Source organism: Myotis lucifugus, unplaced genomic scaffold, assembly GCF_000147115.1.
Source record: "Myotis lucifugus unplaced genomic scaffold, Myoluc2.0 scaffold_3, whole genome shotgun sequence".
Lineage (NCBI taxonomy): Eukaryota > Metazoa > Chordata > Mammalia > Chiroptera > Vespertilionidae > Myotis > Myotis lucifugus.
Window position 1 is genome coordinate 30,831,912 of NW_005871051.1, and position 70,075 is coordinate 30,901,986.

General features: G+C 48.9%; 2 protein-coding genes across 9 annotated transcripts in view; both read left to right on the forward strand.

The window, feature by feature from the left end:
- The first annotated feature begins 14,714 nt into the window (after nucleotides 1–14,714).
- On the forward strand, nucleotides 14,715–49,185 carry UBE2F (ubiquitin conjugating enzyme E2 F (putative)). Of its 7 annotated transcripts, none has more exons than XM_023763010.1 (10): nucleotides 14,715–14,853; nucleotides 19,672–19,805; nucleotides 26,822–26,851; nucleotides 29,699–29,764; nucleotides 36,649–36,716; nucleotides 38,961–39,031; nucleotides 40,383–40,440; nucleotides 43,032–43,064; nucleotides 45,400–45,507; nucleotides 47,944–49,185. In XM_023763010.1, the coding sequence occupies exons 2-10, from the start codon at nucleotides 19,688–19,690 to the stop codon at nucleotides 47,992–47,994; spliced, it is 603 nt and encodes a 200-aa protein (XP_023618778.1). In that variant the 5' UTR covers nucleotides 14,715–14,853; nucleotides 19,672–19,687; the 3' UTR covers nucleotides 47,995–49,185. The 7 variants fall into 7 exon arrangements, with proteins under 7 accessions (XP_023618778.1, XP_023618757.1, XP_023618752.1 ...); XM_023762984.1 differs by lacking the exon at nucleotides 14,715–14,853 and adding an exon at nucleotides 15,211–15,386; XM_014464289.2 differs by lacking the exon at nucleotides 14,715–14,853 and adding an exon at nucleotides 15,230–15,386 and having other exon boundaries at nucleotides 45,400–45,462.
- Nucleotides 49,186–51,110: 1,925 nt separating this feature from the next.
- SCLY (selenocysteine lyase) overlaps nucleotides 51,111–70,075 on the forward strand; it is a 22,128-nt gene continuing 3,163 nt past the window's right edge. The window contains exons 1-9 of one of the 2 annotated variants that reach the window (XM_006082716.3): nucleotides 51,111–51,358; nucleotides 55,917–56,029; nucleotides 59,010–59,110; nucleotides 60,266–60,446; nucleotides 64,282–64,409; nucleotides 64,616–64,780; nucleotides 65,714–65,820; nucleotides 68,211–68,247; nucleotides 69,689–69,772. In XM_006082716.3, the coding sequence (XP_006082778.1) occupies nucleotides 51,270–51,358; nucleotides 55,917–56,029; nucleotides 59,010–59,110; nucleotides 60,266–60,446; nucleotides 64,282–64,409; nucleotides 64,616–64,780; nucleotides 65,714–65,820; nucleotides 68,211–68,247; nucleotides 69,689–69,772 (1,005 nt within the window). In that variant the 5' untranslated portion in view covers nucleotides 51,111–51,269. Of the gene's footprint in view, nucleotides 51,359–55,916; nucleotides 56,030–58,313; nucleotides 58,364–59,009; nucleotides 59,111–60,265; nucleotides 60,447–64,281; nucleotides 64,410–64,615; nucleotides 64,781–65,713; nucleotides 65,821–68,210; nucleotides 68,248–69,688; nucleotides 69,773–70,075 lie in introns of those variants that run through there. The other variant, XM_023763032.1, reaches the window with a different exon arrangement.

A 70,075-nucleotide genomic window follows, 5' to 3' on the forward strand; every position in this document is an offset into this window, starting at 1 on the left:
TCAATGGAATAGAAGAGAGAGCCCAGAAATCGGCCCGAACCAATATGCTCAATTAATATTTGACAAAGGAGGCAAGAACATACAATGGAGCCAAGATAGTCTCTTCAATAAATGGTGTTGGGAAAATTGGACAGATATATGCAAGAAAATGAAACTAGACCACCAACTTACACCGTACACAAAAATAAACTCAAAATGGATAATAAAAAAAAAAAGATCGAGGTGTTCTTCTGAGGCCTCTCTTCTTGGCGTGGAGACGCCCGTCTCGTCTTCCCATGGTTGTCCCCCTGTGTGTGTCTGTGTGGCCCATCCCAGTCACCTTATTGACCTCTTCACAGACCCTGTCTCTGAATACAATCACATTCTGAGTACCTGGGGGTTGGGACCTCAACATATGAATGAAGGGAGGGGGTGGACACAGCTCAGCCCCAACCATCGAACTCCACCTGGTGGCAGTTGGCTCTGCCAGCAGCCAATTGAAGCTGTGCTGGAGCTAAAGGATTGCAACTCGCCATGAATATTCGTGGAAAACAGCACTGTAGCCAGGCAATTGCCACAGAAATGTCATAGGTTGAATAAAAACCTGCTTCGAGAGGCATCGCACGTTCCTGTTGGGGGGAGCGAGCCTAGAGGAGTCAGGGGAAGATCTTGGTGTTGGTTTGGCAACACAGACTTTTCATCTGGTTTTGTGTTTTGAAAAATGGACGGTTCTCTTCCCCCCCGATGTCGGTGTTCCTCACATGTTGACTTTCTTTCTTTTTTCTGTCTTCTTTTTTTGGTCCAGAAAGGTAACAAAGAAATGAAGGGCTAGGGAAAGAGGAAGAGAAACATATTTTTCTTGAGTTAACTGGGTCAACCATTGGGAGGGTGGGGAAAGGGGGAGAATGTTAGGGAGTGTTGGAGAGATGCCTGCCCAATCAGCCTGCCCTGCGCTGCTGGAAAGTAGGCGAGGGAGGCGGGCCTGGGCCTGTATCCAGGGCATGCGATGGGCCAGCCACCCAGAGGGCACCAGGCCCAGGAGAAAACAAGGAAGGAAGTGTTTTACTCATTCCTGCTCTCCTAGCCTTCATCATTCAGGGAATTATGTCCATTTTGCAGATAAGGAGACTGAGGCACAGAGAGGCAGCAACACATGCCAAGATGTCCGAGAAATGGGTGCTGCTGCAGGGTTTGAAGCCAGGGCCCTCCTATCCCCAGACCCCAGTATGTCACTCACCTGTGCTGGCTCCCCTGGTCCAGGAGAGTGGAGAACAGGAACTTGGGTTCGAGGAGGGAGCTATGGTCGCCTCCTGCTGTGTGTGCAGCAGCAGGTCACAACTGGGGTTTGCAGGTTCAAGTGGGCTTCCCTCTACAGGACTCCTCCCCTTACACCCAAGCCCTCCTGGGCCACCTCTGTCCCTAGGGGGTGCCCCTAACACAGCAGCTTCATGACCAATCCCTTTGGGAAGCCATGGATGGAGCTCATCTCGGGGAGCTCCTCCCTCCCCAACCCCCGCTTCCAGGCTGCTGTAGCCCATGAAGTGCTCCTGTTCTTTCAGCCAACCAGGTTCAAGGACAGCTCTGTTCTAGCTTGGGAGAAGAAATGGGGAGGTCTTTGCATTCTTCCACTCCACCTCCCCCAAGAAAGCTGAGAGCTGGCCTCCTCCAAACTGTTTAGGGCACCAAACACAAGCTGAGTCTGAAAAACTGTTCCAGCCAAGAAGAGCCTTAGGAGACATGACAAGTAAATGTCACATGGTCCCGGGGTGGGACCCTGCATATGAGAAGGACATTATGGGAAACCTAAGGACATCTGAATAAAGTGCAAACTTGAGTTACTAAAAATGTGTATCCATATTGGCTCCTTGATTGTAACGAATGTGCCATCTATATTATAAAAGGCCTGTGGCCCTAACGCCGTAATGACCAAAGACTGGCACGGGTGGGCGGGGCTGCGAAATTTCATTCGCTGAGCTTCTAGTATATTATAATGTCAGAAGTTAATAATAGGATGAACTGTGTGGTAGGAATATGTGGGAATCTCCATACTCTCTATGCAGCTTTCTGTAAATCTGAAACTGTTTTAAAATTTAACACATTTATTTTTCTTTTTTTACTGTTGACAGTATTACATATGTCTCCCATTTTTTCTCCCTTTACCCGCCCCCCCCTTCCACCCAGCTCCTATCTACCCCCCAGGTCTTCACCTCCCTATTGGGCTATGCATATAAGTATGTAAGTTCTTTGGTTTATCTCTCCCACCCCTTCATGGAGGTATGTCGGTCTGTTCCATGCCGTCATGCTTCGGGTCTTATTTTGTTGGTCAATTTGTTCATTAGATTCCGCAAATAAGTGAGATCATGTGATATTTGTCTTTCTCATATTGGCTTATTTCATTTAGCATAACAGTCTCCAGGTCCATCCATGCTGTCCCAAAGGGTAAGAGATCCCTCTTTTTCTTTTTTTTTTTTTTACAGCTGCATAGTATTCCATTGTGTAAATGTCCCACAGTGTTTTTATCCATTCATCCACTGAGGAGAATTTGGGCTGTTTCCAAGTCTTAGCTATTGCAAACAGCGCTGCTATGAACATAGGTGTGCTGATTGGTGTCTCAGGGTTTTTAGGATATATTCCCAGACGTGGGATCGCTGGATCAAAGGGCCATTCCATTTTTAATTTTTTGAGGAAACTCCATACTGTTTTCCATAGTGGCTACACCAATCTGCATTCCCGCCATCAGTGAACTAGTGTGTTCCCTTTTCTCCACATTCTCGCCAGCACTTGTTTGTTGATTTATTGATGATGGCCATTCTGACAGGTGTGAGGTGATATCTCATCGTGGGTTTGTGTGTGTGTGTGTGTGTTTTGTTAATCCTCACCCGAGGATATTTTTCCATTGATTTTTGGGTGGGAGAGTGGAAAAGAAAGGAAAAACAGAGAGAAACATCAATGTGAAAGAAACACATCGATTGGTTGCCCTCCTGCACAAGCCCTGACCAGGGCCTGGGCTGGAGAGGAGCCTGCAACCGAGGTATGTGCCCTTGACCTGAATCGAGGTATGTGCCCTTGACCTGAATCGAAGCCGGGACCCTTTGGTATGAAAACATCAGGCACTGTAATTTGTCAAATGAAAACATCAGGCACTGTAATTTAAATGCAATGATGAAGAAGGTGATCTAAATATCAATTCAAAAGAAGGTGATCTAAATATCAAAGGTTTTGGAGAGACACTGTCAAAAACTGATCAAGTTGTTTTGCAAAAATGATCCTCTTTCTAGGGAACTTCACCAGGCCTGCCAGGACATCTAGCCAGCAGCCCATCCTTATGGCTGCTGAGCCCCAATCAATGCTTTTTTTTTTCTTATTCTTCTTTTCTCTTTTGTTTCCAATCAGTACTTGATAGATTCTTTGTTCCAAACATCAGCAGGTGGCACAGCCCCAGGAAAATGGTGGGTCCTGTCCCTGGCACTGTGCCTGTTGCTCAGCCTGTGACAGCCTGGCGGTCTGGGTCACGTGAAGCCACCCTGGGCTCTCTATAGGAGGGATGGGGGTGGAGGGGACCAGGGACCCAAACCCCAAAGCTAAGGGACAGCTCCTGGCTCTAAATATACATCTGAGGCTTAAAGAACAAAGACTGGAGAGTGCTGGCTGTCCTGGGGGTGGGGTTCCATGGTTACAGGTGCACCCCACACCTGGGGCAGGGAAGAGGGCTGGAGGCCCAGCTGCGGAAGAACAGCTTCCCAGCTCAGTCTGGTTGTTGGCAGAGTTCCTCTTGTAGCTGAGTGACTATGGGCTGAGTTTCTTTGACCTACGTGATGTTAATTGCAAACAGGCTCAGTAAGAAAGTGAACCCAACATGGCCCTCAATTTCCCAAGCAAGATTTCCATTTTAACTTGGCTCAGAGGGAGTCCTGTTTGCACTTAGCTTTTGTGTGGTCACCTTGGCCCCGAGGGCAGAGATGGTGCTGGCCCACAGGACCCCCATCACCGGGCCCCTCCCCCACAGACACCTCCGCTGGCTTTGCCCGCTGTGCTCTGCTCGGTCCACAGGCCACCCAACCCCTGGCCTCTGTCCATGGATTCCTCTCCTACTTTTGAGGAGGAAAGGGAAAGCCCTGTACAGGACTCTGAAAGGCCAAGGAGAACCTGGATGCTCTCTGAGGATTTGGCAGAGGCCGGGGCTGTGCGGAAGCCTGGCCCTGGTGGCTGAGGTTCATTTTCAGGAAAAGGAGGGGCTGGAAGACCACTTCCTGGAGCCCTGGCCTTAGAGAAAAATGGATTCTGTCTTACCATATTGAAACGGAATTTTTGGACTGGAACCCGGATTCTTTGTCCACCGGAATCGAAGAATGAATCCACGGACAGAAAGTGGTATAGCAAAGGTGGAGGTTTATTGAAGAACAAGTACAGACTCCCACATGGGGAGAGGGAAAGAGTCCCACAGAATGGACTCCCAAGTAGGGAGGGGGGAAGGGTCCCACTGAGTTCCTTTTCCCCATGGCTTATAAAGGCTGCAGATCCTGGTGCCTTGGTACCCCCTCTGACTGGTCACTATTCCCTTAGACTGGTCACTATAGTAACTCCTGGGCTCAAAGGTTGAACCTCACATGGGACATGTGAGGTTCTCCCCCCCAAACCCCCATCCTTCTTTATTGCTTTCCTATTCCCTTTGGGCTTTCTTCTTCTCCTTCTGGATGAAGGGCTTCCTTCTCTTTATTTTGTAAATATAGACCTTTTGCTGTTCCCAGCTCCCTCATTCTATGGAAATGTTCCTGTTGCAGCTTTTCAGCTTTCCTATTCTATGGAAATATACCTTCTGCTGCTCTGCAGCCCTGTGCTTCCTCCATGGTCCCCTTAATTTCCTAAATTTCTAAAATGTCCTAAACCTGCCCTATTTTACCCCTACAATTCCTCTTTCAATATGCCCAGCCCAAAGGAGCACTGCTTGTGCTGCCCCAGCCTGTGGTCCTGGACCAGCCCTCTCTCAGGGTGCTCCTGAATTCTTCAGTGCCCATGCTCCCCACACCACCTGCACAGGAGAGATGCTGTCACACCTCTCCCCCTCAATGTCCTCCTCACTCTCAGCTCCTGGCCTCGCTTCCCATGTCACTGACACACAGAAGGGAAATGCCACATGCCCCCGACACGTCCACCTGCACGAGCCACGTACCCCGCCCGGCTGGCTGTGCTCTACTGAAAGCCCTGCCTGCCCTCCTGGCAAGGACACCCCTTAAGGCTTAAGCAATGATCCTCTTCCTCTCTCTGGCATCATCAACGCTCCCCTGTCTAGTGGGATGATTCCTGACAGCCGCCCCTTAGAAGAACCCTCCTGTGACCCCTCCCCCATTGTTAGGTCGGAGAGAGCCCAGGATCGGATACATGCAGGCATGTGATGAGACAATGGACTCCCCCTGGAATTTCTCACAGATCTGGGATTTCTCACAGGTCAACGTGCCAGACACAGATACCTGCTTCTCCCTGAATTCACAGCGATCCCCACACAGATACTGACCCATTCCTGAATGTGCCGCCCACCCCCTGCGGCTGAGACTCCCTCGGTTGAATGTGTGATGATCCCTGCTGCGGACACTTCCTCAGGCCCCCGCCCTCACCCAACCGCAGTATAAAAAAAGCGCCCCCCTCCATGTTGGCGTGAATCCACGTGCCCTGTCTTTGGGGGTACGTGGGTCTCCCGGGGATGCAGAATAAACTTTCCTTTCCTTTCTTTTCTGATTCACTGGACTCTCTATTTCTTGCACCGCCTCCTGAGCCACCTAACCTAACACCCATGTCTTCCTCTGGTGACCCCATGTCTCCATCATCCTTTAGAATAAAATTACTGGAAAATGTGTCCTAAACTGGCTGTCTCCCATCCTTTCCTTCGGGTTCCCTTGAAGCCACAGGAGGCAGGCTTTCAGCCCCACCACTTGCTCAGCTGAAGTACTTCCTGCAAGGACACCGTGATGTCCAGGTTGCCAAGAGAGTGGCCAATTCTCATGTCATCTAACTTGACCAATTGGAGACTTTAATGCAGTTTTCTCACCTCCTTGAAGCACTTTCCTCTTTAGGTTTCCATGGCAGCAAAGCAGCTTGTTTCTTGTTTCACTGACGCCTCCCTCTCAGTCTCCTTTAAGGGACCCTCCTCATCTCAACATCTTCTAAACTTGAAGTGACCCAGGGCTTGGTCCTTGGTCCTCTTCTCCATCCACACTCACTCCATGGTGACCTCAGCCACCTCGCGGATCTAGATACAATCTATTTGTTGAAGACTCCCAAATGTATTCTTCCTTCCTGGGCTTCTTCCTGAGACTCCAAATATGCACACCTAACTATCTTCTCAGTATTTCCATTTGGATGTTTGCTGGGCATCCCAGGAGACTCCTGACTCTGGCGAGGCTGTAGTAACAGGGATCAGATTTATTTACACTGTCACCTGGACAACAGCAACTAAACCAGACAAAATATAGGAAAGGATGGCTTTCATACCAGACCTCACAGGGCAGTGATCTCTGAGGGGGGGGATAACGAGCGAGGTGAGCCCCACCATGGCCCAGCTCTGCCTGGAGAGAGTGTCTAGGGAGGGGCCTGATGCAGAGCCTGGCAGAGTCCGTGAGTTGAGGAGATGGAGCCAGGTGTCCAGGGAGACCAAAGCAGCTGGATTTCTCAGGACAGAGTGCTGGAGAGGAGAGAGCTTCCCAGAGAGCGCTCAGCAACGCACCGGCCAGCACCCGTGTGAGGACACTACCTGGGCTGCAGCTCACCTCTGCCTGGGAACTGGGCCTGTTCCCACCAGCCAAGCCGGAACGGGACTCTAGATAGAGTGCACAGAGGGCGTTGGTCAGCAGTGGAAGTAACTGGCCCTAATGTGAGCACTGTTCTGCTCTTTTTTTAAAAAATATACTTTATTGATTTTTTACAGAGAGGAAGGGAGAGGGATAGAGAGTTAGAAACATTGATCAGCTGCCTCCTGCACGACTACTGGGGATGTGCCCACAACCAAGGTGCATGCCGTTTACCGGAATCGAACCTGGGACCTTTCAGTCCGCAGGCTGACGCTCTACCTGTAAGGTCTGGGGCTGGGAAAATAGGGTCTTTCCTGATCCCACCAGCTGAGTTGGACAAAACAACCCAGAACTGCCGAGCCACATCCTGCTGGACAATAGCTGCCATCCTGGGACCCACCAGAGCATCCTGTTGTGCTGATGGCCAATAAATAACCACCGGAGACTTCTCAAGATGGCCAGGGTGCAGCTGCACCAACTTCCCACTCATCAATCACCCGCCACAAGCTACCTCAGATAAGCCTGATTGGTCCAACAGCAGCATAAAAAATCTCTGCCAGGCATAGGCGGGTGTGACTCCCCCGGCCTGCACCTCCAGACCATGGGACCTCACCCGAGAGCTTCCAATAAACGCGATATTTTGCTCTTACCCTGCTTGTCTTGGTCAATTTATTGGCTTTGGTCAGATTAAATCTTAAATCTCAGATTAAACCTTACATTAAACCTAACACTACCCACTGAGCCAAACCAGTTTAGGGCTGTTCCGCTCTTAAAAGCAAGAGCCAGAAGAATCAAACTGTGTCAAAGTGACTTAGCTGTGCCCCAGAACAAAGCCCAAGGATATTTCTAGGAGTCCAGAATATCCACCACTTGACAAGGGAAAATTCAATGTTGGGCATCCAAGCAAAAATTGCCAGGTATGTAAAGAAACAGGAAAACTTGACTCAGAATGAGGACAAAAACCAATCTATTGCAACTGATGGACAGTTGACACAGATGTTAGAATTATAGAAAGTTGTTATTACTGGTGCCAGTAATGAATTTATCACTTCTCAGCTCCAGATTCACCCTTTAACATGAGCTCTGTGTTGTGTTGTTTTTTCAAAATATATTTTTATTGATTTCAGAGAGGAAGGGAGAGTGGGGACAGAGATAGCAACATCAATGATGAGAGAGAATCATTGATCGGCTGCCTCCTGCAAACCCCACACAGGGGATGGAGCCTGCAACCCGGGCATGTGCCCTGACTGGGAATTGAACCGTGACCTCCTCGTTCATAGGTCAATGCTCAACTACTGAGCAATACCAACCAGGCAGAGTGTATATATTTCTAAGATCGTGTCCATTTCTCCTAGGTTGTTGAATTTGGTGGCATATAGTATTTCATAGTATCCTTGTATGATCCTTTGTATTTCTGTGGTGTCCGTTGTAACTACTCTTTCATTTCTGATTTTGTTTGAGTCTTTTCTCTTTTTTTATTGGTGAGCCTAGCCAGAGGTTTGTCAATTTTATTAATCTTTTCAAAGAACCAGCTTTTTGTTGTATTATAATTTGTATAGTCTTTTTGTTCTCTATTTCATTTAATTCTGCTCTAATTTTCATTTTCTCCTTCTGACTTTGGGCTGCATTTGTTTTATATATAAGTTATAGCTATAGTTTTATACGTAAAACTATAAGAATAAGGTGATTTTGGTGGCAGGCTAAACAGCTCAATAGAAAATGGGCAAAAGATATAAAGAGGCCATTCCCAGAAGGAAAAGTCTGAATGGCCAAGAGACATAAGAAGGGATGCACAAAGTCAGGGAAATGCAAATTAATGCATTCAGGGAAATGCAAATTAGAACCACAATGGGAGACCATTTCATACCCAATACCAGGAGGTTACTAGACATTCAAACTGCTACATACTGCTTATTGGCATGGTAAATACTATAACCACCTAGAAGACCAATCTGGTAATTCTAGCAAAGTTGGAAATGTGTCTGCTCCATCGACCAGCACTTTCTCCTCTGGGGGCAGGCCCTGGAGAAACCTCTTACCTGTACACAGGATTGCTTTTGTCAGTGTTTACTGCAGCTCTGTTTGTAACAGCAAATGATTGGAAGCAAGCTAAATGCCCAGCAATAGGAAACTGGATAAATAATGTGAAATATTCTTATATATGAATAATCTATGCACCTATTAAAGTCAACACTATGGATCTCTACATAGCGATATGCATAGATTTCAAAACATGGTATGAAGCCCAGCTGGTGTGGTTCAGTGGTTGAGAGTTGACCTATGAACCAGGAGGTCACGGTTTGATTCCCGGTCAGGGCACATGCCCGGGTTGCGGGCTCCATCCCCGGTGTGGGGTTTGCAGGAGGCAGCCGATCAATGATTCTCTCTCATCATTGATGTTTCTATCTCTCTCTCCCTCTCCCTTATTCTCTGAAATCAATTAAATATATATATTTTTAAAAGCATGGTATGAAGCTAAAAATACACAAGTTGTGCCCTGGCAGGTGTGGCTCAGTTGGTTGATCACCATCCCATGCACCAAAGGTCACTGGTTAAATTCTCAGTTAGGGCAGGTGCCTGGGTTGAAGGCTTGATCCCCAGAGGGGGGGCGTGCAGGAGGCAGCTGACTGATGTTACTCTCTTACATCGATGTTTCTCTCTCTCACTCTCTTGTTTTCTCTTCCTTTCTCTAAAATCAATAAAAACATATTTTTAAAAAACGTAAGTTGTGGAATGATAAGTACTTCTGTGTGTGTGCCTATATGTATATTTACACCCAGAGTTGGACCGCATTTGTTCAATTTTAGGAGACAGCACCAACTCCCAAAAGCCAACGCACCAGTGCTCACTGCTCTCAGTGGTCTGAGAGTTGCCAGTGCCCCATATCCTGGGTATTTCCCATTCTTGTCATTTAAGCTATTCTGATGTGCGTGAAGGGATGGCATGTTGTGGTTCCTCTGGCCTTTCCCTGATGACTAGCGAGGAGGTGCATGTTTCATGTGTTTCTTGCCCTTCGAATCACCTCTTTTGTGCATGGCCTGTCCGTCTGGTGCTGGATTCCCTTTTGGGAATTTCTGCCTTTTCTTGTTGATGGATAAGGTCTTTACAGGTTCAGGATATGAATTCTTCGTGGGATATATGTATTGCAAATATCTTCTTCCATTCTATGGCTTGTCTTTTTAATGGTGTCACTTGAAGAGAAATTCTACATTTTAATGTAATCCAATGTATCCCTTTTGTCCTTTATGGTTAGTGCTTTTGGTGTTCTGTATAAGGAATTTTTGCCTTCACTGGGGAAAGTACTTTGTGAGTTCTTCTACAAGGTACTGCATCTTTCATATTTAGCTCTAGAGTCCTTATGGAGCCAGCTCTGCTCACACTGTGATCTAGGGCTTTCAGCCTCCAGAGCTATGAGACAATACATTTCGTTTGTTTAAGCCACTCCAGTTACCGTACTTTCTTCAGTCAGCCCTGGCCAACTAATACAATATACTGGTAAATATTTTCTGATAGATTGGAAACTTATCTCTATCTAAACAGACTATTTTATAAAAATGCCATTGTCATTTTTATACTCATGTCACCTTGCCACTCATTTTTCCATTTTATGATATACAATGGGCACTGTGAAAATTAATAAAAAGAAACCACACCAAAATGGAGTCAGGAGGCCAGAAGGGGGAGCTCTCACACAACCTGTCATGTCAGTTACAGAAAGAATTGTCAAAGACCCCAATAGAATTGTTCACAGGAAAGAGGCATTAGTTATAGACCCTACAGGAAAAGATGGATGTCGTGTCTCCTACAAGATATCAGATGCCCCAGAAACTCAGTCAGTGAAAAACTGTCATCTCCCTGAACTATCCGTTGTCTCCAATGGACTTTGATTCAACCTCTCCCACTTTCTCCTTTTCCCCCATAAAATAACGTTCCTCTCTTTTGTTTATTGGACTTTGCTTACAGCTTTTGCTATAGCTTGCTTGTTCTGAATTGCAATTCTAGCTGTTCTCAAGTAAACCCATTATGCTGGTAAAACAACTGACCTTTAGTTTTAAGGTCAACAGCACTTCTTCATGCCTGGAGATCTGACAAAACTCTGAGAGCCCCATCCTTTATTCCCCCAGGGCCCTGTGGTGAAGACTTAAGTGGCTTCCAAGCTGTCACTGCTGAAAATGCAGTAGTGATAGGGTGACATTTTCACCTGTTCCCCACCTGACATCCCATGTGGCCTCTGAGCATTCCTCCAGACTAGCTGGGGCCTTCCCAGGCCTCAGATCCTACTCTCCCCTGTCAGCTGGGTCTTGGCTGGTTCCTTCACAGGATGTGAGCTCTAATGTATATCTGCCATGGACATTTTGAGAGACATAAAGTTTGTAAAATGTTTTATCCTGTTTAAAAAAATAATCAACTGAATAAATTGAAGATCTAATTGGTTTTATTAAATTATTTATAAACCAGGCAGCATCTCGTCTAGCAAGCAAAGAGATACTCTGAGGAGTTATACAAAATGGAAGGCTTTTATAGAAAGGAGCATGAGGCAAGGACCTCATAAGCAAAGAAAATTGAAAATTCATTGAAGGAAAGAGTTCAGGGTGATGAAAGTTTCTCATTGGCTGAGCTATGGTGTTTTCCATTGGCTGGGCTTGTTGCTGGGCAAGAAGAAAATCTTCCTTCCTCCTGCAGAGGAGGTAAAGTAGATAGCACACCTTCCTGTTGGAGATGCAAGGCCCACTTTTTTTCATGTTCGGGGTGATAAGGAGTGGTAGGGTGACAACCCACTCTACAAGCCCTCCAGAGTCCAATTTTAGTTGAGGTTTCCTTTATTAATTTTCACAATCCAGATCATGCCTATTTGTCATGAAGTTTAAATATTTTACTTGTCTTTCCTTCCGCCATTGTGAAATGAGTTTTTTGATAAACTTCTAATTGGCTATTGTTGGTATGGAAAATATACCTTTTTCTTTTTCTTTTTAGTTGGTCACTCTGTTTATCTCTTATCCACTTTTACATTTTTCAGATGCCTCTTGGATATTCTAGAGAATTGTTTACATTGTCTCATTATGCTATGGTCATGTCTCATCCTTTCTAATAATCATCTTCCATTTCTGGTGAATGCCTTATTGAGTTAGCCAGAACTTCCAGAATAATATTAGGTAATAACAGTGAGGATGGATATCTTTGAATCTTCCTTCAGCCTACCGTACATGCCCTCTCCATCCTTTCTTCATCATAACCTGTGTCCTCATTCCCAAGGGCCGTTCTCCTGCCTCTCAGATGTGGGTTGTGTGTGCTTTCCCCTGCAGTACGTGTTGGGGACTGACACAAGCAGACCATGTTTTCCTGTAAAAAATGTATGTTCAGAATTTCATTGAATGGACCTGAATGTGCTGTACATTTAGCACGTGGAGGGCCAACTCTATTGCCACGTGGAAGTGACCTAAAACTAATATAACATCTCTAATAGTCACCATTTATTTCAAAGTGACTTTTTCTTCTTGGACTTTAGGAAGGCTTTCTAAGCATGATTTGCATTGCCCGTTTTTAAATGACCTGTCCAGGGAAGCCTTAAGCTTCTCCATATTTATTTTGCTAGTGAGTAGCAGCATTAAAATCATTTATTTTGCACAAGACCGGTCTTCCAAATTAAGGATCAATTGTGTTTAAAAGAGACCTTTGTATTGTGTTACTATGAAAATAACATATAAACAAAATAAGTGACAGATTTTAAAAAGAGAGGAAAAGTTACTCATAATCCTACCACCTGGACACAAAAATTATTCATTTTTGTTTATTTACTTGTAGTTTCTGCCCATATATTTGTCTTTTCCAGAGTTGCAGTCATGGTATTTAAACAATTTGAATGTTACTTATTTCACTTATTTAGTATGTTTGTGGTTTTATATAATCTGTGTAATGATCAAGCTTAATGGCTGTGTAATGTTTCTGTAAGTAAATGAGCAGTAATTTAGTTAACCTAATGCTGAGCCTGAGGTTGCGTCCAAGTTCTATAACACAATGGAAATTTTTGTGCCAGAGCTTTTTCTGTTCTTGGCTTACTTCCTCAGGCCAATCCCTAGAGTGAAATTACTGGGTCAAAAGATTCGAAGGCTTTTAGGACTTTTACTGCCCAGCTAAGGGATTGTGCCAAGTCACCCGATGCCAGCAGAGCAAGCAGCGGTCCAGGTGCACTCTGAATGATGACTCCTTTCCACAGATGTCATAGCATCGCTGTCACCGAAGTGCTGGTGCGGGATTTTAGTCATGAGTTGGGAAAGGAGTCACCAGAATGTTGGGTTTTTCCCCCCAGTGTACAGGGAGAGAGAGCTGTGGCTGCAAGGGGGGGGTTCTATCTGGAGGTGGCACTGCCTTGACATGCCAGGTGACTGCTTTGGGTGACGCCAGTGTGGTTTCAAGGGTTGCAGCCCAAGATGCAGATCACAGACACCACCCTGGACGTTACAAATGCTCAGAACATGGTACGGTTGCTCCAGATCGTTCCTGCCTTGTTCACTCCGGTGTTCGCATAGCTAATGGATATACATTTCAACTGTGTGGGGGTTTTTTTGTTTTGTTTTGGGGTTTTTTTTTAGGGAAAACAGTGTATTGTGGCATTTTGCCCACAGCACTCACTGAAGTGGACATCTGATACCTAGTGTAACAGAAAGTATAGGTACTACACAAAATATGAAACATGGGCAGCCGTGCATTGCTGCCACAGTGGGTTCAGCATCCAGAGTGTGCCACGAGGAGCCCTGGGTAGAAGGCACCTGTCTGGACCCTCAGCAAGACCTCCTGAATGCCCAGACCCTAGGCCACCCCTGTGCTGCCAGCAACCTCCTGGGAATGCTTCCTGGAGATGACAGGTGCATTAGCTTGCTAGGGCTGCTTCTGTCCTGTGCGATGTTCTCCCAGGGCTTTGCTGGCTCCGGGGCCCCAGCCTGGAAGGGGAAAGAATCACAGACGTGCAGCTGCAGGAAAAGGCAGTGGGATCTGAGGAACGGATTGTACGACCTCTGCAAACTTAGAGAAACTGAGAAGTTAGCTGGGTGAAGAAGGGGGAAACTGTTCCAGAGCTCTTCGCTGGTCTTCCTGGCTCTGGTCTCCTCTCTGCCTGGCTCCCCGCCCACCAGCTCACTCAGAGCCAGAGACTTTTTTAGAAAGAAAACCACACGGTCACTCCACTGTTTCAAACCTTTCAACGGGGCTTCTGGAAACACAATTCCAACTCCTGGGCTCTTTCCTCCCGGTCTAGGTGGTGAACCTCATCTTTCAGACGGCGCATTCCTCCAGGAGCCTTGCAGGAGCGCTGCTCCCACACCCCCGCCCCTTATCACCAATCACACAAATGGACGTGAGAAGAGTCTGTACAATTTGAAAGACTTTTAAAGCACTTTACAAAAGTGTAAAAGATGAAAGAAGGAATATAACCCATTAAGACAAGAACAGGAAAGGGCCCAGCCACTCCTCTGCAGCCTCCGCCACGGCACACCGAGGGTGGGTGGCTGTGTGCAGTCTGACCGCCCCGCCCTCTCACCCCCTCCACTGCAGGCGGTGGGGAGGGCCCGGTCCTCTGCATCCTGGGCACTGCGCTGGGCACACAGCGGGGACGCGAACCGAGGCGGTCAGTTCCGGCGCAGCGCGGGCCTCTGAAACGCAGCGCAGGCCCCGCACGGGGCGGAATGAATGGACGCAGTAACCTGGCGCAGCGACCCGGGCGCTCGGAAGCGCAGGCTCCGCAGCGGACTGGGAGAACCCGCCCCCAGCCGCCACCCGCCAATCAGCGAGGACTGAGAGTTCCGCCCCGCCCCCGGCCGCACCCTCTGCCAATGAGCGAGACCCCGCCGCCTTCAGCTCACGCAGTTGTTCGCCTTTCGTGCGCCAAATAAAGTTCTTCAGGACTTTGAATTTTTTTTTTAAAGCGCCCGCCGCAGTCCCAGCAGCCGCGGAGGAGAGGGGCCGAGTCTCCGCCCCGCCACTTCCGGTCCCGCCGCCCGAAGCCGGTGCGGCTGTGAGGGGCCGCGTCTCGCCGCCGCCGGCCGGCCGGGCATGGTGTTGGGCGCCGGGCCCGCCTCGCCTGTCTCGAGGTGCCCAGGTGAGGAGCGCGCGGCCCCGCGGCGGGCCGAGGGGGTGGTCGCGGGCCTGCGGTCGGTTCGGCTCCCCGCGCGCTGCTGCACCCGGCGACCGAGACGGCGCGCCGGGGCCGTCCCAAGGCCGACGCGCTGCTCCCGGGCGGGCGGCGTGAATTGGACCCGGCCGGGGCCGGGGCGCTGCCCGGGCTGGAGGGGCCGCCCCGCAGGAGCACCAAGCCGTGCCGGGGCGCACACACGGCCGCCCCTCGCTCGGGCCCGCCGTCGCGGGGGGTGCTGCTGGCCGCATTTGTCCCGAGGAAACGGAGCGCCGGGCGCCGGTCCAAGGTCACTGGCCCGACGTGGCGGCGGGAGCGGGACTCGGACGCGGCAGTCCGACTGCGACCGCCATGGAGTCGGCCCGGGACCTGACGCAGTTGGGGGCGGCCGCGGCGAGCTGGGAAGCTGTTCCCGGGGGCGGAGGAGAGGACGAGGGAGGACGGAGGACATCTTGGAACGATCGGTGCAGCCGGTCCCGGGTCCAGACCCGGTGCCGCCGGTGTGTAAGCTTGGGCGTGGCCCTGCCCTCGGCGCGGCTCGGTTTCCTCCACTGGTCCCTGCGGGGTTGGGCCCGCCCCTGTCCGCATTCCTCCGGCGCGGGAGTGGGTCTGGGTGGATGGCCGCGGCCGGGGAAGGCTTCGCGGAGAAGCTGGAATCCGGGCGGGAACGTGTTCTTCCTGTGCAAGGAGTGGGATTGGGTGGTGAAGGGAAGGAGGGCATTCCGGACCTGGGCATCCCAGTGAGCAGAAGCTTCCAGAAATGACACGCTGGGTGGTGTTGGGGAGCAGGGAGGAGGCAGGCCTGCCTTGTGCAGAGGACTTGTGGTTGGGATGAGGCAGGGGCCGGGTGCAGGTGGGAGAGGTGCTCAGAGACAAGTCAGCACCCGGCCAGCTGCTGGGGGACTTGAGGGCCTCCGCCTGGACCTACCTGCCTTTCAGGTGGTCGGGTGCAGGAAGGGGCAGGCTTACTGCTGAAGATAAATGGATTGCACTCCAAAGGCTGACCAGCCAACCCGAGGGACTCCGGGGCCTGCTGGGAGGTTCCTGGGCCCTGGCTTTCTGCAGGAGGAGAGGGGGGTGTGGACTTGTTTGGGTCCAGATCTGGGCCTCTCTGGCTGGAGAAGCTGGTGTGGTTGCTCCCTCGTGGCCTGCATTCAGTCCCAGCTTTTACACTTAGACGGGTGTTTCATGGCAGGAAGAATTGTAAACCAGGAGTTCCCCACCGGGAGCTGACGGGCCCCAGTGTCCCTGCACAGGTGACATGGTCTGATTTTGCCAGTACTCGCAGGTGGGCTGAGTCAATCTTACTTGATGATGAAACTAGTAAATGGCAGTCTGAAATCGAGTCCCACCCAGAGGAGGAACTTAAATGTGTGGAATTTAGAGACTGAGCATGCTACGTGCTGATCTGTTTCCGAAAATGCTGCCTTAGTCAGAGTGTAATTTGCAGGAAAGGGAAGTTTAGTTTTAAACCAGATCTTCAGGGTATGAAGCATCCTGAAGAAGGAAAAGAGAATTCTGAATCAATTGGAGCTGTTCAGCAAACCTCTTGGCAAGTTTGAATAATTATTTTTTCTTCAAATCTCTTCGTTTAGTGTTAATTTAGCATCTATGGACACATTTCCAAATTAGACCTTTTATCCCTAAAGTGACATGTGATAATGATATAGGTGGTGGAGAACTAGATGGTCATTATATACTTAATTTTCTTAGAATGCTAGGGAAGTAAGTCTTGTATTATCTTATGTGGAAGAGGAAACACCAGTGTTATTTTCTTTTATACGTTGCACAGTCAGTGCCCCGTATGTTTTATCAAGGACCACAAACTTGAAGATCTCAAGCCAGGAACCTAAGTGGAATTGAGTGTGGGCTTATCCCAGAGAGGAACTGAGTGTGGGGCAATAGGGTTATGAAAGAACTAAGCAGAGTCCTTAGACTGCAGGGGCACAGAAGAGTGCTGGTGTGAGCCTTTCTTGGTGCGGTGAGTCTTGCCAGGGCCCTCTGAGTGGCTCCCTCAGTGTAGGCCCACCCAGGAAGCTGGGTGTGGACCAGGCATGTGCTCATGCCCTGGCTTTTCCACGGGGCTCTTTCTCGTGACTTTCCTCATGTGCTGCCTGCTGAGCTCTATACGTGCTGTGCTTTTATTTTATTTCTTTCCATATTTCATTGCCAAGGTCAGGTAGAGGATAAAAATCAAGTGCTACCAGCCAGACCCCAAGTGACAGATGCCTGTTTTGGCCATTGTCCTCAGGTGGCCCTGACGATGTGGTAGGACTGATGTGCTCATTCTCGGTGCATGGCAGTGGGCTTGACTGGGAGGCAAGCCCTGCCTTGTGGTCCAGATCTGCTTAAGGGTGCCTGATGGATCATTCTAGGTGGGGTTCGCTAAGCAAGAGCTGTCTCTGGTAGCTTGTGGGCTGCAGCACCCAAAGGTATTCTCATTCTGTTCCCATTCCCAGTGCCCCCCCTTTTGTGAAGTTACTTTATAAAGTGAACTGGGAGCCCCTGCTCTGGGTAAACCTGAAAAGGCGTGCTCCTTGACTGTGGTCCATACCTCTACATAGGTCCACCTGAAAAGATGACGATAGATGGGAATGAAAAAGCTAGTGTTGGTGTGTTTTCACCTTTTTTTCAACTTTCTTGAGGTGTAATTGAAGTACACTAACTGCACATGTTTTAAAGTATACAAATTGCTGGATGGATATATACCTTTGGAACCATCACCACACTCAAGGTAAAAATGTTCCCATCATCTCCAGAAGGGAAACTAGTGTTTCTGTGGTGACTGTTTCTGGCAGCTGAGTGACCTCAGACAAACTAGTCCCCAGGCCCCCATGGTCTGGGCGTCCACGTTTGTAAAAAGTGCAAGTAAGAGTAGAATGCCTTCCCAGATTTGAAATTCTCATAGCTTGTGAACCCTAATGTGTAGTTGAACTATCTTCTGAAGGATTTAGACCAGTGATTTTTTTAAGGGTTAGAGGTGTGTATGTGTGTGCATGCACATGTGTGTGTCTGCAGAGGTCACAATTCAGAAGATATTTAATATGTTGTTTTCATGGTACAAATAATCTATACGAATAAAAGGGTAATATGCTAATTAGACCGGATAGACCAGATGTCCTTCCAGACATCCTTCTGGACAAAGCCACAGTGGTGGGGGGCTGAGGCAGAGGCAGTTAGGGGCGATCAGGCAGGCAGGGGAAAGCAGTTAGGGGCGATCAAGCAGGCAGGTGAGCGGTTAGGAGCCAGCGGTCCGGATTGTGAGAGGATGCAGGCCGGGCTGAGGGACCTGCCCCCCCCCTTTGTATGAATTTCATGCACCGGGCCTCTAGTAGAAAATAAAACCTTACAGTCTCTAGGGGGATATAGAAGATAGTGTGAGAAGCTATGTAATGGACTTGGGTTAAAATGGTAAAAAAAATACTCAGGGAGGAGGGGTACCCTTATACATATTTTGCTTTTAAAGATCTTAGCCTCAAACTAAAAGTTCTGTGCTTAGATCAAGTTTTCCTCTGGAAGTTTTTAAAATTTTTATTTATGTATTATATACTTTTATTGATTTCAGAGAGGAAAGGAGCGGGAGAGAGATAGAAACATCAATGATGAAAGAGAATCATTGATCAGCTGCCTCCTGCCTGTCCCCTGCTGGGGATCAAGCCCACAACCCAGGCATGTGTCCTTGACTGAAATCGAACCCAGGACCCTTCAGTCCGCAGGCCGACGCTCTTTCCACTGAGCAAAACCAGATAGGGCCCTCTGAAGTTTTAGATCATTTTCTCTTGAAAATGATCAGAGTGGTATTGAAAGGAATTGATGTTAAGGTAATGCAGGAAATTATGGGAATATTGGGCTGGTGACCGATTTGTGTCCCTAGTCAGAAGAAGCTCGAGTCCCTTTCCAGCTGTACCAAAGCAAGTAAGAACTAGGAGGCATAGCAGGTGAATGGCATCTTATGGAGAAATGGAGGGCAGATTCTAGAGCAGCTGTCGCCAGCCGGTGGTCCGTGAGGTCTGAAAGGTTGGCGACTGCTGTTCTAAAGGACAGTGATACCTGTACAGATTTAGTGACATTTCTTGAACCCTTTCTTCCAAGCAGTCAGGTGCGCATCACCTGTGTTGGTCTTTATTATTCTTACCTGTGGGCTCTCAGTGGGAATCTGAAACACAGATGGGTTGGATGCAGCCAGCAAAGAGAATCTATTTTGGGGGCATTCGTTATAACTTAATCTTGATGTTGATATTGCCTAAAAATGTAAATAAAAAACAACAAATAAATGTGAAGATGCTTATTAAGGTTCTAGCCCCGCCTTTCTTAAAGGAAGAAGGAAAGCAAAGCATCACAGTGTCCTCTCCTCACCAGAGGCTGACACTCCCCCCTCCCCCCCCAGTCTGCCATGGGCCCAGCATGCGGGGCACACACAGGTGCATGTCCTTGCAGTGGGGAAGGGCAGACTTACATGGACAGTGGTGAGCCCAAGGGGAACCTGTCAGTGGAGGCTCCCCTAGACTGTGAGCTTGGGAGCTCTCTCCCCACCATACCCCAGGGCCTGGCACCCAGTGAGTGTTAAATCCCTTTTAAAAATTTTAACTCATACTTTAAAAAATTAGACTTACAGAGGATGGTGTAGAGATGACCCAAATCTATTATGAAGGAATCCAATCTTCATGTAGCTAATATGCTAAATTTTTCTACAACTAAAGAAAAGAAAACCACTTACATGGTGTGGTCAGTCTCCAGCTGCTGCCTAGAGACTTGTTCTTAACTGAGCTTCCATCTGTCTTTCAGGGTAAAGGCAGCAGTAATGCTGACGCTGGCGAGCAAACTGAAGCGGGATGATGGTCTCAAAGGGTCCCGGACGTCAGCCACAGCCTCTGACTCCACTCGGAGGGTGTCTGTGAGAGACAGACTGCTCGTTAAAGGTGATGACATCCATGTGAGCTCTTTATATCCCACAACAACGTGAAGGATGGCTGGGGGCTCTGTTGGGGTGTGAAGCAGCCTGTTTGAAAATATGTTAAAGTGTAACCCCTTATTACTTACAGCCTGTGCGCTGTGGGAGTGCTGCTGGTGAGGAAGTGGATTAGAAACTGGTGTGTCTTACGTACTTGGAGTATTCTCTGTGGGGCTGCCAGGGTGCTGGTGGGAGGAGTAAAGTCCTGAGAGTCAGCAGGTCCACCACTCTGGTCTCGGCTGTCATTGTAGACTCCTAGGAGAGGGGTCTTTGTTTCTTCTGGACTCCTCAGCACCAAAGGAGGGAGTGGTATTGGGTAATCTCTTAGGATCCTTCTCCATTTAGTCAAGTCAAAGCCTGAGGAGAGCCTGTGCAAACAGTTCCCCTTGCAGAATTAACAGCACATTGTCCCAGAGCTGTGGCTCACATGCGTTTGTGCACCGCTTCTGCATCACTCATTGCACAGACTTACAGCTCTCAGGTGCTTAGGCAGTTTCCTAGGGTCAAGGACTACAGAGTGGAGGGAGAAACAGTCCCTGCTTGAAAGAGCTTATGACATGTGTTTTCATTTCTTAAGTGTGAGGAGCTAGGAAGCACTGGTTTGTGAGTAGTTTGTTAGAACTGCCTGTGTTCGTATTCTTTTAGGCAGACACCGTGGGGGTGACTGGTATTTGATATCCTGACACTGAGTGAGGCAGGGGAGCCATGCGTGTGCACGCGCTGTGTACGCACATGCTGTGTTGGGCCTTCTCAGAAACGAAGCAATGCTCAGCTTGGGAAGGAACAGGAACAGGAAGGCCTCAGGTTCAGGGGTGCATGCTTCCTTGTTCTGCTGCCCCCTAATGTTGACTCAGCTCTGGCTTATGCCTCCTGGTAGAGTAAGAATCATTTTATACGTTTTGGCATTGCCTGTTCTGTCGGGGAGAGCGCTGGACTGCAGTGGGTTTTCTAAGCAGCTTTATCCTGTGGGGTTGTGGCAGCACCTCACTTGGGTGGGCCCTTTAGGACCTGAGTCTCTTTTCCGGGTGCTAGCCCAAGGGTTCCATCTACAGAGGAGCAGGAGCCGGGCAGCACCTGGAAAAGGGTTTGATGTGTGTTGTGGTCCTTGGAGTGGAGGGTGGGCACAACAGAGTGGCCCTCTGTTGGGCACTTTCTAGTACAAATCTAGTTTGACCTTTGCTAATCCTTGCTCGGTGGTGGTTCATTTTGAAGCTGGACTCAGGAGGTTGAGAAACTTGCTAGGGCAGCTTTAGTGCAGGAGGACAGCTGGACCCACCTATTGGGGCAGGGCAGGCTCTTGGGCAGGCCTAGCAAGCAGGAACGAAGGAGCAGGACAGAAGTACAAATGCAGAGAAGAGAGGCTCCCACACACATCCGGCCCTGACATAGCTGGGTAGCCCGCTGGGGCTCGCCATGCTGGACTTCGCCCCTACTCCAAGGGCAGGAGGTGTCTTCCAGGACCTGCGAGGTCCAGTTCTGAAGGACAACAGAAGGCTGGAGTCAGTTCTCCTTGGATACACCAGAACCTGTCTCAGAGCAGCTAGCACCCGGGAAAGAAACTCAGGTCCTAAAGGGCCCAGCCAAGTGAGGTGCTGCCGCCACGCCCACCCTCTACCATATTGACACCTTCACCACACCAGCTCGTCATTTGAACCCCCAGGATGGTTCTCAAGGATGTCCTCCAGGCCAGAAATGGGGAGTGTAGAACAATCCAGTGGTCTGGGCTAGGATTGAGGGCCACTGCCTGCTCTGAACCCTGTGAACTGGGGACACTGGGGAGAGGGTGTCAGATCTGTGCATTTCCTGTTGGCCCCAACTCACGACAGCCTGACTGGGAGCTAGTGCTTTCAGCCAAAGGGCAGTTGGTGCTGCGCTCCTGCTGAACCTTTGTGGGGCTGTTGAGTCTGATGGTGTTCTCATCTCCCCAAAAAGCCCTCGGGCAGAATTGCTGACTTCTTGTCTTTCAGAAGGTGGCCCTTTTCATGCAGTGGGCGTATGTCTGTCCCTGTTCCTTCACTTGTGCCTGCTTGCTATCAGTCTACTGATTCTGACCCTCAAGGGGCACCAGGCAGGCTGGCAGGCACTTTTTGCCTATGTTAGTCTTTGTTAAGTGTGGAGATTTGGAACTGAGCTGACCGAGTTCAAGCTCAGGTCTGGAATCAGGGGCTCTAAAAGGAATGAATCTGTGTGCAGCCTTTGTCCCCAGCTATCTCAGGAGAAAGGCTCCTCATGCCTCAGGACATTCACTGCCATCTTGCCAACAAGTGTGCTTGTTTGTCAAGCACTTCCTGAGCACCCTGTGTGTGCCAGGCTCAGGGCCAGGTACTGTCGCAGGGCTGGGCAAGTCTGCTCATTCTCTGCCATGGAGGGAGTGCAGGTTCTTCTGGTCTTTCTGTGCAGTCATGCTTCAAGTGGGCTCTGTGGTTTGATCTTTAGTTAGAAAGGAAAAGAGTCTCATTTCTCAGAAGGAAGTTGTGCAGCCACGGAATTGTGCAAGGTGCCAGGTGTCTCCCAGAAAGGCAGGGCCAGTGTGTGGTGAAGGTGTTAGCATCTTGGGACAGGTGAAACCTTAAGCAGTGTAAAAATATCTGAATTTCTTGTTACGGAACAAGTGGGGTCATGTCCTTTGGCACTAAGGTTATGCAGGGAAGGGTGGCTGCTTTTCCAAGAGGCCTCAACATTTAAAGCAGTCCACTTGTTTCTTTGGTCAGAGTCTTAGTGTACATGGATTCTAAGGTGGTAACTGCTGATGTTAATGACTAGTATTTGCCATCATCGGAGGTGTAGAGAAACTATTGTCATTTGTGACAGCTCCCTGAGAGCAACACCGCGTGAGCCTCTGTGGCTTGTTTTGTCTTGTATACTGGGCTGAATTAGAGTACCTGGCATCTTGATTGAAGTCCTTGTGCCCCCAGAATGGTATTTCTTTTTCTTTTTTTTAAAATATTTTTATTGATTTCAGAGAGGAAGGGAGAGAGATAGAAACATCAACAGTGAGAGAATCATTGACTGGCTGCCCCCTGCACGCCCCCTACTGGGGGGATTGAGTCTGCAACCCAGGCATGTGCCCCTGTCCAGAACCGAACCTGGGACCCTTCAGTCCACAGGCCGACGCTCTATCCACTGAGCCAAACTGGCCAGGGCTAGAATGGTATTCCTTGCTGTACTGGCTGTTGGACCAGAAGCCTGCAGATGTCCTGCCTGTGGTGGGGGTCATTGCTGGACTGGGTCTGAGGGCTCTCCCTGGCCCTGTCCACCTTCTTTGAGTGAGTCACACTGAACGTGGAAATGCGAGCATAGTGCTCATTTTAGGAATTTAAGTCTAGACTACAGTATGAAGTTGTTAAGGCTGTCTGTGTAACCAGCTGTGTATAAATATAGCTTGGTACAACAGCTCACAGCAATTTCCTGTACCCTGGGAGAGTAGCAACTCAGAGGCCTGGGCCCACCTAGGACTTCTGGTGTATTGGCCTGGCAGGACCGCTGAGGGGGCAGGGTTTGCTCTGCAGGTTCTAGATCAGGGGTGGGAACCTTTTTTCTGCCACGGGCCATTTGGATATTTATAACATACAAAATTATCAGCTTAAAAATTGGCCTGCTATATTTGGTCAAACATTTAATTAACTCACCCCTAATGCCTTGGCAGGGCCAGACCAAATGATTTCTCGGGTCTTATATGGCCCTCTGGCCAGACATTCCCCATCCTGTTCTAGATTGTGGCAGTGGTAGCACAACTCCAGATTTCACTAAAAATCATTGAATCATACACTTAAGTAGGTCTGTTTTTTAGTGTGTAAATTGTACTCACCAAAGCTGTTGAAAAAGGAAAAATCTCCCCAGGTGATTGGCGTTGCAGCCAGGGTGGAGAATCCTGTCCTAGAGTGAGGCGTCCTCCGCCTGTGCCAGCCGTGTGGGGGCTGCTGCTGTGGCTCTGTCATCATCATGCCCTGGTCAGCACCTCCCCGCCCCCCTGGGTCCAGACCTCCTCTCTTCCCTTAGCACTAGAAGGTCTTCTCAAACATTTCACTTCCATTAGGTGCCCCCTCCCTCAAATCCTCTGGGCACATTTCACTGGGCTTTTGTAAAGCTGGGCGAGCAGAGCTCTCCTGACTGCAGATGGCATAGGCCCCCAGAGAAAGCCGGGTTCCTGTGGCCAGCATCTATCTCAAAAGAAGGGCCTCAAGGACTGTTTCTTGCAAATTCTTATCAATAAAAAGTTAAATAATAGTATAATAAAATATGTAAATAGAATTTGCCTTAAAAACATAGTTTAATTATATGGATAACACTTAAAGTTGTTAATATTAATGACTCATTTATAAAATGTCTGCTTTTCTGATACAATGAAATCTTGTGTGAACTGTTGGAGCAGAGCAAGGCCCTTGCCCCTCCCCATCAGAGGACCTGGTGTGGATGCCTCGGAGTGCAGAGTGCTGTGGTCCTCCACACCCTGCTTTCTTTCGTGAGCACTCTGCTCTAGGGTAGGGCAATAGTGGGCTAGTCAGGAGGCCAAAACTGAAGATCACTGTGGTCGTTATGAGAGTTATGTTATTGAACTTCTCACGGGCTCTCCATGATGTTGTTTTGTTAAGTGCATATGTTTGAATGTACAACATAACACTGCCAAGAAGGGAGACTCCCAGGCTTGCATTTCACCACAAAATCTGGTCCTTTTCCAGTCATGGCCAGAGGATGATTAGGGTTACTGCTCTCCCCACGCCCAGCTCCACTGATTGGCTATAACACCCTGGACTGTGTTCCTGGCTCCCCTGCCCCATTCCACTTTGTGGATGCAATTCCAAACCCCTGGACTCCCAAGCTGATGTATTTCGTGGGTCACATGTCCCTACCCAGATTCTTAATCAGCTGAAGTCAAAGGCCTGTGGGTTTCCTAAATTTTTAGCCTGAGAACAGAATCACCCGCCAGTCTTCCCACTAATGCACTCAGCACTCAGCTTTGCAAACACGGTGGCCTCTGCCCTCCCCTCCCCTCCTCCTCTTCCCATCCCTCCCCACATCACTTGAAGAAATCTTTATACCTGTAGCATTTATATTTTGACCACTCATTTGCTTTTTAGTTTTTTAAATCTGGTTTCCACCATTCCACTTGCCTTCCTGCTGTTTTGAATCCTCTCAGCTGGGTCCATCACACCCACTGGCCATGCCTTGGGCCTCATTCCCCTTGGACCAGTCTGTCCTCTCTTTAATGAATCACCACATTTCCCCATAGTTTTCCACCTGTTTCTTACTATTAACTTTCCCGGCTTCTTGTGCTCTGCTTTTTGCTGAGGTTTTTCTCACCAGTCTCCCCACTTTGTTGGTCTCATGACCTCAGGTGGCATCACTCTGCAGGGGCTCCTCGACCCTGACTTTGGTCATGCACCCAGACTTCGGCTTATTTCTCCCAGGGCTTCCCCAGCCCTATGCTCCATCTTGGACTCCTCTCGCCCCACACAGCTGGCAGCCCCTTCCATGCTCTGCCCTCAAGCACCCTGCCTCTCCCTGCCTCTGCCAGGCCCTTGCTGCCTATCTGAGTGCCCAGCTCACAGGTCACCTGGCCTTCGCTGTGCCCTTCCTAAAGGCAAAGCTTAAGAACTTTGGTTCAGCCCTAACCGGTTTGGCTCAGTGGATAGAGCGTCGGTCTGCGGACTGAAGGGCCCCAGGTTCGATTCCGGTCAAGGGCATGTACCTTGGTTGCAGGCACATCCCCAGTAGGGGGTGTGCAAGAGGCAGCTGATTGATGTTTCTCTCTCATCAATTTTTCTAACTCTATCCCTCTCCCTTCCTCTCTGTAAAAAATCAATAAAATATATTTAAAAAAAAAAAAAGAACTTTGGTTCAGAGATCTTCCTTGGCTGCTGTTGCTGCAGAATACAGTTTAGAATTCTAAGCCGTGCTCTTGGGACCTCCACGATCCTGGCCTCCTTTCCCGTTGCTCTGGCTGCACCACACTGCTCTGGCTTCTGTGCCTGTCAGTGTTCTCTGCTTTTGCACATCACTAACTTACCTCCACCTTTACAGGACTAAATTCTTGTTCTTTGGAGCCCACTCAAAACCCTCCTCCTTCTTTTAGTCTCCACAGCTGGAGCGGATCCCAGAGCATTCTGTTATGCCTGAGGCAGAGACCACTTGCCTGCCCAGTTATTTCTGGGTGCTCCCCCAAGACCAGATGTGTAGTAGCAGGATGGCTGGGGGTTTGTACCTCTGTGCTGGCAGAGGGGTGCTGGGCTTCAGTGCTATAGTGAGTGATAGAACAGGCCCTGGAGGAGAGCATTGGGGCCAAGGAATGCAGCTCCAAGGGCACAGGCACGGGCACAGGCGAGGCCCCAGCAGAGGAGTTCTCATTGAAAAGTGCAGCACACAGTAGGTGAGCCATCATGGGAAGGCAGGTCTGAGAAGTTGGAAGAGACACAGGTATATAAATAAATCAATTTTGAGGGAAGGAGCTTCTATATTTGGGGGGAACAAGGTTTTAGAAAGTCTGAGACTGTTTACCTAGAGGTAATTTCTGTGTTAATGTTATGGTTTTCATTTTGAAAGTAAACTCTCAAGGGCCCTTGGCTGTATTTGGTGGCATCCTACATGTCACTTTGTATATTTGAAAGCAACTTCATGGCTTAAAGCAGCGGTTCTCAACCTGTGGGTCGCGACCCCTTCACAGGGGTCGCCTAAATACATCCTGCATATCAGTTATTTACATTACGATTCAAAACAGTAGCAAAATTACAGTTATGAAGTAGCAACGAAAGTAATTTTATGGTTGGGGGTCACCACAACATGAGGAACTGTATTAAAGGGTCGTGGAATTAGGAAGGTTGAGAACCACTGGCTTAAAGTCTAAACTTAAGGCCAAGTGTAGGGTTTGGTTTGTTTAGTTTACTTATTTTTTCCTCAGTTCTGGCAGAAATTGTGAATTTAGAGCTGGTAATTTCATGTGGAATAATTGACTGATTGATATTAACAATAATCTCTTTGTTTCTACAGAGGTTGCAGAACTTGAAGCTAACTTACCTTGTAAGTATAGCTCCCCGTCCAACATTAATTCTGAAAAGTAATTGCATGGAGAAACTTGTGCATTTTAATAACCTGTATTTCATGTATGGTAGGAATATGCTTTAATTTTGTGCAGGCAGGGAACAGACCATTTTCAAGGCTCTGATAGGAGGAGATGAGTCTTTCTGACCGTAGCAGGCGGTGTCTCTCTCCTCAATGTAGCAGAGGTACGTTTGGCTAGGTTTCCTATCTGCCCACATCGTCTTTGAGTGAAAAGGTCTATAAATCAATAATGCACAGCCCTAGTTTTGCTAGTGATCCTGATGCACCATTTTGGTCCAGAAAGTGCTCATTTATCTTTGTGCATGAGGTAGGATGGCTGTACTGGCTGATGTCACCAGGTCCCCGCCCCATGCTTGGTTCTCCCACTCAGACCATGTGCAGCCCTCACTCCTGAGCAGGCCTGCTGTCCAGGCAGTGAACCTGTGATATGTGGCATCGTTCCTTTCTTAAGACCTTCAAAGTCTGAAAGCTTTGGCCATTTAAATATTTTTTTGAATTAAAACTTTTTCTCGTCATACTTGGTTAAAAAATTGTTCTGATACTGAGGATGTGTGTGATGTGGGTGAAATATTTTACAAGTGGGTCTCCCAGTCTGGGCGAAGGTTACAGAGTGCCCATATGACTGGGGAGAGAGGGGGCCCATTTCCTAAAGCTGAAAGATAATCGTGGGGTACATCCTTCAGTAGTCATGAAATCAGTGTCTAAGGGTAAGTTCATATTGGTTTTTTTAAGTATTTTTAATATATAGTATTTATGGTTATAGTGGGCTGTGATATAAACTGTTTCTTATTGTGGGTCTTAAAAGTCATTGGATTGCTTGACCTCAAAGTTTTCTTTTAGTCAGAACTAGAAGGAAGTATCTTGGGATTCTATTAAAAGGTTATCTTTCTACCTACTAAAGTATTTATAAATGATTTACTTTCAACTGTTCCAGGAAAACAAACAAACAATCATGTATTTAGATAGGTTAGACAGAGCAAGATTGGCAAAATGTTGAAACTGGGTGAACTATTATACTAATAGTATAATAGTTCATTATACTATTCTCTTTTTTTCCTATTTTTTAATTTAAACCCTTACCTGGGAATCTTTTCATTTTGTTTTTGTTTTATTTTTTGGTTAATTTTTTAGAGAGAGGGAGGGAGAGGGAGAAACATCAATCAGTTGCCTCTTATACACACCCCCACCAAGGATTGAACCCACAACCTTTTTGGTGTACGGAGGCGACACTCCAACTGAGCCACAGGCTGGGGCTTTTTTCCTTTTTTTAAAAAAATATGTTTTGATATTTTTAGAGAGATAGGGGAAGGGAGAGAAACATTGATGTGAAAGAGAGGCATCTATTGGCTGCCTCTTTCATGCCCGCTACTGGGGGTTGAGCCCACAACTCAGGCATATGCCCTGACTGGGAATTGAACTGGTGACCTTGGTGCATGGGATGATGTTTAACTAACTGAGCCACACTGGCTGGGCCTTTTTTCCTATTCTTTTAAAATTTTGTATCTAAGGACATTTTTCTAATGAAAAAATGAAGTGGCCTTGGTGGGATTGGTCAGTTGTTAGGGCGTGAGCCCCTGCACCAAAGGGTCTCAGGTTTGATTCACAGTCAAGGGCATGTACCTGGGTTGCAGGTTTGGTCCCAGGCCCCAATCAGGGTGCGTGCAGGAGGCAATTGGTCAGTGTGTCTCTTTCACATCAATGTTTCTCTCTCTCCCCTTCCCATCCTCCCTTCCACTCTCTCTAAAAATCAGTGGGAAAAATATCTTCAGGTGAGGATTAACAACAACAAAAAGAAGTGATTTTCTTGTTTTCTCCTCCCATCATGTCTTCTCCCCCGCCCTGAACTTAAACATTTACACACATTTAGACATTTAATCAAGGACCACAACAACTTTCCACTTAAACACAGTTCATTTTGTCTTTGAATGTGAATCTTACAGATTGCGGTTTTTAACCCATAGAGTGTAGCTTTAGCTTTACCTAAAAATTTGGATTAAAAATAATAAAACTTTATAATTGGCTTTCAAACCAATATTTTAACTAAATAGCTTAGGTTTAACTAAATATCTTAGCTCTTACAGCTAAAATGTCAGATTAAAAAGGCTACAAGCTAGTTCTGGCTGGTGTGGCTCATTTGGTGGAGCATCATCCCATACACCAAAAGGGTGGTGGGTTCGATTCCTGGTCAGGGCACATGCAGGGGGCAGCTGATATCTCCCTCCCTCCCTCCCTCCCTCCCTCTCTCTCTCCCTCCCTCCTCCTCTTTAAAATCAAGTTAAAAAAATGTTTAAAAGGCTACGTGCTATATCCCTCTTCTTTTTTCTTTTTCTCCCTACCCTCACCCCCAGTTACAGTGGGGAGATCTAAATAAGTTTATACAAATAAGCCACTTACTGTGGTAGGTGTGAATGACTGGTGCTGGTTGAGCAGACCAGAAATTTGACCTGGGTTCTTTTTCTGGTTTTCCTCTGTTTAGTGAGCCTTTATCCATCCATGTGTTTTAATCTCCCTGAGGTATGGTTTCTTTCTAAGTAAAGTAGCCTGATTGTTGAAATCAATGGAAAGATTTATTATTGATGGTGACCATTTAAAGGAAAGAAAACATCTCAATTTAGAATTAAGTAGTAAAAGACAGTAGCAGGAAATCACGGGAAAAATCACTGGTTTGCCAGTTTAGCACATTGGTACAATTATCAAACAAGCAAGGGGATCCAACACCGTTAACCTGGGTGTGTGTTTCGAGGTTGGCCTCGGGGGAGCTGCCGCCAGCTCTCAGATCTTCCTGACGTGCTGTTTCTCTTGCAGGTACATGTAAAGTGCATTTTCCTGATCCAAACAAGCTTCATTGCTTTCAGCTAACTGTAAGCCCAGGTAATATTCTTATATACTTCTTAAACAGCAAATTTTAAAGGCTGCCCAAACCTATAATCTTTGGCTTGATTTGTCCTCTAACTTTCTGAGTTTATGACACTAATGACCTTCCCATATGACAACAAGATGTATACTTTGTGGTCAGATAGAGCCTTGTGCTGTGAATCTGAGGCATTCGTTCCAGTAACGAGGGACAGACCAGGCCACAGTGAACAAGGACAGGTTGCTGATGTGTGGTGAGGAGTGTGCGCTCTGGAGTCTTACCTGGGTTCAGATCCTGCTCTGTATGTAGCAGCTGTGGGACCATGAAATTACTTCCTGACCTCTCAGCCACAGCCCACCAGCACGGAGTGGGATGGAACGGGCCCTATCTCCCAGGACGGTTGTGAGGATTACGCAGATAGCTGAGCGCAGTACAGGTGGACAGGGCGGATTGCCAGCTGTCCTCCTTGGAACTGATAAGTGTCTCAGCTCCAGGTGCCCGACTCCTCCCTGGTCACACTGGGCAACGTGAGGGAGGACGGTGCTTTTCGGTTCACAGTGCAGCTCCAAGGGTTCCAGGTTCCAGCACAGGCACCAGCATTACCTCAGGCAGTGGGCGTGGTGCCTATGGGAGGGAGGGAGGCAGGGAAGGGGAGGACCAAGGGAATTAACTAGAGGGAAGAGAATGTTGTGAAGAAAATGAGGGTGCTGTGTGTGGAGGATGGAGAGGGGATGAGAAACAGACTCAGGAGTTACTAGCTAATTTAAAAGTGAAAGAATGCAGAATTTCAGTAGGTAATTCAGATAATGACCCATAAATAAGCCCTGGAAATGTTTCCCTATAGGTAGGTAGGTGGGGGGGTGAAGGGGGGGGGAGCGGAGAGAGAGGAGAGAGTTTTCCTGTAAGATATTTTTTATAATAATAGGAGAAATCCCATTTTCAAAATCTGCTTGAAAAGTTTTAAAAGTTTATTGAATCTATGTGGTGGTTCTATAAACTGCTCTGGGACATGAATGTAAATTCAGTCTGGTACCATTTCCACTAAGATGAGTGGCACTAGGATAGATTAAACCTGAATGGGCTGTTCCATATGCCTGACGCCCAGAGATAACCACACTCAGGACTTCAAGCTGAAATGGCGAAAATGGTGACCACTCTTGGCCACCTTCATAAAACCCCTGCGTATTCTGGTTTTAGTGAAGGGCACCGAGCACTTTGTGTTTCATGGTGACGCAGATCACCAGTGCAGGGTATTTTCAGAAATTGTCGTGGGGATGAAGACTGGTTCTCTGTTGAGTAAGCAGTCTCAGAGTTGTGTATTTGTAGTAAAAACATTGGCTGCCCTCTGCCTTTCTAGCCATTGTCTGTGGCTCTCAGGGATTCTGTGGCTGTGTCCTGCCCAAGAGTCCGCTTTGTGTCCTCAGCCACCTGTTGGACTTTGCCATGTTTATCACTATCTTACTTGGAGTGGGTTTGTGTCAAGTCCAACCTCTGATTGTTTCTTTTTTGATTGCATTTCCTCCCCCCTAATTACATGGATGTTGTGATTATGTATATGACACTGTCTTTCATGTTCTTTCTGTTGTTCTTGAAAACAGAGCTCAGTTGTTTGTTATAGTTTTGGTATTCTCTGTTGGATCAGATAAAAAAGGAACTTGTGTTTCTGTGCCTGTAACTGTGAGAATTTAGCATTTCTGTTTGTGACATGTGCATGTCAGGGACACAATTGTCGCCTAGAGCTGTGTGCCCAGCGTGCTCCTCACACACCGAGTCAAAGAGCCTGCGGCTCCTGCCCTTGGTTAAGAGAAGCAGGGCTGCTGTCTGCCAGCCCTGAACACTGGCCCGATAGCCTGGTTTTTTAAAGACTTTCTGGAGTCGCACTCTTTTTAGCATTGAAAAAACGGACAGAGATGTGCCTAAGAAGTAGAGTTTTCAGGATGGATGAAGCAGATGGTGTTGACACTGGATCATTTGCAGCCAGTAATCCTGGGGCCGAGTCTGAAAGCCCAGGAATGACTGTGCTATCTCAGCTCTGGGTGCTCAGGGTGGAGGAGCTGCTTCTGCATTTGAAGCTCAAAGCTCTTTGACTGGCTTCTGGCAACTTGATGACATTTCAGTTTTGGTGGTTTTTGGAGTGTCCCTCATGCTTGGAAATAAATGTGTTCTTCAGAGAAAACATGGAACTGAAATTGGGTGACAGAGGAAAAGAAATGAATTTAGGAGAAAACAAAGTCTTCACATGGACTCACAAAACAAAGCAAAACCCCAAACACTGGCTCATCTCTCCCCCAAGCCTCCTGTGAGGTTTGACACACTGGGCCCGCCAGGTCATAGTTGCCCAGCTGGTCTGTGGAGGTCCCTCAGCCTGCCCCACTGTGGTGTGGAGGCTTTTAGGCAGAGGGGGCTGTGGACATAATTATTATTTTAATTTTAGTTTTTCCTTTGTAAGTACATTTACTGGGGTATGAAATTACAAACAAAATGTACTAATTTTTTAAAAATATTTTTTATTGATTTCAGAGAGGGAGAGATAGAAACATCAATGATGATGAGAGAGAATCATTGATTGGCTGCCCCCTGTATGCCCCCTACTGGGGATCGAGCCCGCAACCTGGGCATGTGCCCTTGACCAGAATTGAACCTGGGACCCTTCTGTCCGCAGGCTGATGCTCTAGCGACTGAGCCAAACAGGCTAGGGCTAAAATGTACTAATTTGAATTGTACAGTTTAATGCATTTCAAAAAATGTATACCCCTTCGTAACCACAACATAGTAAAGATGTTTCTTTCCTCCACTCCCGAAGTTCCCTTCTGCTTCTTTGCAGTCATTTCCTCAGCCCCTACTGCCCACCCAAAAGTCCTTTCTGATTTCTAGTATCATGGATCAGTTTTGTCAGTTCTTACATTTCATATACATGAAATAAATGTGTACTTACTCATATATTAAGAGAATCTTATATATCCTACTAGAGGCCCGGTGCACAAAAATTTGTGCACTGGGGGGGGGGGGGTCCCCCAGCCCAGCCTGTGCCCTCTCGCAGTCTGGGACCCCTCGGGAGATAACGACCTGCTGGCTTAGGCCTGCTCCCGGGTGGCAGAGGGCACGCCCAATCCCTAGGTGCAGCCCCTGGTCAGGCTCAGAGCAGGGCCGATTGGGGAGTTGGGGCGCCGCCCCCTGTCATGCACAGAGCAGGGCCCATCAGGGGGTTGGGGAGCTCCCCCCTGTCACGCACAGAGCAGGGCCCATCGGGTTTGGGGAGCTCCCCCGTCACGCAACAGAGCAGGGCCCATCAGGGGGTTGAGGAGCTCCCCCCTGTCATGCACAGAGCAGGGCCCATCAGGGGGTTGAGGAGCTCCCCCCTGTCACTTACAGAGTAGGGCCAATAGGGGAGTTGGGGCAACACCCCCTGTCACACACAGAGCAAGGCGGATCAGGAGGTTGGGGCGCTGCACCCTGTCACACTCAGGGCAGGGCCGATGGGGAGGTTATGGCTCTCCCCCGTCACACACAGAGCAGGGCCCGTGGAGGGGGGTTGGGGCGCCACCCTCTATCACCCACAGAGCAGGGCCGATCAGGGGGTTGGGACGCCGCCACTGTCACACTCAGGGCAGGGCCGATGGAGAGGTTATGGCTCTACCCTGTCACACACAGAGCAGGGCCCGTGGGGGGTGGCTTGGGGCGCCCCACCCTGTCACACACAGAGTAGGGCCGATCAGGGGGTTGGGGCGCCTTCCCCTGTCACGAACAGAGCAGGTCGGATAGGGAGGTTGTGGCCCCACCCCCTGTCACTCACAGAGCCGCAGGGCGATCAGGGGGTTTGGGCGCTGCCCCCTGTCACGCTGATCTCTGTGCCGGGAGCCTCGCTGCTCCGCTGATCCCGGTGCCGGGAGGCATATTACCCTTTTACTATATAGAATAGAGGCCTGGTGCACGGGTGGGGGCCGGCTGGTTTGCCCTGAAGGGTGTCCTGGATCAGGGTGGGGGTCCCCACTGGGGTGCCTGGCCAGTCTGGATGAGGGGCTGAGGGCCGTTTTCCGGCTGGCGGGTGACTAAAGCTCCCAACAGCTCCTTTTTTTCTTTTTTTTTTTTTATTCTGGGCCAGCTTTAGCTCTGAGGCCTCAGCTGCTGAAAGCCGGTTTCTGGCCTTTGTTTTTCCTTCTGTATTTGATACAATGTTGCGGTCCGGCTGGCTGAAGCCCGGCTGACTGAAAGCCGGTTTCTGGGGTTTTGTTTAGCTTCTTATTTGCAACATAGTACATAGTTGCTTAGAGTTGCAGCCAAGAGGCCGGCAACTCAGGCGGGGAACGTTAGAGTCAGCCGTCACTGGAACAAGCAAGCCTCCCTGTTCGCTTCAGTGCATGGCTGCCGGCCGCCATCTTGGCTGACAGTTAATTTGCATAAGGATATGCTGATTAGCCAATGGGAAGGGTAGCGGTCGTACGCTAATTACCATGTTTCTCTTTTATTAGTGTAGATATACTTTGGCTTTTTGCAGGTAACATGTTTTTAAATTCATACATGTTTGGAGTGTCAATCGTTTGTTCCTCTTTATTTATTATATGAATGTGCCATAATTGTTCCTTTTCCTGTTGGTGAACATTGGAATTCTTCCCAGCTTTGGAGATTACGAATAAGACTGCTATTAACATTCTCTTACCATCCTTTGTATACTCATACGTTTCATTTCTCTTCATTTCCACTTAAGAATGAAATCTCTGGGCCTAGCCAGCATGGCTCAGTGGTTGAGCATCGATTGATGAACCAGGTCACGGTTCGATTCCCAGTCAGGCCATATGCCTGGGTTGAAGGTTTGATCCCCAGTGTGGGGAATACAGGAGGCAGGCAATGATTCTCATTCTCTCTCATCATTGATGTTTCTATCTATCTCTCCCTCTCCCTTTCTCTCTGAAATCGATAAAAAATATATATATATACATATATATATATTTTTTTAAAAAGAATGGAATATCTGAGTCATGGGAAAAATATATTTAATTTCTTAAGAAACTTTCTGAAGTGGTTGTGCCATATACCAACTAGCAATGTGTGACAATTTCCGACTCTCCTACTCTCTACAGTCCAACAAGAAGTGACATCTTAACGATATTGAGTCTTCCAATCCATGAGCATGCAGAACATCTGCATTTACTTAGGTCTTTTTTACTTTCTCTTGGCAGCATTTTGTAGTGTTAGTATATATATAGGTCCTGCAAGCACTTTGTTATATATGTCACTAAGGATTCCATGTTTTTTGAAGTTGTTGTAAATGGTATTTTTAAACTTTCTATTTTACTTGTTATTAGTATATAAAAATGCAATTGATAATTTAATTTTTTTTTTATTGATTTCAGAGAAGGGAGAGAGAGAGAGATAGAAATATCAATGATGAGAGAGAATCATTTTCAGCTGCCTCCTGCACGCCCACCCTGACTGGAAATGGAACCCTGACCTTTGGTTCATAGGTTGACACTCCATCACTGAGCCACACCGGCCGAGTAATGCAGTTGATTTTTTAAAATATATTGTCATGTGTCTTGTCACCTTACTAAATTCATTTATTAAATTCTGGTAGCATTTTTGTTGTTAATCCTCACCTGAGGATATTTTTCCATTGATTTTAGATAGAGAGGAAGGGAGGGAGGGAGATAGACAGAGAGAGACAGAAACATCGATGTGAGAGAGATACATCAATTGGTTCCTTCCCACAAATGCCCCGACGAGGGCTAGGGATTGAACCTGCAACCCAGGTAAGTGCCCTTGACTGGGAATTGAACCCGTGACCCTTCAATTCAAGCACCAATGTTCTAACCAGTGAAAAACACCAGTCAGGGCTGGGAAAGACCTTTTAAGCATAATACCAAATAAAGAAACCACAGAAAGACTGGCTTAAAAATGAAAGCTAGTTGGACAACAAAATCAAATGCAAGCAGCAGATATTAAATGTTTATTTTGTGTAAACAGCTGAGGGAAGCGATAAGATGTAGTATTGCTGATTTGTTCCTGGTGAGAAATAGTTTGGGGGAAGTTGAACCTTTGTTTTAAAGATGGGTTAATTTTGTCAAATTGTAGAGTTTAATTACTGTGGGGGCATGTCCAGGCTGGTGCACATTCGTGCCCGGCGCCCTCTGCTGGCGGCAGCTTGCAGTGTTTACACCTGGGAACTCGGCTCACCTGCAGGTGGACTCTAGAAGAGGCAGAGTGGCTGGTGGCACAGTTAAAGGCATTGGCATAGTGCTGTGGGGTCTGCAGACCTGGGGAGAGGCATGGAGGTGCCACTGCAAACCTAGGCCTCCTGCATGCCCGCCCCCTAGCTGTTGACCAGGCACATTAGCGAGGCAGCAGTTCTGTCTGGTTCAAGGGTGTGTCCCCAGGGCTTGGAGCAGTGCTCTGCACAGGGTCTGTCCTAGTAAACCTTTGTTAAGCAGCCAGGAGCCATGTGCCAGGCACTGGGGGTTCAGCAGTCACCACTAGTCCCTTACTCCATGGAACTGATGTTCTCGTGGGGAGACCAGCAGCAAACAGGTGACCACACAGCTTAAATAAGGCGTTGCCTGTCATGAGATGTGTTGAGGGGACATGCTGGGTGCTGCAGTGCAGAATAGGTGGGCCCAGGTGAGAGCGGGCTGCCTAGGTCAGGGTTCTGGAGACTGAAGAAGAGGAGCCAGTCTTCAGAAGGAGGAGGGCGTCGGGCCAGGGAGGAGCCAACAGCAGGCAGGCATAGTGGAGCGGTGTCTGAGCCAGGTCGGGCAGGATCTGGTGGCCTGACGAAGGACCCTGAGTCCTCTTGTGAACTCTTACTCCTCTGTGTTTGCCATATCCTAACATGGTGTTTGCTTTTGTTTCCTTTTTCTTTTTTTTTAATTTAAAGAATTTTTTGTTTTGTTTTGTGTTTTTTTGATAGATGAGGGTTACTACCAGGGTGGAAAATTTCAGTTTGAAACAGAAGTTCCTGATGCATACAACATGGTGGTGAGTAGCCTGTGCCTGAGCCCCCGTTTCCCCTTCACGTGGCTGGGTGTCCGTCACAGGGGCCAGCACTCCCTAGACTGTGTCCCCTGTTACCCACCCAGTCCTGGGACTGAGCATGAAATCCCTGATGTTTTGTGGTTAGTGTCACTCAGCTGCAGTATCTGGAGTCCTAGTAGAGAGAGCCTTTTGTGAACAAGTGCTTGTGAGGACTGCTGGACAGTCTGCAATGGGAGCAGCCCCGCTCCTCCAGGGACCTTATGCCAATTGGCAGCTTCACCGTTAGTGCTTGGATATTCCCTTTTCCTAAACTCATCGAGATGGCATATTTTCATTATTTTTTTCCTTTTTGCCATTTTGGGAGGAAATAAATGTTTTTTAATTGTCATTTGAACTTTCATTTATTAAGTAGGATGTTAAATACTTTTTCTCCTTATTAGCTATTCATGTTTTTTATGAGCTGTTTTGTGCTTAGCCTTTGTTCTGTTGGAAAATAGTATGCGAAACTATTTTTAGTTTTCTTAGCTGTGCTGTAAATATTTTCCTTGTTTTTTCCTGTCTCCTGTTGTTGTTCTGTAAAAGTTTGTTTTTTGTCTCATCACTGCGGTCAAGTCTACTTTTCCTTCATGAGCTTTTCATGTTAGGAGATGCTTTAAAGAGGCCTACACCCCAATAGCTCATCTCCGCTTCCTCCAGTGCTCTGTGGCTCCACCTGTGTGTTTCCTGCATCGGGACGGAGCTCTGAGTGGGGCTCTCACTGTGTTCTAACGCTTAGCCGCTTGTCCACTGAAGAATCCCTCTCCCTGCACTGGCTGTCATTATTACACTCTTCGCCCTGCGATGAATGGATGCAGTGCGAGCCACTGGGGTGGGCGGTGGAACTAGCTATTTCCTGTTTATCTCATTTTGAGGGTGGCAGGGTCTACAAACACAGTTCTGTTTGGAAAGTGTGTCTGAATCTGGGTCCACGGTTCTCATGCAGAGGTTTCAGTTAAGAGGGCCATTGACAAGGGAGGTGTCTGTGGAAGGTGTGAAGGGACAAGGAGAAAAGGGTGCAGATGCAGACAGATATTTAAAGACATGAAGTTAACACTAGGTGGGGTGACCATGTGCAGGCCAGGACTCCATGAAAGGGAAGGGAGGGAGGGAGGGAGCGAGGGAGCGAGCTCGGTTCTTTCAGGTACCGCGCCGGCCAGTGATTGAGTCTGCTCACTGTGTTAACTATAGTCAGGTACCCACTAGTTAACTATATTGTTACTCAGTTGCCTGGCCTCCCTGCTTCAGCCTGCAGGCCTCGCTGGAGTGCAGGCTGTCCTAGCATCTCCCTGTCAAATGCACTCTCATTCATTTGCCGAAAAGCAGATGAGCATATTAAACTTACTCTGGACCTAAATCTGTAATCCTCAGACATCTATATTTGCATAGTTGGATGAATCATTTTTTAGAGTCCCGTGATGTCTTAGTTTTTTGAAATCAGGAAGAAAATTCATGATGGTGCTGAGAGAATATGTTTTTTAATATTTTTAAATTGATTTTTAGAGAGAGGAAGGGAAAGGGAGAGAGAAACATGCTGTGAGAGTGAAACATCAATCGGCTGCCTCCTGCACAGCCCCTATTGGGGATTGAACCCGCAACCTGGGCATGTGCCATGACCAGGAATCGAACTGTGACCTCCTGGTTCAACCCCTGAGCCACACTGGCCAGGCTGCTTTTATAGTTTTAAAAGAACAACTTTATTCAACACACCACATCATAAACAATGTTGGACGCCTTATTTCCCAGTACTCGTTTCATTCTTTCTGCTGTGAGTGTAAATGGACCAAACTTCCATCTAGGAAGACGGCAGTGGCATCTTCAGGAACACACACAGGGAATGGCACCACTTCAGGAGCAGTAACTTCCAGCCACAGCTCAGCAGCTCCTGAGGAATCTGTGGGGTCCTGTTGGCATTGGGCAGGAGCGTTGCAGACACCCCCTGGAGTGCACGTGGGCTCCTCCTCACAGCGGGACCAGTCACCATCAGGCCTCGGGGCTTGTACAGGGTTCTGTTGGGGGCACGTCAGGCTTTACCAGCAAGACCAGCACATGTGGGTGCAGGGTGACAACACAGTCCCGCATGGGTGATGTGAGCCAGTATCGAGGTTGAATGCCTAGTAAGGAGGAGAACGAGGGACTGGGTGGGCACGTGGTGAGGCTGTGGTCTGTGACGTGCTTGGAGGGCCTGTGACCTCTCTCTCTGCATTGCAGCCACCCAAAGTGAGATGCTTGACCAGGATCTGGCACCCCAACATCACAGAGACGGGCGAGATATGTCTGAGGTGAGCCCTCTTCTTCCTGTCTTCCACATTTCTGAGCACTGTGTGTGAGCCTTGGATTTCTAGAGGGAAGATTTTGAAGCTGGGCCAGATTGGGAGGGTTGGGAGACCTCCCTGGGGCTTTGGGCTGCACTCACACCTGGCTGCTGCCTCCAGACCTGAGGCCTCCTCTGCCCTTTGCTGGCCAAGGCTGTGCAGTGTCATGCAGCCGCCCTCCGGGAGCCTTGACCCTTTTCCTGTCCTGTTTTAATGAGGCCACATTCCCTCCACGTGGCTGATTTTAGCTAAGGGGAAAATGCCATTCATGAAATCCAGGAAGAAAATCTCCTTTCACTGCTGCTCTGGTAAACACTGGTCACCTTTGAAAGGCAGTGTGTGGCCTGTGACTGCTCCCAGCTGCTCAGACAGCGGATTCCTCTTCCTTTCTTACAGGTGCAGTTAGCACCCATTTCCCACTTTATATGTGGTGCCTCCTCTCCATGTCAGCCTTATTTTTTATAGTTAAGAGTACATTTTATAAGAGCGTACCTGTTTAGAAGGCATCTTCCCTCTGAAGTGTCTGCCCTGTAAGTATTGAAACTTTCAGTTTCAGGTGATAAGTGGCGTCTGGTCCAGCTTTCTCCCCAGGCTCTCACCTGTGCTCGCGTCCCCTTCCTTGCTCAGAACTAGATCTGAGGAATTCCTCTTGTCACTTTTGCTGTCTTCTGAGAAATCAAATTATTAGCAGAGTATGACAGGAATTTAGCAGATGCTAGCCTGCTACAAAAGCCAGAAACATTGATAAGATTAAAAATACAAAAACAAAATCCAAAGCGAAGAGCAGCTGATTACATTGTTTGTGAAAGTCCTTACCAGTCAGTATGAAAAAGGTGGACACCCCACTCTGGCCAGCTGTCCCAGTTGGTTGGAGCATCATTCCTGCACCAAAACGTTATGGGCCTGACTCCTGGTCAAGGCACATACGTAGGGCTGCGGGTTTGATCCCTGGTCGAGGTGTGTACAGGAGGCAGCCGATCGATAATTCTCTCTCACATTGATCTCTCTCTCTTCCTCTCTCTCTCAAATCAATAAGGTGAGGATTTAAATAAATGTTGAAAAGAAAAAGGTGGACATGCCCATGGGGACAGTAGGCATCAGCTGCAAACTAGTGGTGGCACAGGAGAGAAGCAGGGCAGGAAGCCCTGAGGGTGCTCCGTCTCCTTGGAGCTGTTAGGTTCTGGTCAAGCAGCAGTGTGATATAATTCAGCAATGCCAAGCTAATTTTCACCAAAAGGAACCTTGGTAATAAATTTTCAAAATATGGAAAGTTCATTTTTGTGAGGATGTGCTGACCATTCTGCTTTGTCTGTTCCAGTTTACTGAGGGAACATTCGATCGATGGCACTGGCTGGGCTCCCACGAGGACATTAAAGGTAGGTGCCTTTGACCACAGCCCTGCCCGGTGACCTCTCCCTCAGTAACCAGCCACCTGTAAGAACAGCCATGTCCTCTCTGTCCTGTGCACACAGGAGGCCAGGTGCACCCTGCCCCTCCTCTCCCCACCACCCACTACCGCCTGGGGCTGCTCAGGCAAGCACTCGCCCTTCAGTTCCTCTGTCCCCGTTCTCTGCGATGCAGGGGCATGTCAGGTCATCTGCTCTGCCTTTGCCCTTTACCATCTTCATATAATATATAATTGTTGTTTTTTCTTTCTATTTCTATCCCCTACCCTAGTCTTCTATAGTTGTCTCACCCTTAAAGGTGAAAGGTGAGGAGAGTTGCCAGGAGTTGGTAGAAGGGGAGGTGTGACTTCTGTGTGTCCCTTCTGAGCTACCTCGAGGTACACTGCACAGAGGAGGGGCGGCAGGACAGCGGCCGGGTCTGCTTTGGGGAGGGCTGTGGAGAGGGGAGCTACGGGGACTAAATAAATGGCCCACTTGCTTCTACACCATAGGCTTGAGTTGCTTTCAGGGCCGATGTCTCGGTGCCTACGTGAGCCACCAGCTGTAGCCTCCCCTCAAGGCGTTTCTGCAGTGGTGCCCATAGGACACCTAGGGCTTCTTCCTGTGGCCTGTTCACTCTGTCAGAAGTTGTCAGGCGTGGGCCAGTGTTCACTTGCTAGTGAACAGCTACCTGACTATCACCATCATTTTTGACTAATGAAACGGTTCCAAACCATTGTCACCTTTGCCCTGTCTGTGTTGGGTCGACACTGCCCAGGAGAGCACCTGCCCCATGCTGGTTCGGGCAGCTTGGCTCCCAGCTTCACTTTACCCCAGACTCAGCACAAAGCCATGGCCATGCCATCTTCCCCGGTGACTCCTCCTCTGAGGCCGACAGTCTTAGCCGGGCAACGTGAAAGGGCTGTGGGTGTCAAACCAGCCTGTTTGCGAGGCCCTGAGAGCTGGCTGTACACTGCACATGCTGCCCCCACTCAAAAGCAGTGTTTTCCCCACATGGCACCTTTGGCTTAGTCGTGCATGGGTGATAAAAGTTGCACCAACTAAAACTACTTCTAAGTTTGGGCCAGATGCACAGAGATGCTGCTGGGCGTGTCCCTCAGGTCAAAAGGGTGACGCTGAGCAGGATAGGACAGTCCTGGGCCCTGTCCTTTACAGGTTCCAGGCTTCTCTTTCCACAATGCTTCGCAGACTAACTTTTAGGCCCCACCTTCTAAAATAATGCGCAGAAACCTGACTGTATCCATCATATACTGACTGAGTGGTTGGTCTTTCAGAGCCTCTCATTCCTGTTCCTCGGCTCTCAGAAGAGGATAGTAGACACATTGCAGTGTCACCGCTCTCAGAGGACACAGAACCAGAGACACGTGTGGGTCAGAGTGGCCCGGCAGGCGACTGCACCTGACCACACCTCCTGGTAGACAGCTGCAGGCTGGTGTGCAGACCACTCTGTGGCCAGAAGGGACTAGCAGGTGGTGTGGATCACCAAGTAGGCACTTTGGGGGAAGGATACAGGGAAGGCATTTGGGGCCCTGTCCCAGAGTCAGGGGACAATGCAGACTTCCTGTGGTCATGACCGTGGCTCCTCATGAGGTGTGGTCTCTGCTGCCACGAGCAGCCTGGCCTGGCCTCTCACCACACCCTGGGCGTGCCTTGCCCTCTTGGGACTTAGCTTCTGTACAGGCAGTCCCTCAACTTGGCAGGTGCTCCCTCCTGCCATCCCTCTTCCTGGCAGTGCCCCACGCCCTCTCCGGGATGAGTTCGCTGTGGGAACACGCCTGTGGAAGCTCCGTCAACACACCGTCTGTCTGACCCCTCCACCAGCCTGAGAGCTGGTGTTCACCCCAGCTCTGGCCCCAGGCCTGGCTCACACCAGAAGGATGGATGGACAGATGGAGGAGTGGGTGTGGATAGACGAGAGACAGCAGAGAGGGCAATTAAAATACTAGCAGAGTATCAGATGAGAATGAGAGTAGGCCTGAAACAGACAAGCCCCTTGAGCTGGTGAAAGGAAGTCCAGGAAAGAGTCTGATTGAGTCGCCCATCACAAGTCAGTCTAGAGAGAAAGTGGGTTTCTGTCATTTTAATTAACATCTCTTTGAATTAAAAAAAAAAAAATGTCTCCCTTGATTTTTGAAGTAACTAGAGCAAAATTATTAAGACTCAGTGGGATGGTGGGTGATCTGGTCCCCAAGAGGCAACAGATACCAAAACAGCAGAATTTATCTTAAAGGTGGCTGGACTCTGCCGGGGAGTGACAGGTAAGCATACTGTGAGGTCAGGGTGTCCTGGGCAGAAGCTGCCTAAGGGCTGTTACCACCCAGGATTGGACTCGTCGCGGGAGGGCAGTTTCTGTTCTCTGAGTTTTCACTCACTGCCTGTAGCTGCTCACCTCTGGATTTCCCAGAGTCTGTGGTTATAATGAGAAAAGTTGTTTTAATCTTCTGGCTTGGGAAAAACAAAGCCTGCAAAGATGAATTTTGATATGGTCCCGTACATATTTCTTACGGGTTTGAAAGACTGCACAGGAGCCTGAAACTTGTTTTCTTTTTTCCTCATTCCAGGATGTTGTGTGGGGATTAAACTCTTTGTTTACTGTAAGTATATTGACCAAAATCCCAAGCTTCTCTGGTTCCCCTGACTGCTGTTGTGAGCCCATAAGAATAACACTGGGATTAAAGACAGCACCATGTCCATACTGTCTCACTTTTGTGAGACTGGCCCTGAGGGGGTTTGCAGTGACATGTGGGAGGTGACTGGGGGCAGAGCGCCCCCACTCCCCAGGCCAGGTCGGTGGCTTCAGTCTCCTCACGTGGGGGTGGGTCCTCTGGCAGCACCTGGCAGCCCCGCTCCGTCTGCTCTCACAGCAGCCCAGCCCGTAGCCCTGTTCACTCCCACGTGTCCTGGTTTGAGTGAAGGATGATGTGCTCACCCATCTTGAGGCTTTTCACAAACCCAGAAACTTTGAGTCATTCTCGTATTAGTGACGAGCTGCCAACAGGGTTCACTGTCTTTAGAAAACAGCTCATCATGGCAGGGCTGTAGGGCAGGAAGGGGCATGGGAAAAAGCTAATACGGGCACAGCTGAAAGCTGGAGTTTGGATTTTTATATATTGTTATGTTTTCCTTGGGGTTTTGATCGAAAAAGAGCTTTGGAAGAAAGAAAAAAGCTCTGCTACTGTTGGTAAAACCTAAGGTCCCTGCATGAAAATGAGGCTGTCCAGGACAGCCCACGGGACTGTGGCTGTTGGAGGGACAGCTTCCTGGCTCATAGTGGATGTGCCTACAGAGTCACCCTGGGGTGGGGCTGCTGTCCTCAACCTGTCATCAGAGGCCACAGGCTTCTTGTTCTTGATTCTTGATTCAGCAAAATAAAAAACAAACAAAGCCTCAAAATTAGACTCCAAGTCCCCATCTTCCTTGCCTTCTGATCTGATGTCACTTGGCAACACCTGGAACACAAGCAACCAGTGCTTGCTGATTTCAGGACCTCGCTTAGTCTCCATGGGAAGGTGATACCAAGGGGAACGAGCATCTGGACGATTTTCTGCTGGGCCCAGTTGTTTTGCTGTGATTCTGTTTTTGACTTTCATGTAAGTGAATGAAGTGTTACTTCTGGAGCAGCATGGCCTGAGCATGGTTGAAACTCTGCCTGGCGGCCAGGCCTCTTTGTCACAGCCAGAGAGCACACGGGCCCACGCTCATTGTATCCTCCACAAAACCCATCCTGCTTCGTACAGGTGCCTTGGCCCTGAATCGGAAATGATTGTGACCAGCAACTCGCTGCAAGGGAATTAAGGGGAGGAAATAGTGATGGCTCTTTGGAGTTTTCTTTTTTTCTCTTAAAGAAGTCTGGTGTAATCTTCATCCCTCCAAGTGCTCCAAACCTCCCAAATTCTAAAGAGCCAATCCAGATTGCTAATTAAATCAGTAATGGTTATTCCAACCAGTATAGTCATTTTAGGTCAAAGGTGAGGTAAAGAAGATAAGGAATTCTGTGTGTTTGGTGTGGTCTTTGTACACACTGGGTGGGTGTCTTATCTGATATGTACTTTATGTTTTTACCTGTTTCCAGGACTTGGAGTTTAATTTCCCAACTGTAAATGACCATAGAGACTTACAGTTTTTCTTTGTTATATTTTCTTTGTCATACCCATATTTATTTTCAAATCAGGGATACAATCCACAAATTTAGCACTTGCCCTAGGAGGAATATGGTTGTCTACGATGGTCCTTCTGTGGCTTTGGAAAGTGGGGACTCATTATAAAACAAACCTTACTGTCCGGGTAGAGGCGGAACACTCAGTATAAAGCTCAGACGTGGCCCATCTGAAATCCCTGGTGTTGCTTGAGGGTGGGGGAGTAGCCCTCCCAGGGCTTTCCTAAGGTAGAAGGGGGCTGGTGCCCCCACACCCTCGGAGGCCTAAGGCACTGTCCTGCACTCAACTGGGTTCCAGGCTGGGAGTGATGCTTGTGAAGGTGAGTTAGGAGATGAAAGGAAACTACAGTTAAGGCCAAGTAGAAACCACAGACTTACAAAGGCAAAGTTGTTAATCACAAAATGAAGGGGGGATTCATTTTGAAAGAAAAAAGAGAATAATGGGACTTTAATTTGGAAAGCTCATAATGACTGGTTTTTCATTCTCCAGTTACCAATAGCATTAGAAATTAATGTGATGGCTGTTGCCCCCATTTCCACCACATTTTGGACAGTTACATATAAACATGATCCCCCCTTCAGCTATTCATCACCATGTTGAACAAAGTACAAGGTGAGTGCTCCATTTGAGAGGAGCTTCATGGTGGACTCCTCAGCTCCCTGGGGCTTCATTCTCCAGTTTGCTGGTCGGTTTCAGTTGCCTAGTTCTTAACATGAAGACGTGTCACAGTGGAGTAACAGAATCTATCTTTACTTGTGTTTCTGTCTTTAAGGATCTTCTGAACTTCGATGACCCACTGAATATCGAGGCTGCAGAGCATCACCTGAGGGACAAGGTAGGCTGGGGACAGGAGGTCCTGGCTGGTGTGTTTGGCAAAGAGATAACTATGTCTCTGGACTAGATAGGCGCAAAGTTGAGAATGGTGGGATTCAGGACTGGAATTTAGAGTAATTTATAATGACGTATCACAGTGCATGTGAGTGGTTTCAGTAAAGTGTTTGACCCAAGGTCAGACGTGTTTTATTGGGAGAGAATTCGTAGTAGAATCTGGTATACTGTTCCTTTACCTTTAGCAACATCGGAATATAGAAGGGACCGTGGGTGGCGTGATGCCCTCAGTGCCCTCTGGGCCCCCAGCAGCCTCCTCACCTTCCACACCTTTCCCAGAGCTCTGTGACTGTGTAATGAATGGGGTCACATTCATTACTCCAGTCTCAGTCCCTTTTCTTTAACTTTTTCCCTCCAAGTCAATGCATGAAGTGTCACTCATCTACTTTCAGAACCGTTCAATGTCTCATAAGCAGCTCTACATACTTATTCAGCCGTTCTCTTACTGGTGGGACTTGGTTTTTCCCACTGTTTTTTCCCCCAACTACAGCAATAATGTAGTAAATACCCTTGTACACACATCCTTACAAAGCATGTGGACGGGGTCTGGGAGCCGGCCTGTGTGACTGGGAGGAGGCTGGCAGCTTGTTCAGCCTCGCAGGGGCCACGCCGATTCCTTGGCGTGCCCAGCATGTGTTCCATGCAGACTCGGGAAACTAGCGATAGGCACTTCAGGGAGCAGTGGGTTCTACAGTGGAACTGAAGGGTCAGGCAGAGGATGGTGGTTTGGCAGGCGACCTGAGGAGGAGGCTGGGGCAGCACGGGTCTTCAGGACAGGTGCAGGGTGGGAGATGGCTCTGCCCCTGCCCACCTCTGGGTCACCCTGGCTGGGGGTTGCCTGGCAACGCCTCAGTCCACTGCTGACTAGCCTAGCAGGCTGCTCCTGGGCCCAGAGCCTTTCAGGAGGCTTCGTTTATGTTGTACTCCCTCCGCTTGTCACTGCTGCTGACAGGGACCCATCAGCATGTGATTATTCCAGCCCCTGTGGACTCAACCTTGTCAAGGGAAGACAGTGGTAATAGCAGGGCGCACTCTTGTGGAGCTGTGATAAGCTCATACAGATGGCTCTCGTTCTGTCTTTCTTGGAAGGCTGCTTCCTATTCTTTGTATGATATAAGGTCAGGTTTGCAATTAATAAACTTCTCCCCAGTCAGATGGTCCTAAAATCGGCCAAACAGTGATGCCTCCACTTGAACTTTTTTTTTTTTTTAAATATATTTCATCCTGATGTCGAGTCACGATCATCGTGTCTCTGCTCACTTTCTCTTGTAGTCATTGTTCATCCCAAGATTGACCGCTTGAGTACCAAATGAGGTGCTCGATGCTCAGGGGGATCAGTGGACAGACAGTCTCTGTCCCCGTGCAGCGTGCATTCTAGTGGGAGGAGGCAGAGCAGAGATAAGCCATCAACATGGAAGGTGGGGCTGGGGGCCAGGAGTGTTGGGGTGGGGGATGATGGGTGTTGCACTTTATGGAGGATGTTCAGGGAAGACCTTTCTGATAAGATGTGACTATAGATGTGATGTGAGCCAGGTGGATCTCAGGGAAAGTTTTCCAGAGACTGACAGCCAGTGCAAAGGCCTCAAGGTGGGAATGTGCTCCAGGTGTTCAGGGCAGAGCACAGGGGCCACATTACTTGAGTAGGAGGGCAGTGGTGAATCAACAGTATCAGCAACCCTGAGTGGCCCTCCCAGGTGTCAGGCATTGTCCCACACTCTTCCCAGAGTACATTTGTTCTCCTGACAACTACAGGAGGGAGGGCCTCTTGTTAGCCCTTATTCCCTAAGAGACTCACCAGGAAGGGGCAGAGCCCCAGATTTGAACACAGGGGGTCTGGTTGCAGGGCCCACAGAGGGACACGAGATGTGGGAGTTACAGAGGCCTGAGCACACAGGGTCTTCTGAAGGTGTGGACTTTGTCCTGGGTGAGATGATGAGAGCAAAGGGGATTAGGATTAAGCAGAGGCACCTTTGAATGGAGGGTGCCTTGGGGCCTTCACTTCACATCCAGTGAGCTTGGGTTGTGGTTCCTTAGGAGCTGGGAGTATTGTTGGCTTCTGGGCACTGTGGTAGTGACCTGGTGAGAGTTTGCTAGGGGCTGTGGAGCCTCTGAGTGCAGCGCCATCCGTGGACAAGTGCGGGTGTCCTGACTTTGACCATATGGGCCTCACTCTCCCCATCTGCAAAATGAAAGGTCTTGGGACCCCTTCTGCTCCAGCTGCTGTTTGTACTCTCTGCCCCCGGTGCCCCTGGCACAGTGTCTTGCCCATAGTGGGCACCCACAGGGGAACCAGCTCCACAGGTCTCTGGTGGCCCTGCCACCTTGGCTGCGGAAGGCTGAACTCTCAGTGGGCCCTTGGCTCGGTGGCTCCGACTTGTCCCTGGGTTGTCACTCCCCCTCACTAACTTGCTCTTCTCGAATTCCACAGGAGGACTTCCGGAACAAAGTGGAAGACTACATTAAGCGGTACGCCAGATGATAGGAGGGGCGCCTGCAGCGCGGACTGTGCTAGAGGGTCGTCTTCAGCTCTCGAGGGGGCCTCCATCCCAGTCCTCGCGCTCCCGCAGACCCACTGGCTCTGCTGGGTCCTGTGACGTGTCCTGCGGAGGAACCTCTTCATGACTGCCCATTGTAGACAGAGAGTTCCGCATAAATACAGCAAGAAAATGAGTTTGGGCTCTAAAGAGTTGTCTGCTTACCTTAACATGTTTACTTTGTGAACCTGTACTGTATAGGCTGAGGAAATGCTTGAGAAGTTGTAATGAACTCAGAATTGGAGCTTGCTTCTTACCTTCCCCCAAATCACTTCCCTGCACAGCAATGCCAATGACCTGCCAAGAACTGGCAGGTGGGCGGTCCCAAGCCCGCTGCAAACTGTGATTGGATGCGCAGTCTCTTATCTCCTCCCACGAATGTCAGCCCTGCCTCAGTGTCTGAGGCTTCCCAGAATGCAGTCATTCACTGTAGATCTCTTACTGAAATGCGTATTTTATTTAATGTAAGTATATTTTGGAACAGATTTGTAATTTGTACAATTTAATGCTTTAATTATTTTTTTCTATTCTCCTTTAGTTTGTATTTTCATTGTATAGAGCAGACAGAAAGATGTTGGGTCAAGCAATTATTGAAGAGAAATACAAAGAAAATATGAAAGACATCATTCATTCTGTCCAAATGCAATGAGAATTTGGGTCTTAAAAACCAGCTCTTGCTTTCAGGTCTGGGTGGGGCAAAGAAGTTTAGAACCCTGTGAGGCTGGAGCTCAATGATTTGGAAAAAAAAAAGGAGGGGAGCCCTTTGTCACATTTGGCCTAGAGGAACTGGCTGGAGTGGGGCTGGGTGTTTCTGAGGGTCATGTGCTTAGGAACTAGTGTGCAAGGACTATAGCTGCTTATCAGAGACCCAGACCCTTGCTCCTGAGGGACAGGAGAAACCTTGGGAAGCAGCCAAACAATGTCTGATGCCCCTGAGACTACACCTGTGGCCTCTGAGTCTGCTGTGGTTCCAGGCCCGAGTGGAGGTGGTCTCCTGGGCAGTGGAGAGCAGGAATCGGAACAGCATACAGCCATGCTCGGTCAGGTCTGCACACTTCAGAGGCAGCACACCCAGGAGACCCCAGGACCCGTGATGTCATATGCAAATAAATATCTGTATGGTTTTGTCCACTGCCTGCCTGCCTGCCACTCTCCAGTTTGACTGACAGCCTCCTTGCCTCTGGGTTTCCCATCTACCTAGGCTGATGTGTGCTTTTCTTGATTCACAGTATCATCTGATCTGGAGGTCAGCAGGGGGGAATGTAGGCCATACTTCCTGTTTGTGACCAGGAATTGTGCCCATTAGATGGGGTTCCAGGACCACGTCTCGTACACAGAGGGGGAAGGGTCGGGCTGGATAAAGGGCAGGGTGGCATCTGAGTGGTGCAGGCCTATCAGGAAGGCACAGTAGTCCTCATCCCCAGGCCAGGCAGAGGCACCACAGCTCCTGCAGTTGTCATTGGAGCTTGTCAGTGTCCCTGGAACTCACTGGCCGGGCACTAGGCCATCCTCTGCCAGGTGGGTCAGGAGGTCAGCAGCAGGCCCGCCCACACACCTGATTTCTGCCCTGTGACCCAGGGCATGAGTTCCCTGCAGGAGTCCTTGGACGGGTTGTCAGGGCGGCCACAGGTGCCAATGCAGGTGGAAGAAAGGGTGCCAGCGTCTGTGGTTAAGTGGACCAGATTGAAAGGGGTTCCTGTTGATTCCCATTTCAAAATATTTGACATAGAAAAATGCTTTATCGGGGGTCAAGTTTTTTTAAAAATGACATTTCCACAGTACTGGACCATCCCTTTCTGTCCAGGGAAACCCCATCTTGTTAAGCAGCACACCCAGCTCATCCCACTGCACCTAGTCTTTGTCCTCCAATTCAGTGGCTTGGGACCCTGACTTCCAGGCCTTGTGGCTTCTTGGGGTCTCCCCACTCAGGGCAAAGTAACAGTTCTGGTTCCTGTCTATGTGCCCCATCAACCTGGGGATCGTTGATTTCTGATGTCCCAGGGTTGGGATACCGAGCTTCCAGCCAAAAAGGCCAGCCCTTGGCCAAGTCCTTGAAAAGCCCAATTAAAATTCAACTTCTTGACAAAACATTCCCGAATTCAAATTCTGGCTCTATCACTACCCATGAGAACGTGGGCAAGATGCTTTTCTGTACCTTAATTTCCTGTATATAAAATGGGGATAACTACCTCCCAATAAGGGTGTCATCGAAATCAGTTTGAATACATGGGGAGTGCTTAGGGCGGTGCCTACCACGTGTGGGGTCCGCAAATAAACTTTGAGACAGTTATGCAAGGGGTGGCCAGTCCATGGCTCCATTCGAGTTCAAGAATCTGGACCTTTGCCCTTAACACTTTCACAACTGACTTAGGTTTACTGGGTCCACGAATGTTGGCATTTCCACTTGACTGTCTCACCAACAACACATCCAGAACAGGTTTCGTTCCTGTCCAGATGAAGGCGCTATCTTCTGAGTCACTCCGTTACCCCTGGCCTCCGCACTCCCTGCCCCACACCCAGCTCTCCCGCATTCCTGTAGGTCCTGAACCCACCTTCCCTGCGTCCCACGCCTCTACTCCGGACCCCTCGAATCCATGCGCAGTGAAGGAGCCCTAATTCCACGCAAAGCCACCTGTGCAGAGGCCCCTCCAGCTGGGGCCGTGGAAGCACGTTTTAGGAGACCCCGGGCACGAGGACGCAGAAGCGTGGCCCGCCGGCCTCCGTACCCGGCCCTGCTCCGGGCGCCCGGTCCAGCGGGGCGGTCGCAGGCGAACCCCGCGTGCCGCGTCTGCCGGCTTCTCCCCGGTCCACGCCGCCCTGGTGTCGGGCGCCGCCTCCTTGCTGGCGCCGGCGGACTCGCGCAGGGCCCTGGAGGGTGAGAAGCCGGGGAGACGCCCCCAACCCGCGACGGCTGAGACGGCCTCGCTGGGGTTCCCGCCAGGATTTCGCGGTCGGGACCACGCCCCCTGTGACGGGCTCGGAGCCCCGCCCCAGGACCGTCACCTGACCGCGCGCGGCCAATCAGTATTTCATCCTCTCCCAGCCGCTGAAGTGGGGATTGGCCCCAAGCGCGCAACTCAGCCAATCCGGACGCGCCCCGGCCTCGCGACCCCGCTGCCCCTCGCGAAGCCCAGAGCTGACAGTTCGGGCTTCAGGGGCTGGCTGGGTGTGGACTGCGCCTGGCCCCGGTGAACGGGAGCGGGGTCGCTGTGGGACCGGCATGGAGGCGACCGCGGCACCGAGCAGGCATGCGCGGGGGCGTGTGGCGAGTCGGCCCGGCGGCGGCGAAGAGAAGAGCCCGCCAGAGAGGTGCGCGCTGAGAGGGAAAGGCGAGGGAAACCGCCGGCCGCCTCCTCCGGGAAGCTCTCCAGGCGCCGCGGTGCGAGGGGTTGGCGTGTCCCACCCAGGGAGGTTATAAGGGGTGGGGGGGCGCTGGTCACTCGCGGGGAGAAGCCCCACGCGGCGCTGCAGCGCTGGCCGGCTGGCCACGGGGAGGCCTAGATTAGGGATGAGAGCTGGAGGACGAGCTGATGAGAGGCGTGGTCCGGAGAGGGCCCCGGGAGGAAACTGCGCTGAAACCTGAGTGACGTCCTGGAGTCGGCCGCACCGGCCTGGGCACGCTCTGCACGCGGGGAGAGGGAACGGCGGTTTCTAAGGCCCCGAGCGCGCGCATACACAAGCCTGTTGGATCCGGGCCGGCGGGAGCGCGGGTCGCGTGCGCCTGGGGTGCAGGGCTTGTGGGAGCAGCGGCGGCGCGTGGCCCCGCAGCGCCTCGGAGCCCAGGAAGCACTTGGGGGTGTATTTATTCTAAAGGTGTGGCGGATCTTGGAGGTTTGAGCAGGGGAGTGATGCAATGTAATTATATTGTATCGGGGCTGCTTTGTGGAGAGTAGGAATGGGGTGGGGCAGGGGAGGAGGCAAGGAAAGCGATTGGGTCTCTATGATCATCTAGGAGGGAGGAAGTGGTGGCACAAGTGAGTGGACTGAGGCTGGACCCGCTGGACCCGCTGGTGCGCTGGTGTTGGGAAAGGAGGGAAGAAGGATGCCTCCCAGGCCCCTGGCCTGAGCACCTGGGAACGTCGGGATGAACTCAGGGAGAGGAGGGCGTCCTCCACAGGTGTCTTCCGCCTGCTGGAACTACTGGGGGGAGGGGGGGTGTGTGAACGTGGCATTTTCTTGTTTGTGAATCTTTGCGCTCCAATTCAGGAATGTGTTAAATACTGTTTGTTTGGGTAATCCTCTTTACCCGAATATAAGGAATAAATCAGACCAGCTCTTTCATTAGTCATTCTACTCTGGTTGGGACAGAACAAATGGGAGCTGGGAAGATGTCCCCTAGGGAGACGGAGTGGAGAGGAGATTCAGGGTGCCTTTTTACCTTTTGGTTATGAAACGAATGGAGTTTAGCTTGTCCGTAATATTGATAGCACTTTAAGGAAGTAGCAGGTAATGGAGCAGAGTAATCTACAAAGTGTTCCTCGGAAATTCAAGCCATAAATGAGCCAGGCAGCAGGTTGAAAAGCCGCAGTCACTCAGCTGACTCTAGTAGCTTGAGGAACTCGGGGACACTTACTTACAGGAAGTGAGAGTCAAGTGGGGCGCCTGCAGCTTCACATCACAGCAGGATTGGGAGTGTCCTGATACTGGAACATCCTAGGATGGCTGGTCAAACTGCCCAAAGCCCCAAAGCCCTGTACCTATCAGGTGACTTTGAACAATTTATAGACAAGATGCTGCATTAAAACATTCATGGTTCAAAAAACAAAACAAAAACCAGGCTGTCAGACCAGTGGTTACTAGGGGGAGTTGTAAACGCACCGTCTTGCCGTCTCTGGGTTTGGGCCTGACTTGTGTTGGTGGGAAAAGAAACAGCCTGGTTGTGCTACAGCCAGGGCTGCGATGTCAAGACCACTTCTGACCCTGCTCCCACATACCATCCAGGTCAGCGGTTCTCAACCTGTGGGTTGTGACCCCTTTGGGGGTCGAACGACCCTTTCACAGGGGTCGCCTAAGACCATCGGAAAACACATATATAATTACATATTGTTTTTGTGATTAATCACTGTGCTTTAATTATGTTCAATTTGTAACAATTGGGGGTCACCACAACATGAGGAACTGTATTAAAGGAAGGTTGAGAACCACGGATCCAGGTGTTCCCGTCTCTAATGATGCATTAAAGACTTGATCTTGCTGTAAGAGAAGAACAACTGATTTTTTTTTTTTAAGCATTGTAGGCTTTACAAAAAGTAGACATAATGATGAAAAGCCACCTGAGCCAGTCAAACCTTAAATCAAGACTACTGAGAAGAAAGAACTGTCTGAGTTGATACTCAAATTTCAGGAGCACATCATTCAAGCCCCTAAACCAGCAGAATCAATAAAGAGTCCAGCCCCTGACAAACCAATGACAAATTTGGAATTAAAAGTATCTGCCTCCTGCCCAGCCAAGGTGGCTCAGTGATTGTCGAACAATGAACCAGGAGGTTGTTTTTCGATTCCTGTCAGGGCGCATGCCCAAGTTGTGGGTTTGATCCCCAGTGGGCGGCATGCAGGAGGCAGGTGATCAGTGATTCTCTCTCATCATTGATGTTTCTCTCTCTCCCTCTCCCTCTCCCTTCCTCTCTGAAATCAATATATATATATATATATATATATATATATATATATATATATATATATATATATATATAAAAACCCAAAGTCAGTTTATCTTTTTGTGCCACCCATTTTGCTTTTGAGTTACCTAAGATTGATTATTCGTTTCTCCTCACTAATAAACTGTCGTGTGTCCCATACTTGAAGAAGCTGGAAAATAGCTCCTACATAGTTACAGTAGTTCTTAGTATAATATGATAAGCAGAGAAATATAAAGTAACATGTGTTCACGTCTCTTTCTATTGTTTCACAGTTAGTAAGGCAAGATGGAATGTCAAATTTTTAATTAGTTTTTTCATGAGTCTGTGTTCCTATAGATTTTCCTTGAAAATCTTTAAGGAAAAAATGCTTTGCAATGTTTTTGCACTCGGGGCAGTTACTTTCTGTAGGACGATTAATTCTGAGGTGTAGTAAGTAGTTAAAAAGGAATATATGCATTGATTAACAAATTAGAATTCGTTTGCAACCAATTGAAATAAAAAATTATATCAGTACCTATATTACTTGCCAAGCAGTATTATTAAAGAGTATAGGAAAAATTATAAATAAGTTTAGATGTATGAATTAAGTTAAAACTCACTGTTTTATAAGACTAAGCAATAATGTTAAATATCTTTCCTGATTATAAAGTCTTGGTATGGTGTTGTGACTAAATTGTATCTGAATTATAGTCTACACCCTCCTAAATTTTTTAATTATGTATAAAGAGAAACTAAGTACATATCTAGCTTCCATGATGGTAAAGTATATTTATAAAATTATAGATTAAAAGGCTTATGGAAATACATTAGAGTTTCAGAAGACTAAATATTTAAGCTTTGCTTCATGCCAACTACCTATTACATGTTACATAAAATAGCTTCATTGTTTTATAGGGTGTTTTTAGCTTTCATGAACAGTTTGACAATTCTAGATGATACAGCATTGATTACATATTGTACTTTATTAAGTAGGGATCACAGAATTAGATTGTTTATGCTAACTGAACCCATTAAAGGATAGGTTACTTTTTTTCAGATAGTGCAGAGCTCACGAAGAAAATGACAAATGTCATGAAGGGCCAAACCTCTGACAGAACTGAATAAGTTTGGGCATGAATTATGCTGACATAGATTAAAATTATTATTTCCTAAAAACTAAAACAAAGTAACTGTGTAATAGCCATGATTAGTGTTGTGTTTGAAACTGTGTAGATTGGTTCCAGTGGTCGGCAAACTGCGGCTCACGAGCCACATGCGACTTTTTGGCCCCTTGAGTGTGGCTCTTCCACAAAATACCACGTGCGGGCACGCACGTGCAGTGCGATTGAAACTTCGTGGCCACTGGTTTAAATACTGTTGTTGATTTAAAAATCAGGTAAAATAATTCCTAGTATCAGCCCGGATTACCTAATGTATATAGCCGACCACTGGTTTAAATACTGTTGTTGATTTAAAAATCAGGTAAAATAATTCCTAGTATCAGCCCGGATTACCTAATGTATATAGTTATGAAAATTTCTGAAGGTTTTTGATATTAGTAAGAAGATACACAGATAAATTTTACTGATGAGGATCTTTCTGAGAATGTGCCCTTTCTGTGACATTTACTTTGCCATCTTATAAACGGAGCCCCTGCTGTGTTCCGGCCATTGTTCTCAGTGCTGGCCACCAAGGGTGAGAACTGTCAGAGCCCTTGCAGCTGACATCCTGTTACTCTCATAGATGCAGACAGGAAACAAGGGACAGGTCTAGGGAGAAACTGCTGGGAAGGAGGGGGTAGGTGGCTGCTGAGAGCCTCACCAGAAGGTCAAGTTAGAGCAAAGATCAAAAAAAGTAAGGCAGGGTACAGTGGTCATTCTAGGCAAAGAAACCCAAAAGTTCAAGGGGGAGAGCAGCAGGCCTGCCCCAGGGTAGACCTGAGGGAGATGAAGAGGGAGAGTGGGAAGAATGGGTGCAGGCTCACCCCCAACCTCAGCCTTCACAGAAAACTGGTGAAGTTAGAAAAGCAAGCGAGAAGGAAGGCCTTCGGGACATGCCGCTTCCTAGGCTGGCCTGGGCCTGATCTTTATAGCAGTTGTGGGCAGTCCAGGCCCTGCGGACCACCAGTCCTACTCAGGTGGGAAGAAGTATAGGTGGAGGGCTCGCTGCCCTTGCTTTATTGCTCCTGCTGATGTGATAGACCTGGTGCACCTGTAATCCCACATCCCATCTCCTCTTCTTTCCTCCAGGAGGGTTTACATGGACTATAACGCAACCACCCCCCTGGAGCCAGAGGTTGTCCAGGCCGTGACGGAGGCCATGCGGGAAGCCTGGGGAAATCCCAGCAGCCCTTACCCGGCAGGTAATTCTAGGAGATGCGCACAGATGGCAGATACGGGGCAGAGGCATCAGAGAAATGACACCACACGGGAGCACTTGGTTTTGAATAGATTTCCTGTGAACTGCAAGTCTAGCTGTAATTCTTGGCAGGTTTTTTTTTTTTTTCAAGAAGTCCAACTTGGTACGTTGACCCTTGTTGCTACCACAATCTTTAATGTTTAACATACATTCCTGTCTCCCTTTCTCAGATGAACAGGATGTCTTATAGAGTTATAACTGTACCTAAAGCCCTTTCATGTATCTGTCTCATTTGATCCTTATAAAGTTTGCAAAATAGATCTTTTAAATCATCAGGATCAAATATAATCCTGGCCTTTTAAAAAAATGAAAAGAAAATTACTTTTAAATTCTTTAATTATAAATATTCTTATTTCTCATTTAGTCTCGTTTTAATGTAGAGTAGTGATTTTCAACCTTTTTCATCTAATGGCACATATAAACTAATTATTAAAATTCTGCGGCACACCAAAAAATGTATTTTTTGCCAATCTGACAAAAAAGTAGGTATAATTTTGATGGATTTACAAAAATAATAATAATAGTAATTAACTACCCTTTTTACTCCAAAGTGACTTTTTAAAAAATCAGGCGCCTATACTTGTATATAAGGATTTCTGGTACCAAGAATTAACCAATCAGCTGCATCCTTAATATGTGTTGTGACCAATAAGATGCAACTGTGTTATATGACCTACATATTTATGGTTCAAGACAGGGCATTCACACCGGACGGCTACTGTTGTGTTGGCTGTTGTCATTTTTTTATTTGACAATCTAAGGGAAAAGAGGTCAGTGGCCCTGATTAAATAGTCAGGTATGGCACATTTTAAAAATTCTTGCAGCACACCGGTTGAAAGTCACTGATGTAGAGCATTAACTTGGAGGTTTTGGAAAACAATTTAAAATCACTAGTTCTACAGCAGGGTTACATGACATTTTTCAGCTGCTGAGCAAAATCATACCTTTCTGATCTAATGTTTATTGGGGATAATAAAGATAAACTATCTTAACTGGATTACAGTGACCGAAGATAACATTCAAACAGACTACTGCCCTGGGATTTTGTAATACCTGGGTACAATTTCGCAGGCTGTAGTGGACTTTCTTATCCATTTACTTTTGTAATTCCATAGCAACTTGATAACGGAAAGCATTTTCAAAAGCCGGTACTAGTCATTTATTAGCATATTTGTTGGTTTATTTGGTACATGTGTCTGGCTAAACTGGACAGTTCCTTGTCCCTAATCTTTCCTCTAGTAAAATTGAGCTTTATGATACATTAAACGTGACAATATGGAGAACAGTTAAATGCCAATAAAAAGCAATTAATATGAAGAAGTTTGGGAGCAACCCTCCAGGAGAAATGATGTTCTTGGCCCAGTGAAGGTTGTCAGTGGTTTTCAGTTACCTTGACAGCCCTTGTCTCCACAAATTAAGAGCCATAACTGAAAAATTTATCGCAGTTCACTTTCTGTTGATACTCAGGTAGAAATTCAAAAATATAAAGGAAAGTCACCTTTATGATAGAATGACTTAATTACTGGGTTGGAGGTTCCCCAGGGCCCGTCCAGTGGCATCTCCTGACACTCTCGAGGCCAGCCTGGCCTCGAGTTAGAGACTTGGACTCACCTCCAAGGACCCAAGTCCTGCTCCGTGACACATAAAATCAGACTTCTGTGAGCATTTTAACTTAGTCGTTCGTTCAGCATGCTTAACCTGTGCTTGCTCTGTGCCTGGTGGATACAGCAGCAAACAAAGTCCCTGCCCTCATGAGGCTTCCATTCTAGTGAGGGGGGCAGACCGTGAACAGACAGATGCAAGTGTGTTAAGTGAACAGGCTGTGGGCCTGTGAGACAGGATGGGCCCAGGCCTGCTGGGCGGGGAGGAGGGTGCTCCCTTTGTGCAGGATGGCCGGATCTCTGACGTTATGGCGTTTGCACAGAGACGAACAGGACGCACTGCAGCAACAGGGAGTATACAGGTGACAGGAGGGGTGTGGGTGGGTGGGTGGACGTGGGGGTCCCGGGGACAGTGCCACATAGGGCTGTGGATGCCACTGTATGGGCCTGGCTCCCACCTGACTGAGATGGCGAGTTCTGAGCAGAGAAGTGACAGCGTTAACCCAGCTGATAGCTCAGTTTTGAAAATGAAATGTATTTTAATAAACACTGCCTTTATGGGATTTCATTTTGGGGGACACTATATAACTGTTCAAGTTTTGTTTGTTTGTTTGTTTTTCCCAATAGGACTGAATAGTCAAAAAAGTTTGGAGACTGCTGGTCTATAGACTACTTAAGTAAGAATGGTCATTGCAGTTTTTAGAATTCCCATCCTGGAGCCTTCCTTTCTGTGCCTCCTGACGCTTGGTCCTGGTTTCCTGGGAGCCAGTGAACCTGGGAGGCAGCTGGGCTGCATGGCCCTGCTTGAAAGCAGGTGCTTCCCTGAGGCAGGGACCTCCTAGTTACCTGGGGGCCTGCACTGTGAGGTAGGGCATTGGACTTTGTGCTGAGGGGTCATGAGTTCTAGTTCTGCTTATTTTTGTTGTTTTGCAGTGTGACCTTAGGCCTTCCCATCCTTCCATTCTCCTGCCTGGATGAGCGGGAGGCAAAGCGATGGCCACAGCCTCCCTGTCCTCTAGCGCGTAAGACGAAAAGCATGTCCCAGGGAATTTCAGTTCCCAGGCTTCCTCCCATATTTGTTTCTGGCCCTCACTAGCTTCCTGGGATCTCAGTGGCGGTCCCTGACTCACTAATGCCTCACTGCTGCCCTTGCACCGGGTCGTTTCTAGGTGTTACACGTTATTGTGATTACGCAGGCGGGACATGTCTCGTTTTAGAATTACCCACTCAGACCTCTCGCTCCTTCATGGCTAGTCATTCTTTAAACATGTCAGTTGCATTTTATAAAGTGATGTTAATGAATGTCCATTTTGGTCCCTCAAGGTAGGAAGGCCAAGGATATTATCGATGCAGCTCGGGAAAACCTTGCGAAAATGATAGGCGGGAAGGCTCAAGACATCATCTTCACTTCCGGAGGCACTGAGGTAAGCTTTCTAAAGTCTCATCCTTTCAGCTGCAGTTTTTTGTTTCTTAAAATTATGTTTTTATTGATTTCAGAGAGAGGAAGAGACAGGGAGAGAGAGATAGAAACATCAGTGATGAGAGAGAATCATCAGTCGGCTGCCTCCCACATGCCCCCTACTGGGAATCAAGCCCGCAACCTGGGCATGTGCCCCAACCAGGAATCCGGGTATTTCAGCTGTAGTTTTAACAAGAAACAAGAGTGCCCAGCTGGTGTTGCTCGGTGGTTGAACATCATCCTGTGAACCAGGAGGTCACCCGTTCAATTCCCGGTCAGGGCACAAGCCCACCCCCACTCCCCTGCTGTCCATTTCTCTCTCCAGGAGACCAACACTGTTAGCTTTGTGTCTTCCAGAGATAATCTGTGGGTAAAATGCAAATAGACATGTGGATTTATGTAGTCTTTTCTCCTTCCCTTTGTACCTGTTCAGGGATCTTTGTGCACATACAAGCAAATCTGTATAGTTTGTGGGATACTGTGTATAACGTCAGCTACCTCTTTACATTTAGCAAGTGTGTTGCTCTTTTGGTATCAGCCACAGAGCGTTCCCTTGGTGTTTTTACATCTGCTAGTGTTCCGTTGAATAATGTTGCATAATTTATTTAACAAGTCCGGTTATTGATACACATGGAAGGGCTCCCCAGCTTTTACTGTTACAAACAGCGCGATAGTAAATAGTCTTTTACATCCAACATCTTGCTTCTGTGCAAGTGCAGCTGTCGGACCAAGTCCATGATAGACTCTCTGAGTCAAAGGGTTTACTGATAGAGATGCCAAGGGGCCCTGAATAGAGGTGCTGGCTCACCTTCCACCAGCAGTGGGCCTGGGAAAAAGAGTCTTTTTTGACAGATTTTTAAGTTTTAAAAGTGCGTAAGTTGCTTATGCAGACATAATCATGCAAAGCAGGTATAATTGACCAGAAATGAGTTCTGAGGTTTTTGAAAGTTTGAAACCCTCAAATCTTTGCAGTGGGGCCTTTCAAAGGGTGCAGCTCAGGAATTGACTTTTTCTTTCTGTCTTAAATGTTAGCCACGAGGAAATCCCAATGGGAGAGGTTGCTGTCCCCACTCTCCCCTCAGGACAGTTTCTGTAAATGGTTGTTTGCATGTCTCTGCAGTCCAATAATTTGGTGATCCACTCCGTGGTGAGGCATTTCCAAACCATCCACACCTCAAAGGGGGACACAGCCAAGTGGCACAGCCCAGTGGAGGGGGCCACGCCCCATATCATCACCTGCACTGTGGAGCACGACTCCATCCGCCTGCCTCTGGAGCACATGGTGGAGGAGCAAGTGGCCTGTGAGTACCCAGCCTAGACTACAGCAGGGACAGCTCTGCTGACCCGACTGGCTGATTCAGTGGGGAGGGTCCCCGGGGACATGGTGAGACATCACCCTCCTGCGCTCAGGCTTCCTGGCTGTCCTCATGTAGGGGACACAGCCTGTCCCTCCAGGCTGCCACCTGGGTGTCAGTAGATGCCATGAGGTTTTCCCTTAAAAAAAGGACAATCGGGTATATGCAGATGATGTTTCAAACTCTTGTATACAATAAATTTTTAAATAACATGTCTATAAAATACTAAATGGTGCTTTTCATTGTTTGATTTTAATAAATTAAATTTTGGCTTCCGCTCCTCTGATATGAAAAAGGATCAAATAGGCATCCCCTTCAGGGGGTCAGAATCAGGGGCTCTCAGTGAGGCTGGGGCAGCCCAGAGCAATGCCAGGCGGTCCAAGGGATGAGTCAGGCTTAGCCTGCAGTGATGACGGCCCTGTCATTGTCACACAGAAGGAACTGGTCCTTCTTTCTCTTTTCCTGTGATACCAGGTTAAGACCACTCACTTGAAAACGTAAGAGCCTTCTCCCCCCCCCCCCCCCCCGCAAGACAGCCACGATTAAGTCTCCTTTACATAAGAAATGATTTCTTCTCCGTGTCAGCTTTCCTATTGAATCTGCCTGGAAACCTGACGGTGGATCTGGGAAAGCCGTTCTATCCCAGAGATGAGGGGCTGTAACGGAACTGCTGGGGTAGGCCAGGAAGCCTTTGCGTTGGTTTTCCTGTGTGAAGGCTGGAACGGTTTTCCTCCTCCCGGTCTTACCTGAATGCACCAGTTTAATTAAGGGGGAGAGGAAGGAAGGCCAGGTCTAACCTTCGTCTTAGGTTGCAGTTCCTCATATCCCTGCTGCCTTTTTTCTGTCTTACACAGGGAAGGGCGACTTAGTATACATTGTTATCAGTTACTGTTGCCTTTACTCTCTTATCTACACAAGTTACACAAATGTTTACAAAGTATAAACATGCTCATGATAGAAACAATTGACACTTTATAGAAAGGTGTAAAGTACAAAGTAAAGTGGCCCCCAGTCCTGTCCTGCTCAAGCCCACCTGGAGTTTCTCTTATGGTTCACACTTTATTTTAATTACTTCCAACTTAATACTTAATCACTTACAAACATAATCTCCATTTCAGCTCAAGCATCTGTTTGCTGATACCCCCACCCCCATATAAAATGAGGATTTTGACCATTTCATACCACCTCCACCTCTCCCAACTGCTTTCTTTACGTGTGTGTGTGTGTGTGTGTGTGTGTGTGTGTGTGTGTGTGTGTGTATATATATTTCAGAGAGAGAGAGAGAGAGATAGAAACACCAATGATGAGAGAGAATCATTGATCGGCTGCCTCCTGCACGCCCCACAACCCAGTCATGTGCCCTGACAGGGGAATTGAACTGTGACCTCCTGGTTCATAGGTTGATGCTCAACCAATGAGCCATGACAGCCAGGCCAATTGCTTTCTTTATAAATCAGCTTTATGGAGATGTCATTCACATGCTATAGAGGCCCTCAGCCCAAGTACCCACTAACCTGCATTCTGTCGCTAGAGGCTCCCTGATCTGGACTTTCATAGAAATGGAATCATAATAATACGTGGTCTTTTGTGCCTGGCTTCTCTCAGCATAATGTTTTCAGGTTCATCCACATTGTAGCCTGTGCCAGCACTTAATTCCTTTATGTGGATGAGTAAATCTCATTTTATGTGAATAATAGTCTCATTTTATTCATCCATTCATCAGTTAAAGAACATTTGTCCTTATGATAATGCCAGTATGAGCATTTTTGTGTGTGTTTGTGGACGCCTTTTCATTCTCTTGGGTTTGTACCTAGGAGTGGGACGGCTGGGTCTCTGCTAACTGTGTTTATCCTTAACCTTTGTTTCCAAAGTAGCTGCACCATTTTGCATTCTCACCAGTAGTCTCAAGGGTTCCAATTTCTCTATATTCTCATCAACATTTGTTACTGTCTGTTTTTTTTCCCTTATTTATTTGCTTTTATTTACTTTTTAGAGAGAGGAAGGGAGAGGGAGAGACAGAAACATAGATGTGAAAGCAAAATATCAATTGGCTGCCTCCCACACACCCCCTACTGGGGATCGAGCAGGCATGTGCCCTGACCAGGAATCGAACTGGCAACCTTTCAGTGCATAGGACCATGCCCAACCAACTCAGCCACACCAGCAAGGACTTTATTGTTTACCAGAGGCCCGATGCACGAAATTTGTGCAAAAGTAGGCCTTCCTTTCCCCAGCTGCCGGCACTGGCTTCCCTCCGGCACCCGGGACCCGGGCTCCCCTCGCCGCCCCGGCTTTATTAGTATAGGTATAGCCGTCTTAGTGGGTGTGAAGTGGAAGCTCGTTGTGGTTTTGACTTGCATTTCCCTGTGGCTATTGCTGTTGAGCATCTTCTTCATGAAAAGATAGTCCTGGCCAGACTGCCCTCCCTTTGCCTCCTGTCTGTGTCCTATAGCGGATGTGTGAGTTCTTTCCCTTCTCTCGGGCCCTCTCTGTCTTGGAGCCCCTGGGCCTGCCCCTCCTGTCTTGGGCATGTGGTGCCACCCACTTGCTGGGTGCAAGGCAGGGGTGCTCGGACACCAGAACCAGTCCTCTGCCTGCCTCAGTCATCAGCCCCGCCCAGCTCTCTGCACTATGGACCCTGAATTTGGATGGTCACTGGATCCATTCATACATTAATGTTCTGAGTTTGTTTATCCTATTCCTGTTAGTCTAATGCCATTGTCTTTCTGTCTTCTTCCTGGGGATTCCTCAACATCCCTTACCCATAGGTGACACCTCTTACTTAGAAATATGTCTGTTCTCTTGTTTCTGAGGGACCTTGAGGGGCAAAGGGGTGTGTTTGTCTTTTGTTGTTTTTTGTTTTGTTTTTATAATCAGTATTATGTTCTAAATGTCCAGATGGCCCAGGTTCCTTTGAAATACATTGTGACAGAGAACAGATGAGTTGCTATAGCCCTGCGACAGTGCTATAAATGCCTCCTGTTGTCCCCTCCGAGTGAGTGCCAGGTGTTTCTGACGTGGGTGGGGAAATCACTTCCCAGATTCCCAGATCAGTGGCTGCCTCTACCTGAGGCCAGCTCAGTCTGCTTTAGCAAAGACACCACATCAGGAAGAGCAGCCTTAAATAAGGCTTATAACTGCTTGAATGTGTGGGGTCTACTATCCTCGTCCGCGGTCCTGGTTTTTGTTAGGGTCAGACTGATGAGTTAGCTATGGACATCACAGGCGCCACCATCCTTGCCTGTGTCAGGCCCTAAAAGGTGGCAGCGATCGCCCTCGCTCCCCTGTGACGCAGCCTTGATTGGATTTACTGTCTTGGCTGCAGGGGGCGGGCGGTGTCGGAGGCTTCCACGCGCTTTTCTCCACCACACGAGCTCTCACCCCAGAAACCAAGGCACCAACTACTAAGTGTTTCCAGGTGTGTTCATGTGTGTGTTTGCTTTTCAACCCAAACCCTCTATTTAGTCACCCCACTGTTTTCCCTGTGCAGTGAGTGCCGGGAATGAGCGCTGGCTCAGCGCTGAGTGCGTGGAGGTCAAGTTCGTGGGTCCCTGAGACGCAGAAAGGAGAGCCTTCCACAGAGTGAACCCACCAACTGAAGCTTCAGTAAGGAAGCGTTCAAGTCGATCACCTCTGGTGGGATGACAATTCCTTCTTTATAGTTTTCAGAATGTTTACAGTAAATTACGTTTGTCATCGTGGAAAATGCGTTTGTGGAGCTGTATCAAAGTGAACTGAAAAGGGAGGGTTCCTAACCTCGGTACTTGTGTCTTATGCTCAGCGGTCACCTTCGTCCCCGTGTCCACGGTGAACGGGCAGGCAGAGGCTGACGACGTCCTGGCGGCCGTCCGCCCGGCCACGTGCCTTGTGACCATCATGCTGGCGAATAACGAGACGGGCGTCATCATGGTGAGTCGCTCTTTCCTTCTACGCAGACCCGGTGGGAAGGGGGTGGTCAGCCCCGCCGGTCCATCCATCCGCTCGGCTGGGCCTCTTCCTCTGCTTTCAATTCTGTAGTGTTGTTGGTCTGTCCCTGTTAGTGTCTCCTTACTTCTTCCATTCAGTTTTCATCAAATCCAAGCCACATACCCAACTGTTGATTTTTCCCCCGTCAGCCCATCCCTGAGATCAGCCGGCGAGTTAAAGCCCTGAACCAGGAGCGGGCGGCTTCCGGGCTGCCTGCCGTTCTCCTGCACACGGATGCCGCGCAGGCCCTGGGGAAGAGGCGCGTGGATGTGGAGGACCTGGGCGTGGACTTCCTGACCATCGTGGGGCACAAGGTGTGCACGCAGAGGCCTGCTTCCCTCCTGGGGGAACATGGCTCCATGACCTGGAGGCTCACCGTTTACCATCACCTGTCACGCAGGGCACCTGAGGGCCCACTGAGAGCTGGGCCCTGGGACACGGTGACAGCAACTCATCGCTCAGAGGAGCTTACAGAAGGAGGCCAGCAACAGCTAGCGTGTCATTTGACGAGTGCCATGGCTGGGATAATGGGGCACCCAACCCATAGGGGCAGGAGGGGCCAGCTAGGCAAGGCTGTGGGAGGGCACTGAGGGCTCAGGTGAGGTAGACGCAGGTGGGTTAGCCAGGTGGTGTGTGTTCTCTGCAGCAGGGAGTGTCAGCAGACCCTCGTCAGCCCACTCAACCCTCCTCGCAAGGATGCCGATGCGAGCTTCGAGAAAGTGTTGCTTTCTCTCACTTTCTCTCACTGGTTTAAAGTGAGGCTCCTGAAAGTAAAGGTTGAGTTTAGTGACGCAGCTTTAAGGCGGAGAGGGGCCTGGCTCACTGTGAAGACCTTGGCAGTGCAGTGGGCCTGGGCCTCCCGTGCTTGGTTCTGCAGCTCAGGGCTCGCTGGGCTCCAGAGGCCGAGCGGCTGGCCTGGCACCACAGCACCTAAAGCTCTTGTGTGATTTCTATGTGAAAACATGGACTCATCCCCAGAAATAGTCCTTGGTGATCTCTAGTTCCAGCCCTGTCCTTTCACAAATGCGACCACATGGGGGGTGTGTGTGGGGGGCGGGGGTCCATCACCACACAGCTGGGACTCGAGTCCAGCCTGCCCGCCTCCCGAAGGCTTCTGTGACTCCAGCGTGTGCGGAGCGGTGATGAGGCACAGCTGTGGGCCTGCACGTTCCAGTGTCTCTGTGCCTCAGCAATCAGTTTTCATCCTGGGAAGGTCTTTGCTTATAATGACTGCCTTCTCCTTTCAGTTCTATGGCCCCAGGATCGGAGCACTTTACGTCCGAGGACTCGGGGAACTGACCCCTCTGTACCCCATGCTGTTCGGAGGCGGACAAGAACGGAATTTCAGGCCGGGGTAAGGTGGAGGTTAGCGAGGCTCTGGCTGCTGGCGGGGTGTGCCCAGGGCTGGCTCTCTCTGTCTCCAGCCGCACAGGGACCGCACAGCCCCCTCACTGCTGAGCCAGCCCTGCTCTCCCTCCGAGCCCCCACTCAGCACTCACAGACCCGCAGGCTTTTGGAGATGAAGGACATCTCTGTTTCTTCAAAGTGTTGGTGCCTTGCCCTGGCCAGCATTGCTCAGTGGTTGGAGTGTCAGCCCGCACACTGAAGGGTTGCAGGTTCGATTCCCAGTCAAGGGCATATATTTGGCTTTCAGGTTTGATCCCTGGCCCCAATCGATGTGTCTCTCTCTCCTGCCCCCTTCCACTCTCTCTAAAAAAAAAATCAGTGGATAAAAATATCCTCAGGTGAGGATTAACAACAAAGCATCAGTTCCCCTTGTCACTCTGGCTCGGCCACTGCACAGGTGCCGCGAAGCCCCGCTGGCCGACGGTTGCTGTTCTGCCTGCAGGTGAGCGGCGCGCAAACCCCTCCTCCTTCCTGCTGCTCCTGGATCCCTGAGACGCACAGGCCGTGGCAACCGGGGAGCGAGATGGGCCAGGCAGCATCTTGAGAAGAGTTTTCAATAGCTGCCAACACGGAGACGACAAAGGTGTTGGAATTATCCAGCGAAGACTGTAAATCAGACACGGTGAAAACACGTCAGGGAAACTGTGAACAGAGGACAGAGGAGGTGTCAGCAAAGAAAAAGATGTAAAGAAGAGGAAACTTTAGACCAAAGCTTCAATAATGAAAATAAAAATTCAGTTGATGGTTTCAACAGCAGAATGGAGGAACAGAGGAAGGAATCAGTGAACCTTGAAAGATAGAAGAATAAGTAGAATTATCCAATCTAAACAACAGAAAAGAAATTGAACAGAGTCTCAGGGACCCATGTGACTATAACAAAGGATCCCAATGCATTTCTGTGAAGTCCCAGGAGAATAGCAAGAGGGGGCTGAAAAGCACTTGAAATAATGGCTGAAAATTCCCCAAGTTTGGCAAGAGACATAGCTTGCAGATTTAGGAAACTGAACAAATCCCAAACAGGACATATGAAAGAAATCCATGTCACAATATATGGTCAAGCTTCTGAAAATGAAAGACAGAGAAACATCTTGAAATTGGCCAGAGCAAAACTGTCACCTTACCTAGGGGGGAAAATTAGTTTCAGTGACAATGGATTTCCCACCAGAAGCCACGAGGCCAGAGGAAATGGCTGCGAATTTGGCAGGTGCTCAGAACTGTTGGCCGGAATCCTGCCCAGCACACCTGTCCCACAGGCTCAGAGGGGAAGTCAAGACGTTCTCAGATGAAGGGAAACTGGTAGAATTTGCCTCTGGACGCCTGTGCTTAAAGGACTCATGGGTGTTCTCTAAGCAGAAGGGAAACAGTGAGGAGGAACCTTGGGACATTGGAAAGAAAGGGCTTGTGTTCTCTGCACTGGGAGTGAACATATGGGCAACCAAATGAAAGCTACAGTACCATTTGCAATCACTCAAAATACTCAGATGTAAATGTAACACAATCTGTACTGGACATGCATGCTGAAAACAGCATGGTGCCAGTGAAGGAAATCAAAATCGAAGTAAATGGAGCTATGCACCACGGTCATGGGTCAAAAGACTCAATATAGTAAAGATGTCAGTTCTCCCCAAATTCATATACAATTCCTGTCTATCAAATCCCAGCGAGGAGACCATTGGAACAAAATAGACACAACCAGACATAGGCCCCATGACTTTTGGCAGAGATGGGAAAGCAGTTTTGTGGGGGACAGACAGCCCGCCCTCGCCTGGGGCTGCTGTAATGGCCGTCCGAGGCCAGCAGCACGCCTCCACCCGTCCCACGCCTTACCCAGCATGACCTCAGAATAGATCCTGAACTTACGTAAAACGTAAAGCTGACACTTTGGGGGGGGAAACAAAAACGGAAAATATTGCCTGGGCCTAGGACTTGGCAACGCCTTCTCTGCCCCAACCCTCTAGTGACGGTTCGTCCCATCCATGGTGGGGAGGCGTCGCTGAGCCTCGGCCGAGGGAACAGTGAGGAAGAGCTCAGACCCCCACCCGTTGCAGTGGGGACCACAGAGGGGCCTGTGAGTCTGCAGCGGGAGGACGGTGGTTGCCCTGGTCCAGACAGAACTGTCACCGAGGACCCAGTGCAGGACCCGGGGGCCTGTCGTCGCCGCTGCTGGGCAGGCAGCCTGCACGAGGGTTTGGGGGCCTGTGTGGCACGTGTTTAGAAAGGGTGTTGGTGTGATTTTTGTCTTTGTTTGAACACACGACTCTCACATAAACGGGATTCCTTCCTGGGACATTTGTCGGTTGGTTTGCATAGAAATAGGATTGACTCCCTGTCTTACAGGACGGAGAACACCCCGATGATCGCCGGCCTCGGGAAGGTAAGCCTGTGACCCTGGGCAGGTGGTGGGAAACAGCCTTCCTCTCACGCGGCTGCCACACTCACCGCACTCTGACCCCAGCGGTTCTCTGTGACCCCCGCTGGCTGTCCTGAGTGTGACTCAGTTCTGACACTGCCCAGAGGCAGCTCAGTCCACAGACTGGGGCTCAGTCCCAGGAGATCCCACACTTCAGACTCTGGTCCCAAGTCCAGGTTGTCACCCGGGCTTCTGACCGACGGGCTATAAATTGGAGGTTCCCCTAACCACCCCTCATTCAATTAATTTGCTCGAGGGGCTCACAGAACTCAGATCCCTGGTTTATCATAAAAGGATGTGATGAAGGATGCCGGGGAACCTCCCAGTAGAAGAGATGCAGAGGAAGGCCGGGCTTCCACGCCCTCTGGGGTCCACCCCCAGCGCCCCACGTGTCTACCCACCTTGAAGCTCTCCCAACCCCGTACTCTCGGGTTTTTATGGGCTTCAATGGGTCTTTAACTCCCTGTCCAGCCGGTCCTCTCTGGAGAATGGGAGATGGGGCTGAAAACCCAGGCTCCTGAAATGGCCTGGTCTTTTGGTGACCGGTCCCCCACTCAGCAGCCACCCAGTGAGGCCTCATTAGAACAAAAGATACTCCTGTCACCAGGGAAATTCCAAGGGTCCTCGATGTATCCCACTCTCTCCTCCATTCCCCTCTCCCTGTGGAGCCTCCCGCCATCCACACCCTCACTAATAGAATCTAGGAGGTGCCCTTGACCTTGCTTTTACCCCCCACGCCTGAGGCAGCAGCCAGGCCTGTCTGTCGTCTCCACGATAATAATGAGGATGTGCCTCTTGTCGGTTTCCATGGCCACCGCCACTTGACCAGGTCATCCCCGTCCTTTGCTGACACCTGCCAGCCTCTTCCCTTCTCCACACACTGAGTGGTGGGTGACCATGCAGGTCGGATCCCCCTCCCAGAATCCTTTGCCCTGTGACTTGGGCTCAGGTCCCGCCTGTCATGGGGCCTCGGTCCCTGACACCACTCACTCTGCTCCGGGAGCACTCACCCTTCCCCTGGCCTTGGACCTTGGTGGCTGCCCCTTCCCGACTCTGTGTGCCATCGCCACGCCCCTGCCCACCTGTCCCTGTGTGTCCGTCCGTCCCTCCTCTGGAACAGTAGGACATGCTGTGAGGGCTGACGTTCTTCCTGCCCTATGGGCTGCGGCAGCTCTGGTGCATGGCAGTTTCAGGAGGTGCCTGGTCAAGTAAATTCCTGTGGATCAAGTGCGGTGACACTCCAGGCACTTACGTCAACAGCCAGTCAGCCCACGAGTACTGTCTGCTGTTCCAGAAACGAGCAGTTTGAGGAAATGCCCCGTCAGTCACCAGCAATCATCCCTCTGCTCCGTAAAGCTTTGTGGTCCTTTGTGTTACAATAAGTGGACATCATCCATGTCCCTAGGCTGCTGAGCTGGTGGCAGAGAACTGCGAGGCTTACGAGGCCCACATGAGGGACGTCCGCGACTACCTGGAGGAGAGGCTGGTGGTGAGCATCCCGTCAGCCCAGGGGAGCGGGTGTCTTTTGGGCCTCGTCTCCTGCCCGTGGGCGATGAGGACGGGGACTCTCAGCCCCGGGAGTAGGTCATGAGACAGGAGCCAGAGTCAGAGCCCCAGAGAGGGACCCAGCAGTGGGTTGTTTTCCAGACTCAAGACAGACGCACCAGAGATGGTGCCGTTAGTGACGAGTGTAGAAGGTTCGTGTGTGTCAGGACTTTATCTCCTTGCTGGCTTTGCTTCCATAGCCAGTCTAGGTAGGTGCTTCCCAGTGAGAATGATTTGATGTGTTGAG

Coding starts and splice junctions, on each gene's coding strand:
- UBE2F (XM_023762984.1), top strand. CDS start 15,238: ATGGAGTCGGCCCGGGACCTGACGCAGTTGGGGGCGGCCGCGGCGAGC. Junction 19,806..26,821: donor AGACAGACTGCTCGTTAAAG/GTGATGACATCC, acceptor TTGTTTCTACAG/AGGTTGCAGAACTTGAAGCT. Junction 36,717..38,960: donor CTGATGCATACAACATGGTG/GTGAGTAGCCTG, acceptor TCTGCATTGCAG/CCACCCAAAGTGAGATGCTT.